Below are 72,089 nucleotides of genomic sequence, written 5' to 3' on the forward strand. Positions count from 1 at the left end.
TTGGTCCGGTAAGAAGCACGACGCCTCTCTCCCGTGTGCTCTTGAGATGCAGATTGAAAGGCTCGAGGGATGTGGAGCTCCGATGGCTACGCGCACGGTGGTGGCAGTGTGGGGAGGAGCAACGGGCAACGAGGTGTGGGCCGAAGGAAAGGGCGCGGAAGAGCAGCAGCGTGGTGTGAGCCATGAGATTGGGGATGCCGGCGGCAGAAGAGATGGAGGAAAGGAGAGGTCTCTGTCTTCTGTCTTCTGGACAAAGGAAACGACCAATGGTGGGGCAGCGACGAAGCAAACAAAGGGGACAACAGTGCCATCGCCACCCCTACTGCCCACGTGGCACGCGCGAGCGAATGGCCTTGATGCGTACGTTAATGTGTTCGATGGCCAAATGCAATAATGCAGTGTATGGGTATAGTCGACGTGCCATGTTAGAACTAATCTTAATATTTGTATCAGCATGTTTATTTCGTTTAGGCATGTAATGTAGGTTCAGAAATTGTAGGTCGGCAAGGGTTCAGCGGAGGCGTGCGAAAAAGGCAAGATGCCAAGCTGCCGTGTGAGACGGCTGAGCACGGCGAGATGCCGATGGCAGCGAGAGGCTGCAAAGCTGCGCGAGGCGGCATGGCCGTGCGATACGGCAAGCGCTTGAGAGGTTGGAGCCGGACCGGCTAAGCACTTGCCCACTTGGTAGGAGCCAAGTGATTTGCTTAGTTTGTTAGCTGCATGAAACTAATTAGTTGTGTGGGCGTGCAAGCCGCTGGCAAGGTCATGTGCGGCCGTTAAGGGGTGCAGCGCAAGTGCGAGACTTGTGCATGTAGATAGGAATCAGTTAGCAGTCAGGTCGTCTCAGTTAGTGGCCGGTGTGGCGTGAGCAATGTTTTAAATAGCGGGCTATGGTATATAACGACGACCCTTAAAAACAGCTATAACTGGGCTATAGCAAACTATAGCAAGGTTATAGCGGCAAATTGTACATCAAATCATTTAGCGGCAACATGCTCAAACAGCTATAGTGGGGCTATAGTCGGCTATTTAAAACTATGGGCGTGAGTGCATGCATGCATGGATGTAGGTAGTGCGTTAGTGCATGGAGAAGTGTAGCCGCTGGATGCGTGCGTCTCTGACCCTATATAAGGGATGTAAACCGTGCTGTTTCTTTGAGCCAAGAGAATAGAAAGAGAAGATCAAGGCCGGCACTGTGAGGCTCCGGCCACCAAATTTCGTGCGCCTTCATTATTGTATATGTGAGCTGTGAGAGGCAGCCACCGAGGTAGAAGAACAAGAAGCGGCGCTGCGAGAGGGCGGCGCCAACATGCCACACGCTTGGTGGTGGACGAGACGAACACACAAGCATGCATCACTATTGCAATGTGAACTCTTCTTACCAAGTTGCGGTGCGAACTTGCAATGACCGCTTCATCCAAGCTGCTTCTTCCTCGTGAAGCCCCCACTGCTCCGCGTTTCTTGCATTTCTACTGTTTTTTCTGCGATTGAGACGAGGAAGATGGAGGGGGTGGTGGCGAGCGCGTTGACGGGAGCCATGAGGACGCTGCTGCCCAAGCTCGCCGCGTTGCTCGCGCCTGGCGAGCAAGTACAAGCTGTCCAGCGGCGTGCACAAGCAGATCGTCTCGTTGTGGAACGAGATGAGCACCATGAACGCCCTCCTCGTGAAGCTCTCTCGGGCGGCGGCGCTCGACGAGCAGCAGAGGGACTGGCGTGACAAGGTGCGCGAGCTCTCCTACAACATGGAGGACTGCGTCGACGTCTTCACCCATGAACTCAACGGCGGCGGCCATGGCGGCAAGGCCTGGCTTAAGCGCAGGCTCAGAAAGATCAAGACCCGCCACAAGATCGCCCGCCGCATCGAGGAGCTCAAGGCTCGGGCGCTAGAAGTAAGCAGCTGCCACAGTAGGAATAAGACTGATGAGTGCACCTTTTCTCCTGACTGCATCGCATCTCCTGGGGGCCTGGTGACTATTGACCCTCGAATGGAGGCACCCTATGTAGACGCCAACAGCCTCATAGGCATAGACGGCCCGACGGGAAGCTCATCAAGTTGCAAATCGCCTTAGAGTGGATCGCCTCCCTGAATAGCAGCGCCACTGCTGAAGCCTTCCTGACGCCGAAACTGATGACGTCGTCGGAGTCCATGGATTGATTATGCCTTTCGCTGGCAAGACCGACGGTGCACCCGCCCCGACGGCGAAAGTGTATTTGTTGTTTCCCGTACGCGATACGCGTTGTTCTTCCAGTCCGGACCCGACTCGTACGTACAAGGGCCACGACCGGCTGATGGAATTCAGTGTGTCTTACCGCGTAGAGAAAATTTCATATGGCCTTTCCCGGTGCTCCACGATGGACAGGTATTAACTATGCCACATAAGCAAAAAAATGACATGGCATAACAATTAAGAAGGAGAGAGAGAGCACTTTGATGATGCGAGGAAGAACCAATAACAAGCACGTGAATCTAGGCAAACCATTTAAATTAAAGAAGAATGACCAATGCATGAAAGAGTTTAGAGCAACTCCAACCAGCCGACCCAAATGGACGTCCCCGTCTACCCGTCCGTGTTCATTTTTTCAATTAGATCGGCCGGTGCGTCCAACGGTAGCCGACCCATTTTCAATATGTTCGCCCTGACATTTCCTCATACACATAGAAGGCAGGGGAGCTTGCAACGCGGGGGCGGCACGGCGAGTGCCACGAGCGCGAGGCCGGGCGCCGCCGGGGCGCGGCTGAGCGAGGCTTGGCGCGGCGCGCGACGAGGAGCGACGGGGCACGAGGTCGCGGCGGGGCGTGGTCGGGAGCTTGGCGGCACGGAGGACTGTGGCGGGGGGCGGCGACCAGGAGCGGTGCAGGGGACGAGGTCATGCTGAGGTCGGCGAGCTTCAGCTCTATGAGAGGTCGGCCTTCAGCAGGGCTGAAGGGAAAGGACTACGAGCACCTTCTCCCGAGCGCGGCTACTGGCTAGCTACGCATGCATCTGTGCACAACACGGCTAGCTGCTGGTGTCCAGCTACGCAATCATATGTGCACGCACGGGCGCGGCTAGCAGCAGGTGGTAGCACGCGGCGGCCAGCTCGGCCAGCGGCGGCAGGCAGATGTTAGATATAATTGTACGTATGAACGGTGTTGTATATACCGTATATACCTTCTGGTAGAGCTAGCGCGTGCGTGTTGATGTAATCTGGTAGTTAGGCTGTTGGGATTCCTCCTTATCTCTTGTATAGTTTGCTTGAGGATTAATCCACGCCTAACTACCATATCTTGTAAACCATCTGTGCTATATAACACGTACGCCGTCCTGCAAGAGGCATACGCTTCATCTAATCTTTCGTGGTATTCAAAGCCTACTTCCTCTTCGACATCCAACCCTAATTATGGCTAGCTCCAGCTCCGCCACCGCCGCTTTTGCCCTCATCCCCATCGCTAACAAGCTAAATTAGGTCTGTACCGCTCTGCCAGACTACCTAGATGGCTTGCACAGAGCACAACAACTGTTGGAGAGGGTAGTCAGAACCGAAAAGAAATGCCTATTGGCCCCTCCAACCCACTAGCCACATCATCCACTAGCAAGTTAACAAGAAGAAGAAAATGGCGCTTTGTCTACAACAAAAAAAACATCAATCATCAGACAACATATATAGACATCTGCCCTGAAAAACTGAAAATACATGACACATATATGACGCTTCCAACATGCTTGCATTTTATCCGGTAATTAGAGTGCTCTACAACACAAGTTTATTGGCTTTATGTTTAGTGCCGACACCATGGTAAACTCATTATCCTCTTACTATCACCGAGGTACCTTACTTGCAAAATTAAACTCAACTAAGGTATATCACTCACACTATTGGTCATTCACTCAAACTGTCCAATGAATAAGTAAATAAATAATCAAAGAGCAATATACATCTATAAATCAGACATAAAAATCACATATAATCATATTATAAAGTAACAAATCAACACATAGGCATAATCAAAATAGAGAATACATTAGATGGCTCATAATCTTGTTAGACAGCTAGTGTGTTCATCCAGAAATAAGAGAAGGATGGATGTACAAGCCTCCTCAGCGATCGCGATTCTCGGCCGTCGGATCGGGTGGCTTGATGCGTTTTCGTCCGTCCGATCGAGATCTGGAGAAGCCTAGGCCGTTGGATCTGGGATTGACACTGCTGGAATGAATAGTAATGGCGGCAAAATGTAAATACCGTGCCCCCGCCGGGGTATTTTGGTCATTTCGCGTATTGGGGGTATAAAAGGGCCGGCTACCCTAGCCTCCTCTTCTCTCCCTCCCTCCCGCAGCCGCCTCCCTCCCTAGCCCGCCCCGCCTCGCTCGCCCGCCCTGCCTCGCCCCGCCGCCTCGCCCACCCCGCCCCGCTCGCCCGCCCTGCCCCGCCCCGCCGCCTCGCTCGCCCGCCCCGCCCCGCTGTCGCGCTCGCCGTGGCCGTGGCCGATGACCACGACCCCGCCGTCCCGCCTCGCTCGTCCCGCTCGCAGTGGCCGATGCCCCGCCCCCTCCCCATCCTCGCCGGCCCTGACCTTCTCTCCCGTGGCCAGTGGGGAGCCCCTTGGGGGTTCGATTCCTCTGAGCCGGCCGCCGGCGTCATCGTCGTCCACCACCACCACCACCGCGCCCCCGCCCTCTCCCCCTCCCTGGCGGCCCCCACCCTCTTCCCATCCCTGCCGGCCCCCACCCTCTCCCAATCCCCTCACCTAATCTCCCGTGGCCAGTGGATTCGCCCCTTGTGGGGTCGATTCCTCCGAGACGTCGGTCTGGAGGGCCGGCCGGGAGCGGCACGTCCCCCGTCGGCGCGTCGGTGGCGACGGCCCCGCAGGTTCCTCTCCTTTTCTCTCCCTCCCTCACACACACACACGCTCTCTCTCTCTCTCTCCAAGGCTGACTTGCGGCTTGATCTATTGTTATTTAGGTTGTTGCTCGCGGTTGGTTGCAAGGATAGTTGTTGCGGTGGTCAATTTCTCCTAGAAAGGTTTGTCTTCAACCTCTGGAGATTTTTCTTCGACTAGCTCCGAGAGGTGTCACGGTCTGAGAGGATACAATGGGATGGCTCCATCTGCTAGAGTGATTGGTAGTCTTTTATTAACTCCCTGCTCATAACTCCTCAGTTTGTTTTATATGTGTGCATATGGACAAATTAGTGGGCATGATTATATTTGTGCATATGGACAAATTCGCTGGGAACAGAGTGACCCCTCCTTTCCTTCTGTTTGGTTTCACTTTTTGCCATCATTTGATTGGTTGACGGGCACAGAAAGAAAGGGAGGACAAAGTGCTTTTTGCCTAAGTTAGTGTTATATATATTTTTTTGAATTTTATTTTACATGACACGACACCCAGTGGCATATAGGATATTTTCAGCTGTTTTTTTGGGCAAATGACAATTATAGTAATTAAAATGACCCCATTAGTAATATCTGCTATCTCTTTAATTCAGCTTTATAAATCAGGACATGTGATAAATGGTGTGCGGATTTTGATTTCAGAATATTGTTAGCCCAACATGCATGCTATTCGTGCATTAGCCACATGTATGTTAGTCCCAAAATGTCTTTTTTTGACTATGGGCGGGACCACTAAAATATTTTGAACCACATATAAATTTCACATTTGCTTCTCTGTTTACAGGACCCACGATGCAATTGATTTCCAAACTAATAGATTTGGAAACAATAATAGTTTTAGTTTGTTTTTATTCAACAGTAGTTGCATATTCTTGCTACAACTTTGGACATGCATGAGGTGAGTATGCATGTAAATCTGTCTCAGTATTAACTGATAGGGCAACTAATGTGGCCATTTTGTTTTGCAGGTAGTGGCTGTTAAAACGATAGCTGACTGTAACAAATAATGTGTGAGAACAAGGAGCCAAAAATATTGGGAAACGACCATAAGATAGATAGTGGATTCAGTGATTTGGTTATTATGGAGGTTGATGGAACTTGGTCTACTGTCAGAATTCAGAGCCATAAAGCATTGGACTTGGACAAGGTGAGTGCACTTGCAGAATCTCTATCTAGAATATCTATTTTGGGTACTAATTATTGGTATATTATAGCAACAAACAATCAAGGATGCGTACGTGACTGCTCCATGGTTCAGAGCTCTTCCATGGCAGCAACCAGCAGTCCCAAGGCCAAGGTGAGTTCCCCCTTTTCCTCCTCTTGCTGAGCTCCCTCCTTTGCCCGCCATTTCCCTCGCTATCTTAGTGATATGCTTATATGCGCTGCTAGAAGTGAGGATTTGACTATATTTCCGAGGCGATAATATAACGAAGCGAAAATTGTTCCAGAGATCTGGGAGTTGTACTACTACTTCTGTTGTGACGTGTCTTGCTTTTGTGTTTGTTTACAATTGGCAAGTTTTAGGCTTTTACTGTCTTTAGGCCATCCTAGCAATATTTTTTACAGTCATACTGCAAGGTCTGCACTATTTGTTCTCTCCTGAAAATATGATTCTTGATGAAGTTTTACTTCACTGTTGGCATCTCCTCTGTTTGCTGATCTACAAATGTGTTTTTGTTTTTACATTGATAGACAAACTTTTAGTCATACTTTCTAGGATCATAGTTTGTTGTCAACTACTTCCACTCATGGCTGATATATGTGAGTATAGTTGGTCCATACATATTCTGTTAGACATAACTATCTTTTTTTTAATCGGCCATGTGACTGCTTGCTAACGGCTTGCATTGACCCACTCCTACATATGAAATTGTAATTTGTTGACACATATGAGCAACCACAATCTATCCTAAAGGTGACTGACCGATCTGTTTAGTGGAGTAATGGTTGATGCTATCTTGGTTTTGCTGAAAAGTCATATGTAGAAATAATGTCCGACAACCAATACCCAAGACCCTGTGGGTTTATTTGCAGTGGCCAGTTCCTAAAGTGCCAAGTAGTCCGCATCTTTCTAAGCATTTTAATTACTATATGGAATTAGAACTAAATCAGTAATAATTTTAGCCTCGTTTTGAATATGACATTGTCTTTATTTGTCACACCAGCGGACAATTAGCACAAAAGCTGCAACCAGTGCATTCATGACCAAGTTTTCTTCCTTTATAATGGATTTTCAAGATTCCTTTTATACTGCTATTTTTTATTGCTTCTGTCTTCATGTACCGTGACTGATACCGGTGAGTTTTTCTGTATCAGGACAGTTGTTGTAAGGAATGTGTTTCCATGCACCCGCCTCGACCTTTAGGACTGGTAATTTGTTAAGTTAATAAATCTAGAATCTTCATTTGCTACATGAAAATCCATGCTTAATTAGTAGCCCCACTCTCTTGATTAACTGCAGATTTTATGCTCTTCGATTTTGTACTCAGTCAAGTAATGTTTTTATGGTTCATGAAGGTGAGATATTTGAAGCTCTATGCTTGTGTGACTAGAATGGTGAACATCTTTTTTTAATGGTGATGCGCCGAGAATGTGTCCAAGGGGATCCAGTGGTGCGGGGTGATGACTGTGGGCAGGCTCCGCTGGGGGAACGAGGTGTTCCGGAAGAGGATCCAGCCCGGCGATACTGAGGCTAAGGTCAGCCTGGAGATGCTCAGGCGTATCGAAAGGTAGTGCTTTCTTTCTCAGTTTTCACATCAAATTTGTGTATTTTCATGATGCAAGCATATATATTCGTTTGTTTGTACGGTTCAGTTTTAAAGATTTTTCAGTCTGTTTTAAAGATATTTCCCTTGAGATAGTACTTTATTTCTATGGTGTCTTTCTGATAGTTTATAGCAACATTTGGTATGTCGTATATAATGTCTATGATAATTGATGTGCGATCTTGATTCATGGATCAAAATGATTCACAAGATTCACAAAATGATTCCTTAAAAACAACCTTTAATGGTATATGCTTTCACAGTCCACATGGATTCTTATACATAGGCTGTTTAATTACTATGTCCACCATTTCTTTTCAGCTAAAGTCTTTGTCATACTGTGTGCAGTGTCAATGCGAACTACCAGAGTCACATGAGGCTTACAATAAGCAGCAATATTAGCGCCACTAGGGTCCATTGTTGCTAACTTGGTATTTAGCATGTTTAGCTGACACCATCAGGTCTAAGGCATTAGTATGCTCTTCTTATTCTACCCTGGCAATAATTAGAGAACCAGCTTAGCTAACCTTATGACATGTTGGTCCTCCAATATTAATATGCCGGTGGAAAATCTGAAATGAGACCATGATGGTGCTTCAGAATTTAGAGTATGTAGATATCCAGTTGTTTGTAAGGAATTAGGAATGTAGATATCCAGTTCACCCAAAACTTTATTGCAGTACTAGCCTCTGGTAGTTGCTTAGGTTACACTTTGAAAATGTTGTGTCATCATTTTCCATCTATACACACTGTAATATAACATCGTTGCTCCAGGCATGTACTTTGTGGCCTTCTAACTATTAGACCTGTTTATTTTGTGTTAGCTTGAATAAATTTGGACATGCAATTGTGCAACAATTTTTTTCAAAACAGGTTACCTAAACCCACCATTTTAGTTGTCTATTACTATTCCTCAGAATATTTGAAGCAAGTGAATAAAAATACTGAAAATATTAATGGATCAGACTCGATGTTAGCTCCCTTCTACCCCCCTACAAATTGATGTGTGCTTTCAATGTACTAATAAGTAATAACATTCTCCTGTATCTTGTGGGAAAAGCTCCTTGATGTCAAAAATGAATGGAACGCAATTGATGTAGCACAAGAAAATAGCAGGAGTGTTCGGATATGACTAGAACCACTTACTCCCCTATATACTCCCTCCGTCCGGAAATACTTGTCGGAGAAATGGATAAAAATAGATGTATCTAGAACTTAAATACGTCTAGATACATCCATCTCTGCGACAAGTATTTACAGACGGAGGGAGTATGATCTAGCTGTTTGGCGGCGGCGGCTAGGTTCAGCTCCATCCAGTTTTGATTCTCCCGTCCTTTCACCTACCCAGCGGATCATCGCCTCCCGGAAGCACCATGGCTACTGCTGCTCCGCATCGCTGCTCCTTAGATGAGCTCTCGCGATGCCAGTACCGGTACCCTGAGCAGCGTCGGCCGCCGAGACGGCTGTCCATGTTGCCATTGTCATTGTCCTTCAGGTTCCCTTCCTCTCGCTCTCGTTCGATTCTCTCCTAGCTGTATGTTATGTGCCTGTTCCTGATTCGTTCGTCGTCTCGCAGCTGGATCGCGGGGCGGTGACATGTTCGTCGTGCTCATTGCTTCTTATCACTTCGACTACCTGATAGAGATGGAAGAGGTTCCTTCTTGCTCCCTTTCTTGGTCTTGTACTCGCTTTGTCCCATCTAGCTGCTTATCTAGGTCTATTACTATGGTTCGTAGTGTGGTTAGGTGAAAAGTTAGCTGACTTGGCACTAAGTTCTTATCTGATTGTGAGATGTGTGACGTTTAGTTACAGCCCTTAGTATATTTCTTAATTTTTTCCTCTCTGCTTCCTTCCATATTTTCCTGTAACTAATTTGAAGGTTTATATTTTATCAGGTGCATTAGCACTTGCTGCTGCAGCAAGATTTGCCACCAAATCAGATTAGAAGTTCTTTTTAAAAATCCTATATTTTGAAGTAGTTATGCTCATCACATAGCTTGGATGGATCATGCCTTGCTATATAAAGTACTTCATCATGTCTCAAGCTTTCTGTGCTCAATGGTGAAACTTGCCACATGATCTTAATTATGATCAGCAAAAACCTGAATTACTATGTCTTCCAGCTTATAATAGATGATTTCTTTCCATGGTTTTTGTTAATTAATGATATGTATCTAATAATCTTATTTTGGCATCAACAAATTAGTCATCTAGCATTTCTTCTGTTGCAGCTCTGTATCTTTTTGTTTACATGGTTACTGCACTATTGAAGTAGTTGTACTATGGTGCTTGGACAGGCAATGCAGGCCAAGGTGCGCTCGCCGGCGCCGCCCACTGAACGGCGGATCCAGTGCACACTCAGTGCGCGCAGGGGGTGACGGGCCAAGGTGCACTCGCCGGTGCCGCCCACTGACCGGCGGATCCAGGAGCACCCTCTACGATGACCTCCCCGGCACGCCACCGCTGTCGACGGTGAGAACCACGCACTCCGTCCAGGTTCATCTCTCTCTCTCTCTCTCTCTCTCTCTCTCTCTCTCTCTCTCTCTCTCTCTCTGACCAATGATCTTGCAGGTCGCCTAGGTACTGCCGACGAGGTACTACCGATGATCTTGGCTCGCAGGTTATGGATTACCTGATGAGGTACTGCCGATGACCTTGCAAGTCTCTCTCAAGCTTGATTCCCTGTTATATATTGTGTGATGGCAGTACATGGTTTCCTGCCTTTGGCCGCACTATTGCCATGTGCATTGTAATATTTATTCAATGTAAAATGTAGATTTTCAGAAATATCAAAGATTGAGAGAAGCATATTTAGGCCTGCTACTTTTTATCTTGCCAAACTTTCTGTGCATATAGGCTTCTTTGAATTTTTTCTGCTTCTAGGAGGTGATGCTGGTTCTGAATTTGATCACATTTATGAAGTTCTATTCTGCTTTAGCTCTTGTTTTTTATCCTAAATTGATTTTTTTTCTGCTTCTAGGAGATGATGTTAGTTCTGAACTTTTTATTTGGTACTGATTTACATCATGTACTACTTTCTTTATCAAGTGTCCATTTTATTTCTTCATTTCTTGTTTTTGGTGTGGTGTGCTGCCCCGGTGAGAGTCGGACAGGAAGAATAGGAAGCAGAGTGTGTACACATGATTAGGTTGGACATGGATTTGTGTAACTAGCTAGCATCACTAATCTTGTGTGTCTGATGCTTAGCCAAGAAGTGTTCCATTCATCTGAAAATCTATCATTTTCTTATTCCCATTTCTGGTTCCTGAACTGAACCTCTACCCTTTTCTACAAAATTAGGAGAGCAAATGATGGTTTGCTTATTTATTTTCTTGGTGTTATATTACTAATGTGTAGAAATACTACAATGGGAGGAAGTGATAGGTTTGGAAAATGCTAATGGTTACCTATCGCTCATCTCTACTCTATTCATGTAAATGCCCCTGCATAGATGCCCTGTTCTCGGGGATCTTCTTTTCAGCCATTCACCTGTTCATTAATGTGATGCTGATCTATGATTTGTTCGTCCAACAGAAACGGGGTTTTATGTGACTGTATTTAGTATTCAATATGGAACCTGACAGAGAATATGTGGATGCTGGTTATTTTCCCACTAGATGATTTGTTGGGTTCCATAGAAGGGAAAGAAAGCTTCAACTGATTGCAAGGTATGACTGGATTGAGCCTTGATTGATTTTTCTTTTCAACAATATATGTGGCTTCCCTCTCATGTATTGCTTTTGGAAGGGGATGTCGATTTATTGGTGTTAATGTTTGCAAAGATGCATTGTGCTCTAAATTTTTGTTACACATTCTACTGGATATCCAAGCTCTTGAATTGATGCGATCTTACAAAAGGATCTACATTTATTGTGTGTGTCTGTAAACAAAGAAATCTTATGTTTATGTTGGTATAACTGACGGGCACCAATTGATTTTGTGCAGGAAGGCCTATTCAAAGAACGACAACCAGAAAATATTCCTGTCTATATGCAGGGTATACAATTTTTGCCCAATATGCTATGTAAAAATAGTTTACATTGGTCGGTATTCGGGTGGTTGAGTTGTATCCATGATGTAAAGTCGTTTAATTGTCATGAGTTTGTGTGCACATATAAGGTATTTTTATGTATTGTCCATACTATTGTTATTCCTGTCACTCATAATCCGGAGATATTAGTTGATGAATGATTAATCATGCCTTTCTTTTGGTATAAGGTACTTAAACTTCCTTTTGGTATATCATGCTGCATTTCCTAAGAAAATGCCACACTGGTATGTAATAGACTGGGTTGGATATGACTGGAAATTATTGTGTGCCTTGCTTTGAGTTGTTTTCATTCAAATGCTTGATGGATTGTTGCTTACTGTTTTCTAATTTGAATGTGCTTCTATAGTTTTGATATGGACTGCTATACCTCTTTGTTTAAGGTCCCATTGGAATTGAGAGGCATTGTATTTTCTAAATTTTCCTGGGTAAGTTCATAGATCTTTTATGTATTGTATTACTTGGAACCTCTATCATGCTATGTTATATTTTATATGCAATGCTCCAGTGTCTTTGTTTCTGGGTTGGATATGATTGCTATACCTTCGTCGCTCCTGGACGAGGATGTTATGGACCTTAAATACCCTACTACTTCTTACAAGTGAATTATTGTAGTACCCAGCTGTGACCAATGCATGTTTCTTTTCGCGGTACTTATCATGTCGCTTCACAAAACTGCATCTAAAGGACCATCTCAATGAACCGGTCAAGGACATGATGTTTAGTCTCAGCACTAGATATGTTATGAGACAGGTCCGGATGAAGATGAGTACGGACAAGAGACCAACGATAACAAATAGTTTGTGAGACTTTGTCAAAGTGGCAGGGATTAGAGAGTATCAGATATGTGTCTTTGCCTTCGAAATTGAAAAGAGGAAACCATCGCTCATTGTCCATAACCTTTAAAAGGCTAAGGTACAAAATCGCAAGTGCATTGTCGACACATATAAATCGTCCTATGCAATTGAATGAAGCAACTTATTATAGTATATGCCTAATAGCTATGGCCATGTAGATTTTTATTACCTTTTTATTGTGTTCCTCCTTTTGGTACTTTCTCTCTTGTGTTCGTGCTCTTAGTACCGAACTTAATGTCAGGTGGTTACCTTTTGTGGTTTCACGAACGCACTGAACTGAATGTTGCCTTAATTCTTATGACGATGTTGAACTCGATGATGTTTTGCTCATGTGAATGTTTAATTTTTCCTTTTAGTTTGTTATATCCTGTTTGAATACCCGTGCTAAACCTGGATTCCTTCTAACTTAGCATTACCGGTTTTGATCAACACGTTGGGACCGGCACCCTTGCGCCAAGGCGCGATCCCGATCTAGTTGTATTGAAGCGGAAGTGAGAGATTGCCTCATGACTACTTCCAGGCAACAATAGTTTAGGGGTTTAACTACTCAAACATCATCATGGAGCCGCGAAGAGCCGAATATCATTTTTTTATGAAGATGGCGATGAATTCCTGCGCCAGCAGGGTAATAGAACATGGTTGTAGATGAAAACACATTGTAATGCTAAGTGATGGCCACAGAAAGTTGTGACATAATCTATGTAGGGGTTTTGGTGTATATATAATCTGGAGGGGCACAGGGCAGAGCGGCATTATTGAGCACATGCACCTCAACCCTAGGGCGCCTGGGCCTTCTGTGACCTACACTACCCTTCTCTTTCGGCGGTGGTGCTCTTGTCATCCAAAAACACTTCTCAATTTTTTGTTGTGAGCATAAAATGCTTGTTTTCCATGAAACCAAAAACACTGAAAAACCAAAACTAGTGCTAGGACTTTATTAACATGTTATTATAGATAAATCATAAAGACATGCAAATTCATTTCTACTGAAGCATTAGAGTTAAAAAAATTATGAATGTGGTTAAAGCATATCAATATATCAATGGCTGCGCGAGATGCCTGAACCGCGACATTCGGCCCACCGTTGACACACTTGAACCCGCATATCATGGGATCGTTGTCGCATGACAGATTTCCCAACCACCGGGCACCAATGCAACTCTGCCAACACTAACTCCGAGATGTGCCTAGCCGCCACCTTCAGCACCAGCGGCTGCCAGTTAAGCTCGCAACAATGCCACTACCTCTGCATTTTCATCTCCACTGCCTCAAGCCATTGCATGCAGATGCCGCAGAACTGCCCCACAAAAAGAGCCATGCTGTCGCCATCGACTGCGTGGCCTATGCTTGGTGGCCTCAGGGGAAGATGCTCGAGGAACATGCCACCAAAGAAACTGGATCATGTCGTCGCCTATGTCATGCACACCGATGACACTAGGATTCTATCTTGTCTAGTTTTCTCATGATCTCAAGAAAACATGTGTTCTACTTATCGCATTCTTAAATTTTCAACCGCAAATGAATAGGCATGGTGCCTATTTGTGGATGCTTGAAAACAAAAAAAAACATGTAAAAACGCTTAAGGAATTGTTGCGAGGGATCTCTCTGGGACAGATGGAGTACAAGTTCGAGTGTATATGGCAGCTACCGACTAATGGATGGGAAGGGATGGGATTGATGGACGACATGTAATACATCTTCTATTTCCCGCGCAAATAAAAAAAATGTCTTCTACCTTTTTTTTTGGATAGCTGCAACACACTATATTTTTAAATCCATGCAAGTCATCTATACATCAATAAGTTTTGCATGTTTGTCACGTCATCAGCATGACAGTTCATCATGGTTAACTTCCTTGATTTATCCACGACATCAGGTTATCTACTTTAGCACGTGTTTACACAACTGGTACTCCCTCTGTACAAGTTCTCCCAATTACAAGTATTTCGGTACAGAGATAGTAGTTTATACAGCAAAACTACCCATCTAAAATCAGCGTATGGATATCAAGAGAAGAGTGACATGTCGCCCGCTTTTGCTTTTCTGATGGATCAGGTACATCATTTGATCACACGGATTCTACACATGGCATTTAGTTCCTGTTAGGTGTTTGGTGACGTGCGCCTCTTCTTTAGACTAGATGTGCAGTGGAGCAATGCACGGTGGCAGTGACCTGGATATACAAGCTCGGTTATGAACTGTGGTACCATATTTCGAATGAAAACAAATTACCTCGCTTGCATGCAATAATATGTCATCATATCTGGTAGCATACAGAATGCTAGCTAGTAGCCTAGTACATCATCTCAAGAAGAAAAAAAGAGCCCTAGTAGCATTAGCACCGCACCAAAGTATGCCTGTGCTTGCTTAGCTTCCCAGCCTGCTAAACTAATCGACCGGCTTCGCCTTATATTTCTCTATCGTTGTCTGCATCATCGGTTTTACGTGTAGTCAAACACAAACAAATACAAAGTCTAATTCACAAGATGGTACAAAATTGTGAGACTAAATAAATTACATAAAATACTAATGGATTGCTCGTTGCACATTACCTTGTATACATATAAGGAGACCGCCGGTATACACAATACATACTCCAGCTCATGCAATGCATGCATGAGTCCTTAGATGCATGCGTTCATGCGTACATCATCATACATATAGGCGATTCACGTTATCGACCGTATTCATATTTCATAATCATATAGTACATACGTGCGTTGGTCATGGCACTGATGGACCAATGTTTTGGGCGGGACCCTGGTTCTTCTCCTCCTCGTCCGGCGAGACGGTGACAACGGCGTGACCACGGCTGCTCGGGCCGGAAGGCGGATTGTGGCGCCACCGCCAGGCCAGGATCTTCTCTCCCCGGCGCAGCACACGGCGCCGCCACGGCAACTTGACGCCCCCCACCGAGGTCGGCGTGGACGGCGCCATGCCACGGAGTAGAGCTGGCCTTTCTTCCACGCTCACCAAGGAAAGGCCGCCAGCAGCAGCTACTGCCATGACCAGAACGACAACCACGAGCTGGGATCTCAGCGAGCTCATTGAGATTGAGCTGGCCTAGCTGGGCTGCCCGATTAATTGTCGATGTGATCGATATTGAGTGCCTAATTCTTGTGGCGTACTAGGTTGTTATGCGTGTGACGATTTGGCGTGGTGGATGGACTGGGTGATCGATCTCTGCCTCCATGGCCATATATAGGCACATCCAAGGAGATTTAGAGCTCGGCAATAATGGTTTCTTTTGATTACCGGGCATGGATGCGTGTGCTGGTGGTTAGAAGGTAATGGCTGACTCGAATTAAGCCCAGAAAATTGAAGAGAAAGCGGTGGTGCCGTGCTGCTTTCGGTCAATTAAGCTAGCGAACGAACTTTGCAGAGTTGGCACCCGTGATGGACAACGCAACCGCATTCGATTTGCCGTGGCAACTGGCAAGGGAAAATAAGAGTGAATTTCAGTTTTTACCCTTTACTTTCACATTTTGGCACTAACTACCTCATTTAACATTTTTTCATCCCAATTACCCCATTTAGCAAAAGTCTTGCCAGTTTTTACCCCAGTAAGATTTTTGAGAGCGATTTGCCAGCTAACTCCTTGTCATCAGATTTCTTGGCATTTTTTTCCAATGCCCGACCCGGTCAATTAGTTTAGCCGCACCTGGTTTTTTTTCTCATGGTTGTCACGTACGTGCGCACCACATTGAGGGAAAGAGAAACAATTATCTTCGGCGGTAAAGTACGTTCAATTTTGTATTGTGGGTTGTGGTTTGTAGGTTACCCAAAAAGGCTTTCGTCCGGTTTTATATATAAAGCAACGATTATCCATAACACGGTACAAACGCACGCCACCGCAGCACACGCACATAACCAAGGCAGGATACATAGGCGCTGAGCGGAACAACACCACCCCTACCACTACAAGAGCAACCAGGCTCCCCAACCGTGAACAAACCATTGCGAAGAGATGAAGCCGCATACGATGAAATGTGGGCTCCAAGGTGGCGCCTTCAGGAAGCTTACAACACCGGAGCGCTGCCACTGCCCGACCCGAGGATCAGAGTTTCCCCTAGAGCAACACGACGGGCAATGAGAGCCACGACGACGCCTTCTGAAAGGGAACAAGCTTCGCCATCGCCGGTCCGTCCGAAGAATAGGTTTTCACCTCGGCCAACACTCACCGCCACCGAACACCACACCGCCCACACGGTCATGGCCACTGGGCAGCACCGAGCCACGGGCTCTGCCCATGTGCACCGCGCTATCACCACCAGGGCCGCCGCCCCGGCATCCAAGACCTTGACACCACCTCACCCGAGACCCGCTGCTACCCCAACCAAAGAGACGAGTGGAAAGGCCTTGCCTTTCACACCCCTAGGCAGCCCCCGGCGCCGAGACCCAATAGGCCGGTCAAAACTGGCCTCCATAGACCGGTCCTGCTTCACCGGGCGTGAAACGAGCTCGGTCATGCTACCTTGCGCGAGACGAGCTCGGTCTTGCTGCCGGGCGCAAGACAAGCGATGGACCGGATCTGGAAGAGATCCAATCCTTCGATGAAAGTAGTGCCCGGACAACAAGGAGAGGAATCGAAGGCTGACACAAGCCGCCCATGCACCAGCCGACGCCGGAACATGCCAGCCGCCGCCGCTACAGCCGACTTGCCAAGCATATCACCATGAGCCTCCCCGCACGGTGACCCACCCAGCCACCGCCGGCACCAACACGTCGGCGTTGTCGTAGCCATCACCCCGAGCCGCCCACCAACGACCAGGGCCAGATCCGGCCGGATCTGATCAGTCTCAACGGGACCCTGCACTGCGCCACCTTGCCTAACCTAGCAGCCATTGAGAGGAGGAAGAGGGAGCCCACCACATGTCAGGCCGCCACCCCCGCCGACGGAAGGCCACGGCAGGGGCAGCCGCCCCCGGCCCGCAACCCCTAAATCCAGATTCAGACGACCACTATAGTTGCCATAGCTGGCCAGGGCAGCACCTCCATAGCGACGTTGTCACACCACCGACCCGGCCCTGACGTCGTGCTTCCACGCCGGTCGCGGAGCGCAGCATCCTGGCGAAGATTCCTCGGCCCGCGCCAAGACCCCTGCGCGAGGAGACGTGGCCTCCCCGCCGGTGCCGGCGGGGCTTCGCTCGGCCGCGCCCTCTGGCGGCAGCGAGGGAGGGAGGAGGGGAAGAGGGGGGCCTGGCGGCAGCAGGGTTTGCCTCCCCTGCCGCTCGCGGGAGCGCCAGAGGAGGTCGGGCCCGGCGCGTGACACTTTCGTACTCGGTTTGTAGGTTTAATGTGATGATATTTTAGCTTTCTTCCTTTATGCAGAACATCGGGGGAACTACTTATTTTAAGCTTTGGGAGATCATCAAACAAAAACATCAGTCTATTTTACATGCCTGCAGTGCTATTGTCGTGCATGTGTTTTTCAGCGGGCTCCAATGATGTGTGTCCATTTAAAAGTAGTACTACCAGGTATTGACATAACATGATCGGATCTTTTTTTTTAATAAAAATGTACATTTGGGCACTTAGTCGAGTAAAATTTACACGATCTTTGCAAGAAGGCTCTTAAATTTAAAAGGGGTAAGAACAGACATGATTGTCACTAAATGGGGTAATCTGGATGAAAATTTGTTAAATGGGATAACTAGTGTCAAAATGGTTAATTAGGGAGTAAAAGCCGGAATTCACTCGGAAAATAATATTGAATGGGTCTGTCTAGAACACATCTAGATGTGACATAATTATGTCACATATAACCTGATGTCCATTATATTTGTGGTCTGTTTTTTTGTCTCAGTTTTTTTTGTTCCTTGTTGCTACGTTATTTGTGGGAGATTAGATGTGACATCCTTAGAAAATATCTAGATATGAATTAGACAAACTGGTACTGAATTGGAGCTTACGGTTATGCAAGGGGCCTTTTCCATCTGTTTATTGTTGCCGACATTTAGTTTGAAAGCTGGATCTGTTCGTATGTGCTTCTGTTTTCTAATTGAATTAGTTAAAAATTTAACTGCGCACCAGCCTGTGGTGGATGGTTAAGAGGACACTGGTATTCCCAACTCATTAGAGTTTTTAGCTTTTCGACGACGTGCATTAAGTGGGAGGAAACGTTCCTATCGACTACGAAGTCGTCTTCATCAATCTCAATATCATGTGCTGGCTCAGTCCCTCGGAGGTGCTCATAGAGGTAGTGTGTGTGTGTGCGCGCGCGCGCGTGTGTTTATACGGGTGAGTGTATACTTGTGTATGTAAACGACTTCAATTGTACTGTGTTTTTTTTAAAAAAAGTTAAAATTCCAACTTTGTTATTAAGTTAACCTTCTTTACTCCCGCAAAACAAAAAACTTAACCTTCTGTACATTTTCTTTGATTAGTTTGGATTGCTTTAATACAAAAATATACACATTTTTTTTTCAAAAACAGGGAAAGACCCTCGGCACACAACCATCCATTAATTACCGCCACGATTAACAAGGTCCAGAACAAGCAAGAATCAAAAATAGAAAGCCACGTACACTTCTACATAAACGGTAACTGAAAGTGGTTTTAATACGTGGGCCTGTAGCGGTTCTCCATTCTGCCGCAAAGCATGTGTTGCCGATACTCAGAACATAGGAGGTGGTTGAGACTGCCTCGAATGCTTCTACCTGCAGGTGGTTCCACAAAAGCAACTGATTCTAATTCTTTTAGCGTCACTCGCAAAAAAAAAACTATTCACGTCGGAGGAGATTTCCCTCTGCTAACAGCCTTGATATGTTATAATTCATACCAATTTACTCTTTGCATATAAGTATGAGCAAAAAATAAAGAAAATAACGAAAACAGAAAACATAAAGAACTGAAAGCCGGGGCTAGTGGGCCGGCCCATCTCGCTGGCCCCTTCAGCGAGTCAAACGGCAGACTGAAGGTGAGATACAGGGGCACCCGGTTCTCGCTACCAGAAACATTTTCCTGCTCGAAGTGGCTGGATTCTATTTGCTGCGTGAAGACCCAATACTAGGAAGGCCGGATTCTATTTTTTGAAATAGAGTATTAATTAAGTAGCTTTGTCTGTCTTTTGTTTTTTCTTTCTTTTTCCTTTTCTTTTTCTTTTTCTTTTTTTAAAAATTCACAAATTAAGAACAAATATCCGTACAAACAGTGAAACTACACAAAAATTTCATGTATATTACAAAAATGTTCTTCATAGTTTAACAAAATTCTCACTATATATTACAAAAGAATTCACAGTATAGTATTTAAAGGTTTATTGTGTATCCAAAAATGATCAACATATATTGACATCATCTTTTTTAAGGTAATACGTGTCTCATTTATATGATCATAATACAAGTCACGCACATACCGACCTGGCAAATCTGAACAAATAGCATACTGCTAGCCTTTGCACAAAGGAATAACAACCAAGAAGTAAAATTACAAACAAGACTGAAGGAACCTTTGAGCTTGACACCGACGCCCGTCACATGCCTCTGGCACCACCACAGCAGCCATCAAAAGAAAAAATGATGGATCACCTTCACACCCGAGCTCGACGCGGCTTCATCGCTGACATGAAGCTTTTCGGACCTCCAAGGTGGTTGGCCAAAGGCAAAACCATTATCGTTGAATGAATCAGACTGGGGCAAACCCCGGACACGCCATCAAACTCCAGATCTAGCAGCCCTCAATGACTAAGACGTCGAAGGAGGAAATCTTATCTGCCATCCACGTACCACGAACCTAGCACACGATCCATCATCTTCCAGATGACATTGATGCAGACCACAATCTGCATCCGCTCCTGGACTATCTCTCAAGCTCCGCGTCGGCGCTGGAGCAGACGTCGGCACAACGACAGAGCCCGAGGACACAGGTCCACCACGAGAATGCAGTCGCCGCCACGCCATCCTTGCTTGAACAGACTGAATTCCAAATCCATCCCCAACCATAGGACCAATCACCTCATCGGAGTAGGATCTGAAGAAATTTTATTTAGCGCGCCATCGCTGCCGCCGAAGCCAAGACGATGAACAGCCTAAAAACTAAGCTAATTTGGCCTAAAACTATCCACCCGCATAGATCCGGCGACCCCCCTCACCACCGACGACTAAGGTCGCCGGCGGAGTGAGGCCTCCGGAGGACGGCGGCGGGGAAACTCCCGGGCGGCGTTGGCGCCTGGCGAGATCGTCTCTTCCTTCGCTAGGAAGAAAGAGCGACACGTGGGGTCATAGAGAAAAAGCAACTCTATATATTGACAGCATCTTCAATGTGTATTTTAGAAATGAAAAACATGTATTACAGAAGGTTCACTGTATATTCAAATATTAGAATATTCTTTCAAATAAAAATGATACATTTTGCCGATAAACGCTTGAACTTTATTCGAGTAGTATGAAACTTTTTTTGCAATTTATTCACATATTTATGAACAGATTTTTAAAATGGCACATTTTTTAAGTGAAACATGGGAAATTTTTTAAATACCAAATAGAATTTTAATTGGTATGAAACGGTTTTTGAAATATTGGGTACATTTACTAAATTATTTATAATTATTTTTAAATGGCACAAGCATATTTTTGTAACATGTGAAAATTTTCTAAAATGCCACGTAAACTATTTTGAATTCCACGTACATTTTTTTAATGCCACTTACTTTTTAATTAAAATTACAGACACATTTTAACATTTTATTTTTTTAAATGTCATGAATATTATTTCAAAGCATTTAAACATTTTTTAAATTTCATGATCTTTTTTCTGAATGGTACACACTTTTTTTGAATAGTACGAATGTTTGTTCAAATATTTTGAAACATTTAACTAAAGTAATCTTGAAATATGTTATGTATATATTTTTAAATATAAACAAAAGGAAAAAAGTGGAAAGTAAAAAAGGAAAAAAAACAAAACAAACCATTATTTTCCTACCGAGGCCCATCATCGCCAGTGAAAGTTCTAAATAGCCGGTTATAGCCCCGCTGTATCGCGGCTATAGTTTTTTGAGCAGGGTATCGCTAAATAATATTAATGTATAATTAGCCGGTGACGTTGTAAAATAGAAAGCTATAGCCCCACTATAGTTGATTTGGAGGATTGCCCATATTTAGCATGGCCTGCTATTTAAAACTATGCAACCAGAACTACCCAACACAATAGCTACACAATATGTCAGTGATGAAGTAGTTGCAACCTCACACTATCGTGTTGGCTCTCTTGTACTCTTGATCTAGTTTACCACCACCAAGTGTTCCAAAAATAGAGGCCTTCTTTGGTAGCACCGGACCGGCCATGGAAGCATCCGACAAGGATACAATAGCTGGGACATTTGTGCCACCTGATTATGATCTTGCTATGGCTTCAGCACAAGAAGAGAGCCATATATTGCAATGGTTGTCGAGATGATGGTTGCACCATTAAATGTTGATCTTGTCGTGGAATCATATAAAGCAACGGCTTTGAATGCAGATGATGAGTATGTGTTTCCACTAGAAGCACTTCTAGGGTTGCATGTTCCTATGGACTTAGACGACGCATGCATCGGTGATGGAGCTATGAGATGGCTGAGTGATGAGGAGGGCGGCGTCCATGACCATAACTATGTTTGGAAGATTCATAATGTGATGGACTGCTCGGCAACGGTAAAACATCTTCAATGTGAGTATCGGGTGCCAACTGCCATTATCATCAAAGACATTGCAGACAAGATGTAAGAGTTTGAAGAGGTGTGTATGTGAAGCATGAAGGTAGAGAAGAAAATTACAAAGCACATAATTTAGCAAAGCTATTGTGTCACTATTGGGCCGCCATGTTTGGCTATTAGACCCCCACCCCCACCCCCGGTGCGGTGATATTGCATGTATCCCGGACCATGCTTTGATTGGATAAAATCTGGTGACACCCCTCAAAAAGAAGATGACATTTCCTATGCCCCTCAAGATCGTTCGAGAAGCAATGAGTCATTTGCCTATTAATCAGGTCCAAATCCCACTTAGATAATTGAAAGAAAGAGCGAAGATAAATAGGAATGCTGGCTAGGCTCGCTTCCATGAGAACAACCCTTCCTTTGTACTCATTCATAAGTTTCCTGTCCAACCAGAAATTACTTTCAAGTTCTTGTCTATTGTAGGAAGCACGTCATCTATAGTTAGTTCGTCATAATGTAGAGGGACTCTCCCAAATAATCTAGCTTGGCACTTAACTTTAGATAGTCTAGTGGAAGTGTCATTCTGCTCCAAGGTGCAAATGCACCCTGCACCTGTGTCAATAGTAAACTCCTAAAAAAATTACTTCTAATACATAAGCGATAACATGTGTTAACCACCTTTCTTTTTCTTGAGAGATAGGCCACGCAACCATGAGCACGGGGCTGTGCACTACTCCGTAATCTTTTCTTGGACAGTAAGTACACCGTATTTTACTTTCATTTTTGACACGAGTAGTACTCTATACTATTATAGTTAACATGGAAAGGTAGTAGGAGTATACTCAGATTAATAAATTAGAGCTAGTTTCTTGTTGATCTGATCTCCTCATGTGACGTTAGCACATACGGCCGGGACGTACAGTCTGGTTCCGTTCGTCATTGATGACGTTGTCATTTGTAGCATAATGCGCCTTCGTTCATAGGATGATCGTCATATATTAGCATACTATATACGGACAAAGTGAGCATCCAGGTTCTTTCGGTCTGCCACCTTGAAGCAGTAGAGCAGCAGAAGCTGAGAAGGTTCGGTGACCATTAGAGTGACACGGATGCATGCAAGTTCAAACACAATCTCCACCTGACCTGGGCAACACGGTTTACGGATATTTGAATGATAGTTCTGGACAACTGGGAGATGTTGGGATCATGTGTCTTATAACTATATTTAAATTACTTGAAATTATTAATATTCGAGATGCCCCATTGTGAAATTGTACATGGAAATACTTTGCATGTTTAACATGAAATTAGTCCTTGTTGTAACGTACTTAACTATTATATATATGTTTAAGGAAGCTATTCGATTAGTGGAACACAATATACTATGTACACTGGAAAGACTATATGGGTACACTGATAATTGAAAGAAACTAGATCATCAATGGTTAGATTACAACTCTGACTATGCTCTACATAATTGACCATTTAGTTTAGTTATGGCGTACAACTCACATGTGCATGTCCTAGAATCTAACAAATAGTGTTCAATCAAAATTGGATTATATTGTGGTTGTTCATCGCACCTGAACTCTATTTGTAAATAAGTTGGTTTGAACTTGGATGGTTATCTGCATACAGACAAACGAGGACTGAAATTAGTAGTATAAGTAGGTCTAACCCACTAGCCTCAAATTTAATTGTGAGCAGCATCACCGAGACAGAAGAGGAATAAAGGGTAGGCCGAAAACCCCAATTTTCTTAACATGAAGTTGGTTTCTTTGATTTCAAGAAAGAAAGTTGGTTGCTTAACATTATTTGTCCTAGGAGGGTTTACCTTCTTCTAAATCTTAACTTAAAATAAGAAAGTATATGTACAAGAGTGCAACGCACAACCTTTTCATTTAGAACAGAAAGCATATTTGACCTCCACATTCGATGAGTAGCCTCTGAAATCTTAAAGAATTTATTACAACTACTACAGGAAAATAACACATCACCATGTGATTGGATGTAAGCCGAGTGTAAAAATACAGGCACTCGACTTACTTTCTCGTAAGCCGAGTATTGAGTGAAGAACGCATGGCAAAGAATGAGAACTCGGTTTAATTGCCCATAAGCCAAATATGAGAAAAAGAAGTGTTTGCCTTATCAAATCCACTTGGCATATAGTCCCTCCGTACCAAAATATAAGATGATTTTCGGCATTATTATAGTGTCAAAAAAGGTCTTATATTTTGATACAGAGGGAGTAGAAAAAAAAGCTCTCAGCTTACAGTCAAGCCTCGGGAATGTTTCCTGCCACGTGACCATCACAGAGGTGCTTGACGGCCCCATGACGGATAAGACTATAAGCTGAGTGGGTGCCAGAAGGTTCTCAGCTTACTTTAGGGAATTACTTTATTTTTAAAAGTATGAAGATATAAGCCAAATCCCGTGAAACAAAACCGGCTTACACGTGGCCTGTTTTTTTAACGCCAAAATGACCTTTCAACTAATGGGCAACTAGTTGAGGAGGTCAAAGATTTACTCAGCTCTTTTCAGGAGTTCATGGTTGCTTGGGTGCGACGTTCGGTGAATAAAGTCGCACATGTCTTTGCTAAGAAAGGTTGTATTAGATCTCTATGTAAAACTTGGCTCCATCTTTCTCCTGAGTGTGTTAGCTCGGAGATTGCTACCGAGGAAGCTATGAACTTTGAATAAAGTGACAACGTTTTCCCCTAAAAAAATGTTTTGCATTGTATTTACATTTACTTTTCGTATTTTGTTTCTTTCCCCTCTTTCTCTTCCATCCTCTCTCGGCTAGTTTTCATTGCCCTTTCAATTCCCCAATTTCCCGATTTTTCTCTAATAATTACTGTCATTTTGCCACTTTAAAGTGGTATTGGCTTGTACTCTTCACACCCTCTAGTCTACCCATATTAAGATTAATCATCAGACATTAAGAATAAGGCTAGAACACTAGTTTTGTGTAACATGGCACTGATATTATTTTGAATAAGGATCGATTGACGATAATACTTAGGTAGTCGATCAAGATAGGTCTTTCGTAACAAAAAAAGAGAAGTACTGCTGTTTTTTTAATCATAAAAAAGCACTGTGGCTAACACAATAAGCAATGACGTACGTTCACCGGCCTGCTGCTACTCCATACTGTTTTCTTGGACAGCACTACTCCCTACTGTATTAGTTAACGTGCAAAGGTAGTAGGAGTACCAGATTCTAGTAATTAGTAATTGGTTTCTATCTTGAACTGATCTCCCCATGGGACGTTAGCACACACGGCCGGGACGTAAAGTCTGATTGAGTTCGTCATTGATGACGTCGCCCTTTCTAGCATAATGTGCCTTCATCGGATGATCACCATATATTATACACATAAAGTGAGCATCCCGGTACTTTCTGTGTGCCACCTTGAGGCTGAGAAGGTTCGGTGCCCATTAGATTAGAGTGACGGATGCAAGTTCAAACAATCTCCACCTAATAACCTGGGCAACACGGCTGCAATCCATGTTGGGTCATCTTCACCAATCACTTGCCATCCTACCACCTTGTGACATTCCAAACACAAGCCTACACTCCACAACCCACACCACATATCAACAACGAAAGTTCTTGTTGCCGACATGGACGGCATCACAGCCAACACCACCACGATCAGTCCCCGGAAGCCGCGGGTGATGCTCTACTCGTCCCCACTCATGGGGCATCTCGTCCCCATGATCGAGCTCGCCAAGCTCTTCGCCGCCCGTGGGCTAGCCATCACCGTCGTTCTCATGGACCCGCCGTACGATACCGGCGCCACGGGCCCCTTCCTCACCGGTGTCTCCGCGGCCAACCCCTCCATTTCTTTCCATCGTCTGCCACAGGTCAAGCTCCTGGAGTCCGACGACTCCGTGATGCCGGCCTTAGCGTTCGCCCGCCTCTCCAACCCGCATCTACGTGACTTCCTCGCTGGTGCATCTCCGGACTTCCTCGTGGTGGACTTCTTCTGCAGTGCCGCTATGGACGTAGCCGCGGAGCTCAACATCCCCGCCTACTTCTTCTCCACCTCCGGCGCCCAGATCCTGGCTTTCTTTATGCACCTCACGGTTCTGCATGGGGAAACCACGAGGAGCTTCCGGGAAATGGGCGAAGAACTCGTGCACGTCCCGGGGATCACCCCGTTTCCGGCGACACACTCCATCCAGCCACTCATGGATCGTGACGGTGCGTCCTACCAGGCATTACTAAATGTAAGCCTCAACCTGTTCCGATCACAGGGCATCTTCATCAACACCTTCCGCTCGCTGGAGCCTCGTGCCATGGACACCATCCTCGCCGGGCTCTCCGCCCCAGCTGGCCTCTCGACGCCCCCAGTCTACTGCGTTGGGCCGCTAGTCAAGTCAGAGGAGGTGGACGTGAAGCGTGGAGACGAGTGTCTCGCATGGTTGGACACGCAACCCAAGGCCAGTGTGGTGTTCCTGTGCTTTGGCAGCCTCGGCCGGTTCAGCGCCAAACAAACAAGGGAAGTGGCAACCGGGCTGGAGGCTAGTGGACAAAGGTTCCTCTGGGTCGTGCGGAGCCCGCCGAGCGACGACACGACTACAGAGCTGGACCTGGATGTGCTGCTTCCGAAGGGTTTCCTGGACCGGACCAAGGGCAGGGGCCTAGTTGTGAAGTCATGGGCACCACAAGGTGACGTTCTAGCACATCATGCTGTGGGAAGTTTTGTGACACACTGCGGGTGGAACTCGGTGCTCGAGTCTACTATGGCAGGTGTGCCTATGCTGGCCTGGCCATTGTACGCGGAGCAAAAAATGAATGCGGTGTTTCTCGAGAAAGAGATGGAGTTGGCTGTCGTGATGGAAGGGTACGACAAGGAGGTGGTGGAGGCAAAGGAGATTGCCAAAAAGGTCAGGTGGATGATGGATTCGGAGGGCGGGAGGGTGCTCCGAGAGAGAACTCTAGCAGTGATGCGGCAGGCGAATGAGGCTCTACTCGAGGGTGGAGAATCAGATGCGGCCATGACGGGCTTTGTGGATGCGTGGGTTAAAGCTTGACATTTGCACCATCATTTATAAATGATCATGGAAATAAGCAGTGAACGTTGAGTCTTAAAAGTGTGATTTTTGTTTCTTCCTCTCTGTAACATATACTATCAACACACAATAGAGAAATTTCTATATAATGTTGCTTGTTTGATATAGTGTGTAAGAACCCTTTAAATTGGGGGCTGTTCTACGATAAACTGATTCAAAGTTAAACTAGAATGCACGGTGCTCTGCTTCTTGGCTGCATGGGGGTGAAACGCTGCTGCAATGTTTGGCTTCATTAACAGGCTACTTCCCATTCATTTTTGACGGAAAACAGTAGGATTTCTCCTAGTGCGTGTTCTATTATTGATTTTGTTTAAGAAATTGTAGCAGCACTATATAAAAATGAGTTTAAGCTCCCAGAAGAAAAAAGAGAAAGGTAAATACAGTGCAATATGTCTATAATGAGGTGGAGGGGAGAGAAAATAAGAAAAGACTCGTCTTCGACAAGAGATGATCTCTTAGCACAATATGTCTCATCATATTTTTAGGAATAGCTAGTTATTGAAGATAAAGCTAAAAGATGACCCATTATAGACATGTTTTTTTGTCACCTTTAAATTACATGCAAAACTTAATATAAAGCCATCTAATCAACCATAAGTGACTGATTTCTATGTTGAACTGATCTCCTCATGGACGTTTAGTACATACGGCCGGGGCCTAAAATCTCCGTTCGTCACTGATGATGTCGCCCTTTTGTAGCATAATATAATGCGTCTTCATCGGATGATCATCATATATCAGCATACAATATACGGATAGAGTGAGCGTCCAGGTTCTTTCTGTCTGCCACCTTGAAGCTCTAGAGTACGTGCAAGCTGAGAAGGGTTCGGTGCCCATTAGATTAGAGAGTGACGGATGCATGCAAGTTCAAACACTGCAAGGTACACATACGTCAGGAACTCCTTATCAAAGCCTGCACCTCTCTAGCTAGCGGCGTGGATCCTCATCTGTGTCGTCAATGTCTGGCAGGCCGCCAACCTCTCCTCTCCTCTCCTCGCCGTCGCCCAAGTCCTAAGTCGCACGCGCATCCCGCACGCGGATGAATGACTCCTTGTAGTATATATAGAGAGATGCTCTTAGAAGAAGGCATGGTCGAGAAAACAAGGATGCCGCGGATCAGTAGGGTGGCGCAATATGGAAGGCCGGCGGGCATCTCTAGGGCGTTTAATGACGATGATAATGATGATCCCCCTTCGTTTCCAACAAAGGCAATTATTACATGGCACGGGTTTCTCACAGCTTTTATAATCTCAATAATAGAATATTGTACCGAGTTCAAGTTCCTCTGTTCTTTCAGCAAACTTTCCAAGTAAATAAAGCTGGCTACTCTGTTTTTTCCTTGAGGATGTAAAAAAAGGGATTGTTCTAGAGTTCGTTATTTTTATGTTCCTAATGTACAAGCCTTCGTTGATGTTTATGTGCAGTCTCTTTTCTCTTATATTTCACAAGAATTTCAAGCAACATCTCTTGTCTTTCATAAGAATTGTACGCAAGAAGTATACGATGGCGGGTGTTTACAAGCGAATGGATCTGGTAACATATACATCCATCCATCAATCGGCATGGATCCTCCAAGGGCAAACTGATTATCAACTGAATAAATGGATCAACAAGTCGTTTACATCATCAAAGACATGGCAACATGGAATGGCAAAAAAGAGCATAGGACCAATCAATATACCAGGTAAACCTCAAAGAACAAATTTTCCATTGAACAGGCAATGGAGAGTATCAGCATTGCCTTGCACATCAATTTCCTGGAGATTTCAGTTCAAACCCCATGGACTTGTGCCCAAAAGATTGTGATACAAACAACAACACAAATACCAAAAGGTCCAGGGCCCTCCCACTCATAGCCACTAGTCATACAACGTCGAATAACTCCACAGCCAAAACAATACAAATGCGGCAACCAGCCACGCCTCAGTGACCGATAACTGACAAAAGTATAGTCTAGTGCAACAACAGCTAGAAACACCACGAACTGACTAACAACACCGCAAAACGCCGCGACACCGAGACCAAGGGCTTTCATATGTATTGAGACGGTTGGTGATGAGAGCCTCAAAAGTTCTTCTTGCACCTTGGCGCTCCATTCCATTGCTGCACTAAAAACATGGAGTCATTTTACAGTGCATCCGGACGATATGGACCGTCCGTCGGAGCGAAATCGACGGTCCAGATCCGATGCAATACACCGATGTCACGTGTATTATATCAGACCCCGAGGGGCATTTTCGGGAGAAAAAATATTTCGAACTGATCTGATTTTCCCTCCCAAATATTTCGAGGGTATTTTCGGTATGAATTTGAGGGCTATTTTCGGTTCGATATTTATCCTGTTCGCTAGGGTTTATGCCTCGCCGCCGCTACGGTTTTCAGGATCTAGCCGCTCGTCGCGGCCCCTCCCTCCCTCGTCCCCGGCAGGATCTAGCCGCTCATCGCGGCCCCTCCCTCCCTCGTCGCCGGCAGGATCTAGCCGCGCGTCGCGGCCCTTCCCTTCCTCCACCCCAATTCCCTCGCGATCTCGCACCGCATTTTCAACGAACATGAGAGGAGGCCCACTGCCCTCCCCGCGGCGGCCGTCGGCGAAGAGTCGGCGCCATCCCACCTCCCAGTTCTCCATGCGGGTGCCTATAGCCACAAGGGCAACCTCTTTCCCACACCCCAATTGGTTGTTTGCGTCCTCTACATATCATTTCTCAGCCATGGCTGCAGCTTTGATCTGGCCATGCATCTCGTCCGATGGCAAGGTGGTTGGGTATGGATCATGTTCTGCGGGACTAGATGAAGCCGGCCGCCGGCCTCGACGGTTAGCCCCATTCGTCCACCCTCGACTGCTTGATCTACGAACGTTCAATCGTTGCATTCAACATGTATTCTTTCAATTTGGCTGATATGTGAGATTTGGAGATCAATGGAGATGATAAGCTATTAATTTTGGAATGTACTATAAACAATTCATAGCTTATGTTGCTCAATATTTATGATGCTCGCTTCTTCTTGTGCAATTGTTGGACTGGGATCAACAGACTTGGCATGTACTTTATATGAAAAATTAGATTCACATGGGATATCCACCTTTTCAAGATTGTTGTTAAGTCTTATTATGATGTTTTAGCCTTGTTAAAGGGAGAGTAATGGTCCTCGCAAAAAGCAGAGAGAAAGGAATGAGCATTCGATTCTTCCATATGTTGCATTTCATTCTTCCGTGTTTAGTTATGTCCAACATTTGTTACATGCACACACTTGACAAGGTTAGTACAACTAGTAATTTTTCCTCTGTTTTGCAGGGCTATGACAGAACATGCTATGTGATTCCCTGAGGCAGGATGGATGTACCATGGCCACACCACTGTGCTCCTGAAGGTGATCGCTTCAATTCAGCGTTGCAGCACCTGCAGAGGCCCCCTATGGTACGTGCTTTTACTCTTGTTATCCTATGCTCTATTTTTTTGGCTTTGCAGCCTACCTACGAGACATAGCTGGGATTGCGTGTTGAATCAGGCAGTATTTTTGACTTCTGTTGTGAGGCTATGCTCATGCTTTAATAGAATTTTCTCTCGTATGAAAATAGACATATCATAATCCATTATTCTTCTAGGGTTGCCCTAGGCACCATTATTGTCACATGGTAGTAAAAAGCAAATATAGATTTCTACGAGATCCCGTAGAGACCAAATTTATTTCAAGCAAAATATAGTAACCAATATTATTGAAGTTTTACAACTTGACTCATGTGCAATGGACTAATAACACGGCTAGGAAACCTTCTTCGGGACTAAAACCCAACCACACCCTACTCTATCGCTTTATGGCCAAGTGTACACTCCATATGTAAGAATGAACCACAATGCTGGACTAACTGCTTGCATCCTCGTCGTCTTCAACCGCAGCTGCATCCGATTGCCTAGCATGGTACTGCCTGAACCTAGTCCCGTATTTCATTTTGTTGTAGGGTGAATCGACAAGCACAACAGGTAGCTCTCTTCTGAATTTGTCGATGTAGGTCTGCATGCGAGGATATGTTAGTATCGTTCCATATGTTTCAGAAAATGACAAAATTTTAGGTGTTCCCCTACGTACTTCGTCATATTGCAACCTCAGTTTTACTCCCATAAATAATTCGATGTTCTTCAGCATGTACAGTGCACTATCAGAACTGCAACATTTTATGTTGTTAGATCAGCATTTCAGATATTAACAATCTAAAACAAAAACAAAAGCTAATATTGTTGACTGACGTCTCATCGGATTTTGGCACATTAATATTCCGTACTGGCCATTGCGTCACGTTAATGTCTTCCCATGCATTGCTTTCAATCCCATTGACTCGCATCGCTGCTCTCAGATGTGCTTCCATCCCATGTACCTGCAAACCCAATGGGATGAGAAGTTGCCTACGACTAATACTTACATACGATGTTAAATCCTTTCTTATAATTAAATATGTTGAAATTCTCACCACGTTATTTACTTCTTTGGGTATCATACAGTGGAAAAGTGAATCAAGAACCTGAATCTCCTTCCTTATGGGGTTTACGACCACAAGGAACCAGTGGGTGTACAAACTTTTCGTAGGTAGGAAAACCTGGAGTGCACAGATAATTAGATCAACGTGCATAGTAATAAAAAAATCTGGTCTACATCAGCTTAATATACCATATCATGTTTCAGGTAGGTGGTTCCTTGTGTTGTTTCAGGAATGCCTGCCAAAGCATCCTCATAGCACTCCTCTATCCTACCATCTCTTTCGAGCTTAGCGACGCCGGCCACCCTCTCAATGTAAACCAGTTGGCCGTCCCTTGTGTCAATTGGTTGATCATTACGCATGAGCTGGATCGCAGCATCAACCACCTACAACAATAATCAAGTTAATTGTATTGTACAAAAATGAAACTTCATAAACAAATTTGTGAAATACTATCTTACTTTGTCACCCAACCATACGCCATCTTCAGATTCATCTTTATGGGTGAGGCATTGCAAATGCTTTGATAGCACGACAATGTCATCAACTAACACCATTTGTTTTTCACGATTTGTAGTGTTGATCAGTGACGCCACAAAATCCTGTGGAACCACGTCTAGCTGGTCCCTCTGGGTTTCAGGAACTTCTGACCTCTTTTTTATGTTGCTAGAGCCGATTTTCCTCTTTTTACTGTTCGTGTCCTCGGAATCATTTGTACACTCTGATGGAGTCTTTTTTTCCTTTTTTTCTTCTCAGTGTCGTACGAAGCATACTCGTCATTCTTAAATAATTGCAATACCACCATTTTCTTTTTGCCCCCATGATTTGGTGGCGTCGATCCAACCACACTTACTTGTTGCTGCTTTTCAAAGGATTCATCATGGTTGTCATCATCTATGAAGGCACGGGGCTCTTCAGGATCTCGCGATCCCGTAGCCTTCACAGAGTGCTGCTTACTCCGTCTGTTGAACAGATTCTGTCAGACAAAATAAACCGCGTGTTAGCCTTTAGCAGATTCTTGCTCAGTTATAGGTAAAATGTGCATCACCTGGAAATCTTCAAGGCTTGTGGTGGCTTTGGAATGCATTTGCTTATCAAAACTAGGAGCTCCCTGGATATCATCCACCTCTTTCAAAAGCTTATGAATACCACTGAGATCCTGTTTGATATTTGCAGCAGCTCTTTCGAATGCTTCATCCTGTACGTGGAAGATCAAATATTATTTCTAAAATGACAATAATTGTTTCATAATTAAGTTAACATGCGTACATCAAAGCACGTCGGGAGAACCGGTCTCGCGTAAGCGTACGCGTAATGTCAGTCCAGGCCGCTTCGTCCAATAATACCGCCGAACCAAAGTATGACATGCTGGTAAGCAGTATGACTTATAACGCCCACAACTCACTTGTGTTCTAATCGTGCTTAGCAGCGACCTCCGTGACATCCTTTTGTTTCCCCTGGTCAGAAGCCTGCTCAGCATTCTCAACAGAGGCCCCCATTGGGTGTGAAGGTGCCCCGAGGTCAGATAGATGTATGTCGTCCACTCCTGGAAATATTCCATCGTGTTTTTTCTTTAAAAAATACATGTTAGTCTGGGGTGTTTTGATAGTAAACTAAATTAGAAAAAAACTTGTACATGTAAATTTCCAATTATATATACTAATCTCATAATTCTAGGCTTACCTTCAATTCTTTGATGAGGTCCTCCGTGAGCTTGCCATTTGTACGGGTATGCCTAAGGCACTCATCCATTTTCTTTTTAAGGGTGCACATCCTATGGTTTTGTTCTGTACCAGACTCCCGCACGAGGGAGGCAACTTCTTGCAAATCAGTCAATACACGTCCGACGAGTACCTTAATCTGAGACTTTGAAACAGTTAGAATCATATAACTTCATACTAGTTGGAATGTTACAATATATATTTATGCCTTATGTAACTCATTTACAGCGGCAGTCTTCGGTTTGGCCAGCGTACCATCTCGTGCTGGAATGAAATGCCTCATCAGGTCCTCAACATACTGCAGTTTAGTGTCGTTAGTATGATTTAGAAAATATATATGTTACATAATCCAGGCAATGTGCTGACATTTTACCTCTCCAACTCCCAGATAATTATTCTGGATTATATTGTCAACCTTTTTTTCCTTCTCCTCGCTCCAGTTCTGGATCAGCGGCCTTAACCTTGATTCATACGAGATGCTAGAGTCCAATTGGTGCACTCTGAACTTCTCGTAGTACCATGTCTGCATGACAACAAAAGCAGTTTACAAATATTCCCGTACATTATGTAATGTATGTTAGGTAACTGATAATTGTACTACTACGAATTACCTGCAGCAGTGGTAGATTCCCCTCCAGAATTGCCTCACCATTTACAAAATTATTCACGCTATCCATAAGATAGTCAAGCGTTAGCTGTCCAAGATTTGTGCCCTTAATCGTCTCAACGTTTCTAACAATCCCAATATATTTGTTATCGACATACTCCTCTTTTGTTCGGCATACATATTTGCCTATGGTGTACAACACAAATGGCCTGACAAAATTTGGTGTGCTGTCGACTTTCATCTTGGCTAGCAATCCTTTGAAAGTTATTTTGGTGTCATTACGGTCTTTCAGTTTCTTCCACAACTCCATATTATCATCAAGATTTGAAGGGACGTGTTTCTTCCCATGGCAGGGCATGCCTGTTATATGCCCTACATCTTCTAGTGTGATCCTACATGGTCTCCCATTGATGATAAAGGCATCCTGCTCTGCATCATATGAATTAGCGATGGCCAGGCAGAGTACATGTCTAATTTTGATGATAGGTGTCTTGAGAAGTCCGCCCAGTCCTATCAACTGGATGTACATCCTTTGCTGCGTGTTTAATCCGTTTATGAACTCCTCATATGGCGGCAAAGAAGCATCCTGGGTTCAATGGATGTGCAAGTGTGATTAGATTCAGCATGGTATACAATTTAAACACTCATACAGACGAATGCAGCTTATATATACCAACATAAAAATTGTGCTCTACGCTACTGCATGAGGTACAAGCATGCTGAGTTCCATGTATGCGCAAATACTATCATGTGATTCAGCTTGGTTACGTTTGAACGGTCATCTAAGGTAATCTCCATTGCAAGGCACTTATCCGAAATAAAATAAAGATTGGAAAATAAAAAACTATCCAACCGTGGTCTCCTCAACTCTAGGCACTAATCATGGTCAGTAGTATGGAATTAAAACATGGGCCATCGATGCCTTCCATGACTCGTGTGGAAGGAAAAAAAGAAGGCAAGCACCCGCTGCACTAATTGGCATCGACAAGACCAGACGCTAAGATTTAGCCTGGAATTAATCAATAAACTGCCAATCTGGTAGGAAACAAATCCTAGCGCCCTCCCCTAACGCCCCCCAACTTAATTTATTTAAAAACGTGCTGAGTTACATGAATATGCAAACAACGAGTGGGGTCGCAGCAAGAGATCATGTGAGGAAGACCGTGGCACGAAAAATAGCAGCGGCTGAGATCGTGGGGAGTTACCAGAGGATTCATGTTTGGCTCCGTCGTTCGGTCTTGCTGGATTCCTGGGTTGCTCCGTCCTTCTGTCTTGCTGGTTTGGGCGGCGCAGAAGGACGAACTATGATCTACGAAGTTTCAAAGGATCCCTATTTATAGGGATCGTAACAACCCGGGCATATATCTACGTATAGATTTCTTTGGTTGGAGGAAATCAAGGAAGGGGACCCACCTGGTTGAATATTAGGGGGGGCGTGGAGAGTTTAGCAAAGGTAAGTTATGGTTTAAAAAAAACCAAGGTAAGTTGCGTAACAAACGTAGGTCTCCTGAGAATCACCCGGGCATATATCTACGTATAGATTTGTTTGGTTGGAGGAAATCAAGGGAGGGGACCCACCTGGTTGAATATTAGGGGGGCGTGGAGAGTTTAGCAAAGGTAAGTTATGGTTTAAAAAAACCAAGGTAAGTTGCATAACAACACGTAGGTCTCCTGAGAATCACGATCATCAAAAAGATATCGTTCCCGTTTCTTTGAAAATCAGCCAAAAGAACTGGACCGCTTTTATTATTGCTTATAAGTAGTTCACTGGACCTCTTTTGGGATGAAAACTGGTTCTAAAGTCAACTAAGATTGAGTCTTCACACGTGAAGTATTTTACTCTCTTGTAAAGCTATTTTATTGCCCATCCGATCTTGCATGCCCATGCTCATACCTTTTTTCCTCGTATATGTGAGACCAAATTTTGTTAATAATACTGAATCATGTCTGTTGCTGCTCAAGATGGCACGACACCATGGTTTTCACTTCAGTGAGATTTTGATGAAATAACTGAACTTCATTCATTTCAGCACTCACTGCAATATTTGCCTTTCAGCCAAAATATTTCAGCCTCACTGAATTTCGGCCAAAATATTTCAACACTCACTGAATTTTTTTCTCAAACTTCTAACTAGCGATGTTAAAAAAATCTGAACCTTCTAACTAGCGATGCCAAAATATTTCAGCACTCGCTGAAATTTTTCTGAAACTTCTAACTAGCGATGTTAAAAGAATTCTGAAACTTCTACCTAGCGATGTTTAAAAAATTCTGAAACTTCTAACTACCGATGTAATTGTTCTGAATCTTGTCCAGACTACGACGACACTTAAATATAAATTTAAGAATTCAGTTAACCTTCCTAAGCTTCAAAAGTTCTGGTTGAAAAAAGCAAATATATGTTTCAGCGTCTCACATGCAGACCAAATTTATTTCAAGAATAGTATTTGGAACCAGTACTGTGAAATATTACAACTTGATTAATCCGCACTGGACTATGAACATGGCTAGGAAACCTTCTTCAGGACTAAAACCAAACCAAACCACACCCTACTCTACCGCTTCATAACCAAGTGTACACTCCATATCTAAGAATCAACCACTGCTGGACTAACTGCTTGCATCTTCATGATCTTCAATCGCAGCTGCATCCGATAGGCTAGCATTGTACTTCTTCGGCCTTTTCATGGACTTAAATTTGTTGTAGGGCGAATTAAGAAGGACAACAGGCAGCTCTCTTCTACGTAACTGAAAAGTGAATCAAGAATCTGAATCTCCCTCCTTCTGGGGTTTATAACCACAAGGAACCAGTGGGTGTTCGCCATGTTCATAGGTAGAAAAACCTGGACAACAAAGATGATTACATCAACATGCATAATGATTACAAAAATAAATGTGTTTATGTCATGGTTAGATGGTACCAGATCATGTCTGAGGTAGTTGTCTCCTTTTGTTGTTCCATGACTGCCCGCCAAAGCGACCTCGTGGCAGTTTTTGATCAGCGTCCTTAACCTTGATGCATACGAGATGGTATAGTCCAATTGGTGCACCCTCCACTTCTCGTAGTACCACGTCTGCATTACAACAAAAACAGCTTAGAAAATTTTCCATAAAATTAAATATATGGTATGTTAATAATGATTGTATTACTCACAGCAGTGCTAGGTTGCCCTCTAGATTTGCTCCACCATTTACTAGTCCTTCCTTCCCATATCGTTGCACGTAGAACTTTCCAGCACGAAAATTAGCGCAAGTTTCATTACAAAGAGAGGCATTCACGACTAAAAACTGAAGGCATGCACGATCTCCCTTAAGTTTTGCTAAAGCACATCTAGATGTGCTCTAAGTATTGCTTATCTAAGTCCTATGTCATTTATTTCATGCTAATCTAGACACACCAATCTCCCTTCGAATAGTTGGTTATGACTGTAACTAAACGAGATCAAAAAGAAGTGCGTCGTAAATAATGGGATTGCATGCAGACTTGGGAAGGAGGGTGTATACACAATACAAGGATATCGATCTTTACCGGAGGATTCTCTCAATGGCGACCGACTCCATTGCCGTTCGCTTTCATCTTTTGATTCGCCGACTTCTCCGACGCGCCCTTCTCTTTCGTCGGCTTCTCTGACGTGCCCTTCTCTTTCATCTCAGGATTCGCCAACGCAGGCTTTGAAGATGACGGCTCCGTCGGCTTCACCGACCTGGGAGCTATTTTGGGCGGCGTGGGGTGGTAATTCGGTGTAGTCATGGAAGGCTAGGTATGGGCGGCGTGGGGTGGAAGTATACGATCTATGCCATGAAAAGCTTCGTATTTATAGGGCATTCTCTAACAACCGATCACAAGGAAATATTGGGAATTTGGGATCTCACGAAGAGGTAGTTTTAGATCGCGTAATGTTTTTTTAGCTAGTTTTTTTTATTTTTCGAATTTTTTAGCAAGTTTAGATCAGTAATCTCAACCGTGAAGCGTTTGGGCTTCTTGTGCTTTCTTATACGGGCCTATTATAATGTGATGAGCCCATTTGAAATGTGAACATGAGAAAGGAAGCGAGGACTCCAACTGCTGCGACGAGCCCCCTCCTAATTATTTGTGAAGTATTTTACTCTCTTGTGATGTTATTTTATTGCCCATCCGATCTTGCATGCTCAAAATCATGCCTTTTTTCCTCGTATCTGTGAGACCAAATTTTGTTAATAACGCTGAATCATTTCTGTTGCTGCTCAAGATGGCACGACACCATGGTTTTCACTTCGGTGAGATTTCGATGAAATAACTGAACTTCATTCATTTAAGCACTCACTGCAATATTTGCCTTTCAGCCAAAATATTTCAGCACTAACTGAAATTTTTTTGAAACTTCTAACTAGCAATGTTAAAAAAAGCTTCAAAAGTTCTGGTTGTAAAAAGCAAATATATGTTTCAGCGTCTCCCATGCAGACCAAATTTATTTCAAGAGTAGTATTTGGAACCAGTACTGTGAAATATTACAACTTGATTAATCCGCACTAGACTATGAACATGGCTAGGAAAGCTTCTTTGGGACTAAAACCAAACCACACCCTACTCTACCGCTTCTTAACCAAGTGTACACTCCAGATCTAAGAATCAACCACTGCTGGACTAACCGCTTGCATCTTCATGATCTTCAATCGCAGCTGCATCCGATAGGCTAGCAATGTACGTCTTCAGCCTTTTCATGGACTTCAATTTGTTGTAGGGCGAAGTAAGAAGGGCAACAGGCAGCTCTCTTCTATAATTGTCAATGTATGCCTGGATGGGAGGATATGTTAGTATCGTTCCATATGTTTACAAAATTGACAGAATTTTAGGTGTTACTCTACGTACTTGGTCATAACGCAGCGTAAGATCTTCTCCCGTAAAGAATTCGATGTTCTTCAGCATGTAGAGTGCACAAGAAGAACTACAACAATTAATTCTGTTAGCACCATTTCATGTATTAAAAATTCAAAACATATTGAGAAGCTAATACTGTTGACTGACTTGTCATCTTGTCTTGGCACAGGAACATGCTTTACTGTCCATTGGGTCACGTTAATGTCTTGCCATGCATGGCTTTGTGGTCCATTGATTCGCAGCGATGCTCTCAGATGTGCTTCACGTATCTGCCAAAGTCCATGGTATGAGAAGTTGCTCATGGTTCAAGGTTAGGTATGATGCTAAATGTTGTGTTATATTGAAAGACGTTTAAAATCTCACCACGTGAACCACTTGTGTTACTACGTAGCTAAAAAGTGAATCAAGAATCTGAATCTCCCTCCTTGTGGGGTTTACGACCACAAGGAACCAGTGGGTGTTCGCCATGTTCGTAGGTAGAAAAACTTGGACAGCAAAGATGATTACATCAACATGCATAATGATTACAAAAATAAATGTGTTTATGTCATGGTTAGATGGTACCAGATCATGTCTGAGGTAGTTGTCTCCTTTTGTTGTTCCATGACTGCCCGCCAAAGCGGCCTCGTGGCAGTTCTTTACCTTACCATCTCTTTCGAGCATAGCGACGCCGGCCACCCTCTCAATGTAAACCAGTTGCCCGTCCCTTATGTCCTCAGGATGATCATGACGCATGATCTGAATCACAGCATCAACCAACTAAAACAAAATTCAAGTTAATTGTACTGTGCAAAAGAAAATTGATAAAATAATTTGGCAAATATCTTACTTTGTCACCCAACCATTTGTCATCTAAAACTCCATCTGTCATGGTGAGGCATTGCAGATGCTTCTGTAGCAGAACAATGTCATCAATTACCACCAATTGTTTATCAAGATCTGAGGTGTTGACAATTTCGGCCACGTGATTCTGTCGAAACTTGTCAAGGTCGGTCTCCAGCCTCGAAGCACCTATGTCTATATCTTTAAAAATGCTTGCACGGTTTTTTCCTCTTTGTATTCTTTGTGTCCTTGGAATCGTTGTTAGACTCCGATGGAGTCCTGTTTCTCTTTCTCTTCTTATCACTATCGTACAGAACATAATCTTCATTGCACAATAATGAAGATGCCACTCTTTTCCGGATGCTCGTACGAGTTGGTAGCATGGAATCAACCACGCTATCTTGTCGCTGCTTTGCTAAAGAATCATCATAGTTGTCCTCATCAACTGGGAAGACATGTGTCTCTTCCGGCTCCCTTATTGCCTTAGCCTTGGCAGACCGGTGTTTGCTTTTGGTACCTACCTCTCCCCCCACCTCAATACTGACATCTTCATCATCTTGATCTCTTCTTTGTTCAGCCTTTCACACATTATCATTGTGCCTCAAATTCAGAGGATCATGTGATTCGAAATAAAGCACTTGTTAGCTTGCAATCTGCGTGAAATAAAAAAAACAAAACCAGTTAACTGTAAAATGTGCATCACCAGGAAAGCTTCAAGGCTTGTGGTGGCTTTGGAATGCTTTCGTGAATCCAAACTCGGAGCACCCTGCAAAGCATCCAGCTCTTTATAAAGCTGTGAAACATTCTTGAGACTCTCCTTGCAAGCTGCAGCAACAGCTCTGTCTTCTTCATCCTGAACGTGGAAGATCATATGTTAGCTACGAATCTTCATTAACTTAAAACAAAATCTGTTAGATGTGAAATGTGTATCACCATGAAAGCTTCAAGGCTTGTGGTGGTTTTTGAATGCTTTCGCAATTGCAAACTAGGAGCAGGCTACAAATCTTCAGCTGCGTTCTTCATGGGGGCATCCATGTTATCTTTTTGTATTCCCTTAGTAGAAATGTCTTTGGCAATGACCTCCATGTCATTTTTTTTGTTTTTGCTGGTGAGTAGTATTCTCTCCTGGAACCTCCATTGGGTCCGTAGGTACTCCCAGGTTAGATAGCTGTATGTCCTCTACTCCTGGGCAATCAGCATCAAATATTCCATAGCGGTGGTTCTTTAAAACAAATGTGTTAGTGTGGAGAGTATTAATAGTAAAAATATTTATAGAAACTCATAATGGTATACTTACATTGAATTTTGTGATGAGGTCGTCCGTGCGTCTGCCGTTCGCAAGTGTACGCCTAAGGCACTCGTCCATTTTTTTTCAAGGGTGCTCATCCTATCAAATTGTTATGCACTGGCTTCCCGCACAATGGAGGCAACTTCTTTCAAATCAGCCAATACACGGCCCATGAGTGCCTTATCCTGCAAATTACAAGCAGTTAGAAGCATAAGAGTTCAATTGTACTTGCAAAGTTACAATATATATTTGTGTCTGATGTTCATCATTTACCTGACCGTCAGTCTTTGGTTTGACCGGCGTCCCAACTGGTGGCGGATTGTAAGGCCGCAGCAGGTCATCGACATACTGTATGTTAGTGTCGTTAGTATCATTCAAAACATATGGTAGATAATCCAGGCACACAGTACTAACACTTTACCTCTCCAACCCCTATATAATTTTTGTTGATTATCTTGTCAACCTTCTTTGCCTTCTCGTCACTCCAGTTTTGGATCAGCGGCCTTAACCTTGATGCATACGAGATGGTAGAGTCCAATTGGTGCACCCTCCACTTCTCGTAGTACCACGTCTGCATTACAACAAAAATAGCTTAGAAAATTTTCCATAAAATTAAATGTATTGTATGTTAATAATGATTGTATTACTTGCAGCAGTGGTAGGTTGCCCTCCAGATTTGCTCCACCATTTACAAATTTCCCGACGCTAGTCATAAGATGGTCAAGTGTAAGCTGTCCAAAATTGGTGCTCTTTATTGTCTCAACGTTTCTAACAATCCCAAGGTATCTGTTGTCCACATACTGCTGTGTTGCGGGCATACATATTTGCCTATGGTGTACAAGACAAATGGCCTGACAAAATTAGGTGTGCTGTTGCCTTTCATCTTGGCTAGCAATCCTTTCAAAGTTACTTTTGTGTCATTGGGGTCTTTCAGTTCCTTCCACAACTCCAAAGTATCGTTGTGATTTGAGGAGACGTGATTCTTCCCCATGCAGGGCATGCCTGTTATATGCTCCACATCTTTTAGTGTGATCCTACATGGTCTCCCATTAATTATAAAGGCATCCTGCTCTGCATCATATGAATAAGCGATGGCCTGGCACAGTACACGTCTCATTCTAATGCCAGGAGTCTTGAGAAGTTCACCCAGTCCAATCAACTTGATGTACGTCAGTTGCTGTGCGTTTAAATCTTTTATGAACTTCTCGTATTGCAGCAATGAAGCAACCTGAGTTCCCTGAATGTACAAATAGTGTGATTAGATTCTGTATGGTATTCATTTAAACACGCATAGAACCAACTAGATGTAATCTATGCCAATATCAAAATTGTGCTCTACATTACTGCATGAAATTATAGAGCTTCTAGGCCATATAATGAACACCAGACATAGAAAAACAAGCTATCTCTGTCCGCAAATTGACTGATAATAGTATAGATTTTTAGTACAAGGAGCAGACTTTGTTCTTTGTACACTACTAAAGTTTCAGGCGTCACGCTTACGAAAATAATTGCATACATGATCACAGGATCAATAGTTTATAGATAATCACCATACTAGGAATGTAACATCTGATCCTACTGTCCATCTTTCTCTTTAGTTTTCTCCTTTATTTCTCGTCAACCTAAAATTTAATATAGTACATACATTTGATGTTCTCAATGCCAAATAAGTGAGGCGTGCAACTTACGTACTAAACTACTTTGTATTCTGTCTACTGCGTATTTGATCAGGCATTTAGGAGTACTACGATTATTTTGTTGATTCGGTTGTTGGTTTTAAACAAAGTTGAATTACTAGTCCTTCCTTTCCATATCGTTGCACGTAGAACTTTCCAGCATGAAAATTAGCACAAGTTTCATTACAGAGAGAGGCATTCACGACTAAAAACTAAGAGAGGAAGGTATCCACGATCTCCCTTAAGTTTTGCTAAAGCCATGTAGATGTGCTCCAAGTATTGCTTATCTAAGTCCTATGTCATTGATTTTATGCTAAGATTCGTGCAAGCCTTTCTAGACACACCAATCTCCCTTAGGTAAAATAGGGATAGTTCGTTATGGCTGTAACTAAACGAGATCAAAAAGATGTGCGCCGTAAATAATGGGTTTGCATGCAGACTTGGGAAGGAGGGTGTATACACAATACAAGGATCTCGATCGTTACCAGAGGATTCTCTCGATGGCGACCGGCTCCATTCCCGTTCGCTTTCATCTTTTGATTCGCCGGCTTCTCCGACGTGCCCTTCTATTTCGTCGGCTTCTCTGACGTGCCCTTCTCTTTCATCTCAGGATTCGCCGACGCAGGCTTTGAAGATGACGGCTCCGTCGGCTTCACCGACCTGGGAGCTACTTTGGGCGGCGTGGGGTGGTAATTCGGTGTAGTCATGGAAGGCTAGGTATGGGCGGCGTGGGGTGGAAGTATACGATCTATGCCGTGAAAAGCTTCGTATTTATAGGGCATTCTCTAACAACCGATCACAAGAAAATATTGGGAATTTGGGATCTCACGAAGAGGTAGTTTTAGATCACGTAATGTTTATGTATAGGGGATTCTCTAACAACCCACCACAAGGAAATATTGGGAATTTGGGATCTCACGAAGAGGTAGTTTTAGATCACGTAAAGTTTTTTTAGCTATATTTTTATTTTGAGAATTTTTTAGCAAGTTTAGATCAGTAATCTCAACCGTGAAGCGTTTGGGCTTCTTGTGCTTTCTTATACGGGCCTATGGGTGAGCCCATTTTAAATGTGAACATGAAAAAGGAAGCGAGGACTCCAACAGGCGGGACGAGCCCTGTCCCAATTATTTAGGACGGGCATGCGCGAGGGCGCTACGTCCTCACTGCCACGATTCTCCAAAAACGGTTCCTCTGCCTCTGCGTCCTCTCGATTCCCTCTTCCTCTGCGTCGCCCACTCTCCCAACAATCTGGCTTCTGGAACGGTGAGTTCTCCTTCCTGTCAATTTTGTTAGTAGTTCTCCAGTAGCAGCACATACGATGGCCTTCTTCTTGTCAATTTCTTGTTCTCCTGCTTCTTTATTTTGTGCGCACAGATTCATCTGCCTGCAACATGTAGTCCGTTGCCTTATGAGAATTTTGCACACAGATTCATCTGCTTGCAACATCTAGTCAGTTCTCTTGTCAATTTCTTGTTTTTCTCCTGCATCTTTAGTTTGTACACACAATTTCATCTACATGGGCGATGAACAATTCATAGATACATGTTTATTCTTGATTGTTGATGTAGTTGTTTAGATAAATATTTCAAGAGCGTAAATTTATATTGTTAATTCGCATATACTCCCTCTGCAAGGAAATATAACAACTTTTGGTTCACTGCTTTAGTGATTTCTTTACAGAGGGAGTACTTGTTTAGTTTAAATTGTTCATGCACTTGTTTACATAAACTTTCAATAGCGCCAGAATTCCTATACTATCTGCTGTCATATTCATCTCGGCTTATTGTTATCATGTTATTGTCATGCTTCATGTCTTATACTGGTTTCATCAATTACAGTCCTTCGGCATGGCGTTCGAGAATGATTATGATGCTAGGGCAGATGGAAATACCGAAATTTGTGTGAAGTACACGAACAAGGCTCGCTCTGTTGAGTACTATATTAGCAGATTCAAATACTGGATGCGGAACGACGACCAGAAGATAGTTGCACTGGATGTGGAGTACACCTGGCCTCGTGGTCCGACACAGATGGCGGCCGTGGTCTAGTTATGCGTTGGCATCTACGTCCTCGTGTACCACATAAGCGTTGCTGATGAGCACTGCGGCCTGCTTGCCACCTTCCTGCTCGACGAGGAGTACACCTGTGTTGGGGTGGACATCGAGAATGACAAGAAAAAACTCAAGCATGTTGGTCTGGTGGTACAAAACTTTGTGGATATCCAGAATATGTGGAGAGTGCCTGATCCAGTGACGATTAAGCCAAAGTATGGCTTGGCTGACTATGCTGGTTCCATCATCCACCACAGCTACACCAAGATGAAGGACATTCTCACAGAAGATGACCACCATATATGGGCAGAAGCGCCCTTGCCCTTGAAGAACATCTATTATGCTTCCATGGACACGTATGCCACCTACGACGTATACAGGTGGTTGGTGAACTTCCAGATGGGGTTCGAGAGTCAGCGCCAGCATCTCGCCAAACCATCGTCTAGGCGGTCAAAGAAGTCCGGAAGGAAGAATGAATCAACATAAAATGTTTCTTCTATTTATCTAGCTGATAGTCCGTAAACTTTATTATACTGCTAGTAAGTCGTAAGTTCAAATTTCCTGCAAGTTGAATCATCCTTTATTCTAGCTGTCTTGCCTAATTTGATCCACGTTCATGAGATATTATACTTAAGACGTTTATTTTGTTTCGGTTTCGCTAGCTATGATACAGAATGCGATAGCCATTTTTACCAAAAGATTATTTCAGATTTATAATGAATACACAGAATGCAATAGCCATTTTTTCCAAAAGATTATTTCAGATTTATAATGAATACTGTTCTCAACTGGGTTTGAATAGAGAAATTTTATTTTTTTATTGCATAGAGAAAGTTCATTTTTTTAATCAAAAGAAGGGTCACCCCCTCTGATTTTCCATTAACAGAAAACAAATGGTCTTTCAACCCCCTGATACAAACTACAGCTAGAAACTAAAGTAATCAACTAGCAGCACAAATCATACATGGTAGCAAGCCCAGCCAGACTTAACATGAAGGTCCAAAAAATAAAACTACGGCAGAGATGCGCAGGCGACACCGCAGTACCCTGTGACTCCACACTTGCGATGAACTGTACAATTTACCTGCTACATGCTCTAGCGTGCGCATATAGACCATCATCACCTCTTTGCTCCCAACATCAGCACCTCTTTGTTTACCACCTTCATCTGCAATATAGACCATCCCATGATCCACAAGCAAATTAGCTAACCAAGAATCATAAGATCACTATACCATTTATTTTGTAATCTCACATTATTCCTGCATTGCCAAAGAGTCAAGAACACAACTGATGCCCTTCCCGCATCTCCTACGCAAACACTCATAGGTAGTTCTACCATCTTAACTCCATGATTTAAAATATTAATAAAACCCCCTTAACGATTCCATTTGCATTACCATCGTTCATGATTATAGCCAGGGAAACAGCAACCAATAAAGCAACCACCTGTGAAAGACCTATTTTGAGTCCTGAATAGGGCCGAATCCTAGCATTTACTCTAACTGCAACATGTCCTCCTCTCATAATCATCATCACCCAAGACATAATGAAGACATAACCCCATAGATGCATAACTGTTATCAAAATAGTTTTCGCACTATACCTAGTGTAAAGGACACTCTTGCGTTGTCGTGCTACATTTGTGGCTCCTTGGTCAGCATGTTCATAACCACCTCGATCTGAAGATCTTCACGGGTGGTGGTCTTGAAACCGAAAAGAACGGCTTTATGAACCTTAAGCTCTTCACTGTCAACAAAATCACTCCATCCCTTGCTGAAGATGATGCGGCCATTATCACACTTGTGGTACTTGACCGACATCAAACTGTCCTTGCATAGCCGAATGCCAGCAAGCCCATCTCCCGGTATCTCCCCATCTCCTGGGGTCTTCAGGGCGTCGACAACTTTCACCGGTAATCTCTGTATGCACCGTCATAGGAAGAAAAATTATCAAATATGTGAAGGAGCAGTAAACAAAAGGATCTTCAGCTACATCTACATATATTACATAAGGATCTTCAGTTATGGGAAACAAAAGGATATGCAAAAACACAAATCAGTGTATTCACTGGTTTCAGCTACAATAGCATATCATTAAACTTTCTCTCCATGAAAAAACAAAGAAAATTGCATACCAAATAGAAAATACTAGTACACCAAAAACATACCATCGTCTTTCCTCCTATGTTCGACTTGGTGAAGCGGTGGACAAAAAATGCACCTATATAACCTTTCTTCATTGCCAAAAGGTCATGTAGGTTACGCTCCTCTTGCTTCGTAAGATTAATTCCCTTTGTTATGACAGCTAATTCTAGAGGATCTTTACGCTCTTCGTTTTGATCGCATGTCCTTGGCAGGTTCCAGCAGTACACCATAGGAATGTCTTCAGTCAAATCGAAGGAGACAAGGTCGCCTTCTCGCAGGTCGAAGTCTTCAACAAACCTGCACCAGTTTTCACCACAGATGATCGCCCTTGAATTCCCTTTGTACACGCCAAAATCATACATGCGGCTCCCTCTCGCTTGAAAAAGCAATGAACTGTCTGGGATGGCGCTGAACTGGTGCCTTGCGTAGCATGGCACGATATGTAGATGTAGAATTTAATTGCTATTTATTTCCTACATATTGTTAATCTTCAAAGTAGAGGGGAACAAACACAGTACAAGTAAAATTGACATGATTATTTATACCAGAGCTGAAGTGTCCCCATCTAGCCTGATGGTAAATGTCAACCCATCTTCATTGGGCCTGTTGCAGTCCTGTCGATAGGTTATGCACACCACCTGTGTAAACAAATAAAATGAAGAAAAGCAAAGGATGAGAATTTAAGAAAAGGGCGTATGCATGTAAACACACTAGGCAATAATCATACAGTATAATCAACGAAGGTACTGCATCAGTAATCAACAATCATACACTTGAACTGAGCGGGTGGCTCGCCCTCCACTCCTCATAACCCCGCAACGCAGCGCGTGCCCGCCGCACCACAGCTTGTTCAGACATGTCCTTCTCTTCATCCTCGACCGGCAGCATGGGCTCACCCCGAGCGTCAACGCGCGGCATTGGCCCCTCCTCCTCTGCAGCACAACTAAGGTAGTGTCTGAGACTGAGCAGTAATCTCTGAGAAAAGTCCTATGAAAACATAAATCTTACTACTGCTGTTACTCGGCCCACCCGAATGTACACACGCACACCTTCAACATACAGCCCATCTACATACATCCGCATCCAACAATATGGTCCTTGAAAAAGAAAATAAAATCTTTTCTGGACGGACGAAGGATCGTCAGGGTAACCAACTCAATTAGCCACTTGTCTGACATGTTGGCGAAAATGAACTTACTTCACTTTTTCCTGGTACTACATAACCACACAAAATAAAGACTAAAATAATTCCTAAAAACTCTGATATATTGTATGCCCTCACATTTATAATCTTTAAAATATGAACTAATTGGGCAACAGAATTAAGAGTTTATTGTTATTTCCCTACAAAGATACAAATATTTGGATCAAAATTTCATATTCTGCAAAAAAAACACTGCAGTAAGTATTATTCTGAGAAATGTTTAGTTGACTTGCAATCTAGGACTACAGGTTAATGGCTGCCTTACTAAACCCAACCTAATTTCGGCCTAAAAAGGAATTTAATCCACTAGCCCAGCTTATAAGTTTTGAGCCCACCCACTGGTTTCTTCCTGGATTCACCACTGCACAAGGCCAATATTTTTTAAAGTTTTTAAAGGACTGTTTGCTGAAAATTGCTGCTATTGTGTTACGCATCTGCACTTGTTCATTGTTATGAAAACCCTGGAATACCGAAACCCTAAAAGAAAAATACCCAGCTAGCCACCGATGTAGAAAACTTCCTTCAATCTCTGCATCGCCTTCCACCTAACCTCCAATTTAAAAATCCTAACTATCTAATCTCTGACTTTGAAAACCATATCCAACTCCCGAAACGGCAACACAACAAGGAACAAAGAAGTCGAAGATTACAAGTTAGGGTTTCTCACTTCAACTAGTCGCCGGTAGTCGCTAGGTGCTTGCTGACGGCCTCCCAATCTCACTCCGCGCTCTTCTGCTCCAACCGTCGAGAGCGGCCAAGCGAGTAGGCGGCGGGGTCGCGGCGGGGTGGTTTGGGGGGGGGGGGGGGGGGGGGGGGGGGGGGGGTGTGTGGGCGATGGGGGTGATGACACGGACCCTATCCGTGTCAAGCACAGAAAATAACGGCCCGTGGGTCCAGTTCGTAAAGAAACAACCAAACAGGCCCACAGGCCGCTTACCAGTCACAAAGTAAAACCCTATGTTACTAATACAAAAAACACAAAGCAAAATCCTTTTGTCTAAAAAACAAAAACAAAGGAAAATCGTAAAAAAGAGGGAAATCCATTTTGGGTGAGTTCAACATGAAGGTGATGGTGAGAGGATCAAGGAGGAGTTTTGTGCGTTTACAACACCTTTGTTTTAGAGAGAAAAAATGCACCTTACAATGTGAAATTATAAAATCGTTACTAATAAGTGCTGAAAATTCCTTATTTATAAAAAATTGTTTCTTTCCAGAAAAACAAACTTCAATAATGGGGGTAGGTAATTGCGTCGCCTTTATTACCCCCCCCCTCGCATATTCGGGCCATTTACCGCATTTCTATGGTTGTTACCACGAAAGTTCAACATCTTATGCGGCCACCATAAAATCATAGCAGGGAATGGGATGAGTGCCCCATGTTAAGCTCTTTGGTCCATATATGTGCCATATGCTACCAACGGGAGGCGTGGCCTCGAAGCCGTTCTCTACGGCTATGATGCCCGTCTGCTGTCGTTATAATCAATGCAAATTCGTGAGGGGCTAAAAATTCACCGGACCAGGTGTGGTGCCGTCAAGAGAGAATGCGTCCGGCCTGTGAAAGGAGTGCGGGGCCCGTTCCTTCATTTGCCTCAAATCTCGATGCCATGTGATGTTAGACCTAGTAACCAAGGCATGTCTCGTGCATCGCACTCAACTGGACCCACAACATGCAAGCACACATGTCCACGTGTGAGTCTAAACGGCGGGGATGCATGGTTCAGGGACTGGCGTAAGTGGTGTGAGTCCAGTTTGGATCTAGCTACCAAGAGGTAACGCATGAGTCTAATGTCTACCAAGAGGATGCATGTCCACGTATGAGTCTAAACGTCTACGTGATGCTCCACACGTGGGTCTAGACGGCGGGTCTGCATGTGCTTTGGATATAGCTACCAAAAGGTAACGCGTCCGGTTTGTGTCTAGGCCGTGTTTCACGGGGCCTGGCGTGGTCGTCGTATGACCCATGAAGGGTGTGGTCAAACACCGAGAGCAGCACGCATAAGCCGTAACGCGGGCTATGTGGAAGGCATGCCATATCGCATGCTGGATGTAGCCAATGGAGGGAACGAGTTCGGCACGCAGACGGAGTGTGGGGCCCATTCCTTCATTTTCCTCAAAATTCGTTGCCGCTTCATGTGGGCCCTATCCAAAAAGGCTTGTCCAGTGCATCCCACACAGCTGGATTCACACCATGCATGCACACTTGCCACGTAGACACCCACCGCAAACCTTTAGCCAAGTTTACCCACACCATCCATCCACCCTTGACCCCACCTCGGTTCGTTGGATCTCCGACGAGTCCCTTCCCTCGGTATGCCAAGCATGTTAAAACGACACACGGCTACACGTCTTGCACACCAAGATTGGCGCATCATGCACTAGTGCCAACAAACATGTCCAGCTGAGCATCTTCGCCCATTATCTGGATCGAGGCGGCTAGCGGTGCATGTTGTCGGCCCGATTGCCTAGTGGTGCATGCTATGGGTAGACATGAATCGCATCACATCGGATCAAAATTCCCCTCTCTTGTACCGGAAGTCAGAGCAGCACACATGCATGGTAGAAGAATCTGCGTGGTTGATGTGGGAGCTTGGATGAGACGCCATGGGAAAAAACAGGTAGCCCCGTGCCTCCCACGATTTTTGTTCCATGTATTTCGCCACAAATATTGGAGGAAAAAATAAAAATGTATTTTCCCCTCAAAAAACGACTTGGGAAGAAAATCTGAAGTAACCATATTTAGCTACTCCGTGGAGGTTGTCCCCTGCGGGGAGATTCGATCTACCTCTCCTTGATTTTAGTGTGAGTTCAACGTGAACGTGATGGTGAGAGGCTGAAGAAGGAGTTTTGTGCGTTTATAACAACCTTTGTTTTAGAACTGTATAATAATAAATGAAAGAGAATATGTGAAAAACAAAAAAGAAAAAGGATATGCGTACATGATGGGCCAGCCCAACCATCTACAGGGACGCGTGGTCCAGCACGCGGGTGAGGTTCGCCTGGGACAGCCCAACAAAATTTGGCCCAACGCTGAGACGCACCGGGCGCAACTGACGGGTGGTGGGAGTTTAGTCCCACCTCGCCAAGCGAGACGCGCACGCACCTACTTATATACGCGGCTGAGACACCAATTGCATGAGCCTCTCTCACTGAAACAGCAAGTTCCCTCATGTATTACTGAGCGGGTGACTCGCCCTCCACTCCTATTTTGAAGGATTTGTCAAGTATAGACTGCTCTTGATTGGTGCATGTTTTTGATGATATGTGCACACATGTAATATTTTTGGTTGGTGCATATTTTTGCTGATTGTTGTTACTGCTTACTTGAATTATGTCCGCCTATCTCCAAGATATGGTATGGGCTTGTTGGGGTCAATGAAAATTTCCTGTGAGCTAGTAGTACACATTGCAACAAATTCCTCACTGTTGGATTTTCTGACATTATACTTCATTATCATGATTTTACTTGTTGGTATGGGTAGTAATGAGTAAATAAATAGCAAGTATACAAAAGGGTGACAATTGGTCAGCATACCTTGCTCGTTCTCATAGCCTTCACTATGCTGTCATCTTGCTTGAGAGATTCTATCATGTCCTTATTCTCACTGGAAATTGGAAAATTAACCTCCACAGCTACCTCTAAAAATGTTATGTACAGCAGCAAATGCATTATTTGTTTTGTTGGGACAATTTAAAGACTTTATATTTATTACCTGATGGTACCACACAACAGCCCATCAGGAAATTTGCAGTGATCAAAGGCAGATCAGTTATAGTTTCACGTATTGCTCGATGAGAGCAGTCAATCATGGTTCATTTTTACGTGGCTACTAATTGGTTGGTTACCAAGTTTTCTTGTCCAACTCACAAAATTGTAACCTTGAAATATCCTAATTGGTTATGTCTGGCCAATGATTATGAGTCTAACCACTAGTCTTGACTAGTCGTGCGAATAGTTGTCGACTAGCTTTTTCATGTAGATGTTTATACATGAACTACGTACTTAGCAAGAAGTATGCGAAAAGATTATTCACATTGTATATGGTGCTAACAAGTCATAATGGAAGACTGATATCATATATCAATAACTAACATTTGTTCATTGCAATGCATGCAACAAGTTTGAATGGCAAGGGAAACCATCCTCATGAGTAGTGAAGAGAGTGATCACTGGACCACCTCAGATGATGCTTCAGATGGCACTTCACGTGGGAGTGATGGATATAGCGGTTATGACGACACCTCTAGCGACTATGACACTGATGATAGTTCTGATGGAGATGGAGATGTGGACCACGATCCTACCTTGGCACTACGGGGTAAAGTTCTATTTGGCTGGTCAGATATTAAATGAACCGTGAAATATCAAAAGTTGATGTTTGAGTGACACTTGATTACCACACATTACTCTGTTTGGGTTCTAAATGACCTTCCAAATCAACATTGACTGAACTAGAGCTTACATAGAGCAGTGTTTAGTTGTTAGTTTAAATAAATCGAATATTCAATTCGCCCATGTTTCTACGAGATATTGCTCGGTGGATGTGATTGGGTTATCTATGTCCTTCATTTCTTGATCATTGGAGTAGGCATTGATCGTTAACCCATTGCTGATGTTCTAGATCTTACATATGAAATTATTTACTACTCTGTCATCTTAATTTTTTTTGATACAGGTCCGGGATACCATGTGAGAAAAGGAACTTTCGAGGATCGCATCTTCTACGGAAACCATGTATTGCTAAACGAGGATCGGTGGGAATGTCTCAAATCCATAGTAAAGCAGTGCCAACCTCCCATACCATACTATGTCAGCACCGTCACTCGCTCGGCAGTCATCAGAGGGAAGAGCAAGATGGTAAACACTTGGACTTTTCTTTTTGCAAATCATACTTCACTAGTGAAAATGCCATCATGTAGAGACAAAGAGGAGGACGGGCGTGATTGTGCAAATCATACTTACTTTTTTGTGTGCAAATCATACTTCATTTTTTATGTAACATTATTTATTTCCCTGTGCAATCAGTGCTTCTCAAAGGAGTACAGTCAGGCCTGCCTCAAAGATTATTTGCGAAAGCCCATGGTTGTGCGTGTCACCAACGAACATTTTGAAGGTAATAAAAAGGTCTTGTTCAAGATGGGCAAGAAGGACGGGCGAGCGATCATGACGAAGAACTGGAGAGAAGTCGTTGAGGGCGCCAGAATGAAAGAAGATCAAATGGCTATCTTCGGGTTCATGGAAAGGAGTGGAGGTGGGCTTAGGGTGAACATGGTTAGTGGCATGAGGATTCGTTGACCCACCACAGTAGTTTGACGCTAGTTTTATAATCTGTATGTACTAGCCAGTAACTCCAAGTTGGTAGTATCAGCTTTAGGGTCGAGTAAGTGCAACTTAGTAGTAATTGGTACTTGGTAGTAACTGGTACTTTGGTGGTATAACTTTTGGGTCCGACTGGATATGAAGATTCGTCCAGTAAGTGGAACTTGGCAGTAACTTGGTGGTAGTATGAACCCTATGTGGCATAATGTACTTGCTATGCAAGTCTATATATATAACGCACCCTGGTACCCTCCTTGATATAATTACCTTTATGGACTGCAATTATATTTCCTTTGTTTGCCACAGTGATGCTAGTATTTTAAGAATCAAATCTAACCGGGTTTCAAATGGATTAGACACTACTTTCATTTTTGAACGAGGTTTGTGTGTTGGCTAGTACGAGTTCTTTTGAATATGTTGTTTTTAAAAATAGCATGCTGATTTCAAAATCAGCACGCTGCTTTCAAAATAGCATATTTTAAAAAGCATGTATTTTTTGAAATCAGTTTAAAAACAGCGTTATATTTTAAAACAGCGTTATATTTTAAAAACAGTGTTGTATTTTTAGAATGAGGCTGTTATTCTTAAATCAACATGATATTTTTAAAAACAACATATTCAAAAGAACATGATATTTTTGAAATCAGCATGCTATTTTAAAAGTAGCATATTGAAAGCATTATATTTTTAAAATAAGCATGCTATTTTTTTAAAATATCATGCTAATTTCAAAAACAGCATGCTATTTTAAAAGTAGCATATTGAAAAGAGCATTATATTTTTAAAAGTACCATGCTATTTTTAAAATTAGCATGCTATTTTTGAAATTAGCATGTTATTTTAGAAGTAGCATAATTTTAAAATCAGCATGCTATTTTTAAAATCAGCATGATATTTTTAAATCACCGTATTCATTATGTTTAATATCAGTATGCTTATTTTCTATTTGAAAATAAACGATTTTCAATGTTATTTGAAAACGAGGTTTCTATTAACGTTCTATTTTCTTATATATATAAATTAAATTTGGTTTCTATTTTATATTTCAAGTATGAAATTTGACTACACTTTGAACAAATTTCAGCAATATATTATAAAAAATGAAAAAAATTAGAAAACCAACTGCACTAAAAATGCATTGTTTCATCGATGTTGATAAATCAGAACTAGCTACATGTCGACCCGTCCATAATAAAATGAGGGTGTATCAATCAAAAGAGGAATTCAGAAAAATAGTGGCAGTCCATCAATAGGTCTAATACATGAGAAACAAGGTGATCACGGCATGGAAAACTGTCTACTTTAGTTTGTTCTCAATTTTTCGACCCCTGAAATCCTTTTGTTTTCTCTGCTTGACCCTGTGCATCTAAACATCCTGTCTCGACTTCACTTTAGCTTTCCTGCATGAAACAACGTTTGTTAATAGGATAGCAAAGAAGATTTGAGCATGTACAGTACACTATAACAGAAAAAACACTAACTTCACTGATTTTCTCTTCATAGCTACAGAAGCTAACTTGACAGCTCTTATTCGCTCAGCCTGTGGTACATTCCTATCAGGCTTTTTGTCTTCATCACCCCTTTGCTGTTCTTTACCGCCCTTACTAGAGTCTTTCCTGGAAAAGTTAAGAAACGTCAACACAGTACTAGCAATACCCGACTTCTAGAGCGGACATGTAAGTACAGACACTAACTTCACTGGTTTTCCTCGCGCACCCTTGTCATCGTTCTTTTTCGTCCTCCCAGCATTGACATTTGGAGCGCCCTTGCGTTTCCCAAAAAAATGAAATAGATGAATCTGCAGCCAGCATTCGAAAACATGTTTAAGTACGCACAATTGTGCTAATGCCCACTTGTTTGGTTTTGCGTAATCCTCTTCTGCAACCTCCAATGGTCTCTTTCTAGCCCTCCTCAGCCCACCATCTTCTGCATCTGAATCTTCCTCTTCTTCCTCATCTGAATCTCCCTCTTCTTCTGCATCTGAATCTCCCTCTTCTTCTGCATCTGAATCTTCCTCTTCTTCTGTACCTGAATCTTCCTCTTCTTCTGTACTTGATCTCTCTCTGCTATCTGTCTCTGTCTTCTGTATCTGCCTCTGTCTCTTCTTCTGTATCTGACTCTGTCTCTTCTTTTTGCTTCTTCCTCCTTGTGCTATTTGATTTCCCCGATTTTTTCCTGCGTAAATTGAAGAAAAACATGTGAACACTCTCCGGGAGAACATATTAACACTGTAAGCATGTATGGAAATGAACAATGAGATTAACATGTGCACTAACTTTGTTGCTTTTTTTGAATCCTCCTCTTCTTCTATATCTGAATCCTGTCTTCTTCTGTCTCTAAGTCTTTGTCTTTTCGCTTCTTCCTCCTTGTGACCTTTGATTTCCCCGATTTGTTCCTGAGTAAATTGAAGAAAAAGAGAGAACATATTAACATTGTAAGCATGTATGGAAATGAACAATGAGATAAACATGTGCACTAACTTCGTTGCTTTTTTTCCCTCTCATCCGCTCGCGCCTGGATTTAATCCTCTTATTTGATTCTTTGGTAGTTGGTCTCCCTTTTGGAACTATTTTGATTGGATTTTCCACGTCATCAGTGCAGCATTCGCGAGCAGCAAAGAAGTATGCCGGCAAAGGAACAAACGATTTATGGTCTTCATCCAAATCAGTTTTTTCTCCATCAACCAATATACTCCGGAGGAACTCCATCACCTGTTCTGACTGTGAATCGCTAGCTGCGGCTGTGAATAAAGCGTCACTAGCCATGTTGCGTAGTTGATGATACTTATTCATGTGATCAGACCATACATGAGTATTCGCAGTCCTCGAAGAAGGGAACGCTGGCTTGGCCTGCATTGTCCATCTTTTCTTGACAATTTTTTTTGGAAATGTGCGTACACCAAGATGATCCAGAACGCAGAATATATGTGCGCATGGGTAATCCTGACTTTCCAACTTTTTACATTTACAAGCTGCATCATCCAGTCTTGCTCCTGTAAACAGACAAGTCACGTGATATATAAAATCCACAGGCTTAGCATCCACGCCTTGTGCATCCAACTTTTCTGCCTCCAACTCCTCACCGTCCTTACCTTCCAAGTGATTGGGATCCTTAGCATCCAGGTTTTTGGCATGCAAGTCCACACCATCCTTGCCATCCAACTCATTGGGATCCTCAGCATCCAAGTTTTTTGCATGCAAGTCCTCAGCATCCTTACCTTCCAAGTCATTGGGATCCTCAGCATCCAAGTTTTTTGCATGCAAGTCCTCAGCATCCTTACCTTCCAAGTCACTGGGATCCTCAGCATCCAAGTTTTTTGCATTCAAGTCCTCAGCATCCTTACCTTCCAAGTCATTGGGATCCTCAGCATCCAAGTTTTTTGCATGCAAGTCCTCAGCACACTTACCTTTCTTACCTTGCAATTCTCTAGCATCCCTGCCATATGGGACTTTATCATATGGGGCTTTGTGCAAAACTCCAAACACGACCAAACCATCACATGCTACCCGGTCCGTGACCTGCCAATTTGTCCCTTCGACAATCTGACGCTTTACCTTTGGAAACATCACAGTTGTATAAATATAAGAGGCAGCAATCTCCAGAGGGTGTGCATTCAGCTTAGTGAAGGGTATCGTATGTGTTGCTACTGCGTCTAATGCTGCTTCAGTCTTACGCATTATGGATACACAGTGCTCAACATGCTGCAACAAATCAACAAGCTGCATCTTCCTGTTCAGGTGCACATGAAACCTTGAGTTGAGAGACTCACTCCTCTAATTACTCATCATGCCTAGGAAATATCTACCCTTTGTGTACGCAGCAGCCCATTTGTGTCGCAGCTCGTACATCCTGTTAACCCATGACGACCTCTTGCCCGTTGGTTTTATTTTGAACCGAACCTTATAAGCCTCCCATCTTTTCTCAAACTCATCAACATCCCAACGACGATAAATGAATTCCCTAAATTGCTCCAGCTTTTCCTCGCGGAGGTGCATCACCATATTCTCCTCGATATGCCACGTGCACAAACGATGATCTGTTCCGGTCCAGACAGTAGCTATTGCTTTAGCCATTGCACCGTCCCCATCGGTGATTGCTGAAATTGGTGCCGTCTGGGACATTGCCTCCAGAAATACATGAAGAAACCACTGGTATGATGCAACTGTCTCGTCTGACACTAGACCGACCCCAAACAAAACTGTGCTGCAGTGATGGTTCAGACCAACAAATGGAACAAACGGAAGCCTGTACTTGTTAGACCGATATGTACTGTCGAACACCACGACACCACCAAAGGCAACATAGTCAATGCGGGATTGTGAGTCAGCCCAGAATATGTTCCTCAAATGGCCTTCGCTGTCTTTTGTGTATTTGAAAAAGAATTCCGGGTCTGCTTTTTTCTGTGCAATCATATAGGTGAGCAAATATCTAGCGTCACTGCCTTCTATCTTGCACTTCTTCTGGACTGAAACATGGTTGTATAGATCTCGATCTATAAATCCAAGCTTGTCGGGACCTCCGGCATTCTTCTCCATTACATTCATAATCTGATGTGTTCGAAGTCCACCGACAGCATACTCGATGACATCGGCCTTTTGTGCGTCATTCATTCTATGATGAGCCGACAAGTACGGAGTCAGGTCAGCAGGGACAAACAGATGGTTATGCTTGTCCACAAAATTCTTGACGAACCAGAGGCCACTGCTATCTTGTAGCTCAACCTGAAAAAGAGCGGGACACCCACACTGGGAAAGACCCCTCGGTGTTCTTTTTCTTTCAGTTCTGTTAAAGTGCTTAAGGGCCCGCCATCCTTGTTTGCAGCACTTGTATGTCCTTCTGTATGCATTTTGTTTCGGACCCGGACCCCTGTACTTCAAATCATCCTTTCTAACACCAAATCCTTTTTTTCTCGCATAGCCTACGTAGAACATGTAGGCTTCTTCCTTAGTCCAGAACGTCTTCTTCACAATCTCTAAGTATTCCATACACTCATTCAGGTCTGAACCAGCCATGCCTTTATTATCAATTCCTTTACCTTGTATGTGTACATCATCCATGTCTATGCCATCCTTGCCTGCATCCTCATTATCCTTATCATCCATGCACATACCATCCATTCCTTTGGGGTCCATGCCTTTGCCTTTGTTCCCTCTATGACCCATGTCCTTGTCGTCCTTGCCTGTATCACCCATGTTTTTGCCATCGTTGCCTTTATCATCCATGTCGTTATGCTGCCAGCAGAAACAGATAGTCAATGTTACGGATGAATAGCATACGTTACCGAAATTATGCACTACTCTGCTTAAATAATTGATTTAATTTTTCATATCGGATTCATGTACCTAACTCAGTCCTTCAAAAGCTGTAAGTAAATATGCCTTGACTAAATCTAGAAATTTGTAATTGAATGTACTAGCTCTAACTGATGATCTCCTAACTAAATCCAAAGTCCACGAGTCCTTCAAATGCCTTGATAGATCCACCCTGATAGATCAATTATCTCCAAACTCCATTCAAAATTATATCCTAACTAAATCCAAATTATCTCGTAACAAAATCCAAAAGTATGTCCTAACTAAATCCAAAATTATAAGTCCAAACTCCATACAAAATAATTATCTCCTAACTAAATCCAAAATATCTCGAAACTCAATTCAAAAGTATCTCCTAACTAAATCCAAAATAACTTTCTTAGAATCCAAATCTGCTGACAACTTTCTCATGCCACATAATCCTAACTAAGTCCTTCAATATGTCATAGCTACATCTGACTTACACTTCCTTTCAATCGTAATCTCATCACAACTTTCTGAAAACATAAACCCTAATCCTCAGATGACATATCCTAAACCCTAACCAAATCCGACCGAAAGCTCCTGACAACTTTCTGAAACAATAAACCCTAAACCTCACATGACATATCCTAAACCCGAATCAAATCCGACCCCTATTGGTTCTATATGCAGAAGGGACCAGAAAAGATTTGAGATGGCTAGGCACTTACAGCGAAGATCCGGCGTGAAAAAGTTGATGCACGTCGATGAGGATGATGTGGCCTCTTGGGTCGGGGAAGGTGGCGTCCGCTCGGGGAAGGATCTGGCGCCGCGACCCGACTGGGGTGACTTGCGATGGAGGGAGTGAGGGGGAGTAGGAGCAGGAGGGGTAGACACGGCGAGTGCGATCGGCGGCGATCGAGGGCGCCGGAGGCGATCGGCGGCGATCGAGAGGGCGCCGGGGGCGATCGGCGGCGATCGAGGGCGCCCGAGGTTAGGGCTCGAGAGGAGGAGAGAGGACGAACCGCTCAAACCGAAATTCAAAAGAGTACGCACGATGATGGGACCTCTATAATGAAGTGCTTCATTAATGCAATTAATTTAATCGAAAAATTTAGGACGAGAATACCCCAGGACCAAATTGGGCCGATTAAAGGTAAAAAAAATTAGGTCGAAAATACCCTTAGGCTTAAAAAGGCCCAATTATTCTTATCCGTTAGATCGGCCATATAATACATGTGGTCTGGTGTATTATAATGCATCGTAAAATCTCCCAAAACATGACGCAGGGTCAGTATGATGCTGGATGGATTTTTTGCGCTCAAAGATAGCTTCGTTTCTTCTAGTGCACATCACACATTACACAACAAAATTGCCAAACCAGAAGTTCTTCATAGCAACATATTTCAGCCGTCCTGAACAGAACCAGGTGTTCGGTTCCAAGACTAACAGAAAATCAAACAAAAGCACAGAAACTTGACACTGCTCTAACCAAGTAAATGGAGGCTAATGTTTCATAGAACAAGAAACGATCGACATCTATTAGTATAGTCTGAATTTCAAAGACCGGAAAAACTGGCAGTTTACATGCTCACAAGCCAACATATCCACTGTTCATGGGCCAAAAAAACCGCATGGGACCAAAGGACATACATGAATAAACAATCATGCTTATGATCAGGAGCCATAACCTCATCTCAAGGCACAGGGAGAGAGGAAAGAGAGGCACTCACCAGAATCCCTGTAGCCGGACATGGAGGTTACGATGCAGCCACCTTCATCCCATAGGTGTCAGGTTAGTATACACTGAAAACACGTACACTTTTTTGAAAAATTGAACATGATCTATAGCTCAAGCCATGTTGTAGTGGTACACCCGGCCCTAAGACGAACTCCATCAGGCAGCCAGCCTGCCGCCACAAGGTTCCTCGTCTTCGGCGCAATCCATCGACGACAACCCAGTGTTGCTGCATAACATAGAGATGTAAGAAGTCGATTCAATATGCAAACCATGAACAAGTTTTGAACTGGGCATTATAAAATGGATGAACATGTACCCTCTGCACGTGTACATTTACAACATGAGAGCACCCACAATTGCACAATGCTCATTAGCATGATGAGAATTTCATTCTTAAGATCGTATCAGCTCAAGAACACGGGAGAGAGAGATCAAACACATAGCTACTGGTACATACCCTCAGCCCCGAGGGTGAACTACTCCCTCCTCATCATGGAGAGCGCCGGGATGATGAAGATGGCCACCGGTGAGGGTTCCCCCCTCAGGCAGGGTGCCGGAACAGGGTCCCGATTGGTTTTTGATGGCTACATAGGCTTGCGGCAGCGGAACTCCCGATCTATTCTGTTCCCCGATGGTTTTAGGGTATATGGATATATATAGGCGAAAGAAGTCGGTCAGGGGAGCCACGAGGGGCCCACGAGACTGGAGGGCGCGCCTGGGGGGGGGGGGTAGGCGCGCCCCCTGCCTCGTGCTCTCCTCGTTGATTCCCTGACGTGTACCCCAAGTCCCCTGGATTGCTTCCGTTCCAAAAATAACTCTTTCGAAGGTTTCATTCCGTTTGGACTCCGTTTGATATTCCTTTTCTGCGAAACACTGAAATAAGGGAAGAAACAGAAACTAGCACTGGGCTCTGGGTTAATAGGTTAGTCCCAAAAATAATATAAAAGTGTTTAATAAAGCCCATAAACATCCAAAACAGATAATATAATAGCATGGAACAGTTAAAAATTATAGATACGTTGGAGACGTATCAGCTTGCGCCGGCCATACGCGAGAGATTCCCAGAGATCTTGTGACTGATTTCTCCAGTCCCACAGGCGGTGCTTATGGCGACTAGGGCCATGGGGTGGACGGAGTGCGCGACCAGGATCTGGGACGCCACCTTCGAGTGGATCCGGTGCGTGCAGGAGTGGAAGGCGGTGGACTGGGCGGTTGCGGCGGCGACCGAACCGGAGGCGAGATCTGCGGCCGCGAAGGTTGCCGAGATTCATCGAAGGAGGGCGGATGTGGAGCAGAGGAAGCTGGCGCGGCAAATCTACGAGGAGGCCACGCTGGAGGAGAGGGCAAGGATGCCCCCGTTTCCGTCCTCCCAGCCGGCCGAATTCGTGGTTTGGGCGAGGGCGGAAGCAAAATCAGAAGAGCCACTGCGAGCCCTCCGCTGGGAATGCATCCTTGGCGTGATTCCGCCGAGCGCGTGAGGATGGTGGCGGGTGAGGCGACATCACTGCCTCGCCGCGACATGCTGGAGCCGCCGTGGTTCGTAGAACGTGGCGAGGTTCCACCGGGCGCTCGTTCGAGGTTTCGTGAGGGGATTTCTATCCCAAGGAAACAGGTTTGTCTTATGATCTCACAGTCAACGATGGTGTTAAAACCAGTGGGGATTAGGCAGAGCTTGTGCTCGGAGAATCAGGATTTGCCGTTGGCGGCGAGGTCCAAATCGCCAGAAGTTGGGGGATTTTTCCCCTGTGATGCGAGAGATCACCCAGTCGGATTGGTGTGGGCCCCGTTGCCACATCGCTCCCACCAATCAGGTGCGAGAGGGTGAAAACGCCTTTGGTGAATACGCCTACTGCTCACGACGGCGCGGATGAGACTATTTCTAGGGTTTTTGGACAGCTCTGCTCCATTCCCTCCCCCCGCCGTCGCCAGCCTCGTCCTCTTCCACCAAGCAAACCCACTACCACTCTAGGATGGCTCCGGAAAGATCTGGCTCGCTCCGGATATTTCTCTCCATCTGATCTATTCCCTGTCAAGCATCTCCGCCTGTTTGATCCTCCTCCGACACAGCTTAAGATCATCAGGGAGGGAATTGGGGGCGGATCCAAATCCTTTGCTCAGGCGGTCATGGCGGACAAGAGATGGAGCTGGCCGTCCCGATGAAAGGGTACGACAAGGACATGGTGGAGGCTAAGGAGGTTGCCAAGAAGGTCAAGTGGATGATTGATTCAGAAGGCGGGAAGATGCTCCGAGAGCGGACTCTAGCGGTGATGTGGCAGGCGAAAGACGCTCTGCTCGAGGATGGAGAATCAGTGGCGACATTGGATGGGCTTGTGGATGTGTGGATTCATGCTTGACATGTGCAACATCATTTATAATTGTTTGTGGAAATAAGGAGAGAGTGTTATGTCTTTCACTTTCAAGTGTGATTTTAGTTTCTTCATTTCTATAACATGTACTGTCTACACATAATTGAGAATTTTCCATACATGCCACTGCAAGCTTCCCATATGCTAATATTTTGTCTAAAAGATTCATAGATCTAGAACCCTATCAGATTCTTCTCATATTGGCTATCTTACACGTGAGTCTAGGAGGTCAGAAAATGGATGACATTGACAGTAAACTAATAGATGTGGTGCATTTCAAACTAGACCGGATGGCCAATCTGAGAGGCGGTCAGAAGTAGAAGTCCCCTACCCGCACCGGTCAATCTGCTTCCTCACCCCTGCCAGCGACCCCGTTGCCACACTCGATGTTCTGTTCTCCTGCGTGATTCAGCCAAAGCCACATCGAGGACGCCGTTTTGAGCATGTCTCTGTCTCAGCATTGCCTTGCTCTCGCATGTGGGAATCAACTGAACGCGAGAATTTTTTCCAGTTGACTGATTAATAGCAAACACAAATAAAAATTGTACCTGTTGCTTACCACTACCAATCTTTGACCATGTAGAAGATCCAAAACCCAATTGGATTGTTCTCAGATTGGCCAGAGGTCGAAGAATGGAGAACACAGGGCTTTGGCAGCCTCGGCCGATTCAGCGCTAGGCAAACCAGAGAAATGGCCACTGGGCTAGAGGCTAGTCGACAGAGATTCCTCTGGGTCGTGCGGAGCCCACCAAGCGATGACACGAAGATAGAGCCGGACTTGGATGTGTTGCTTCCAAAAGGTTTCCTAGAACGAACCAAGGGCAGGGGCCTTGTCGTGAAGTCTTGGAAGCCATGGGCAGGAGGCTGCACCTCTACTACGTCTTCAAGCCCGTCGCAACCCCACCGGATCTCCTATCCAGGTCTTGTACCTGCAGCAGAAAGATAGGTTGGACTCTGGATAATTCAACCACAACAAATAGTAGCGCATGGCAATCTTGTCGATGCAAATCAGCCCAATAAGTTTAATTTTATCCATTGTCGCAAACACAAATAAACATTATTGATGTGTGGGCAACAACAAAAGAAAGATGCAGAAGATTAAGTGGCAGACAATTAAATGAAGGGAAGAAGCATGTACAGTACAACTGAAAAATCTCACTTCAATTCTGAAGAAGAGCAAATCGCTCCACTGCCATGTGATTTGCAAGGCTGAGTTATCCAACACAAGTGCATTGATTATGAATCTACAAAACTCAATGAACTCTATCTCGATGACTAAAGTACCAATGTAACAGGATGCAACCAGTCATCAAAGAAACAATTTTTTGGAGTATTTACATGTTAAAAGACAAAAAGAATTCCACTTGAAATTCCAAAGTTCCTCTAGTAGTTGGGTGTCGACACAAGCAGTTTAAAAACAGAGCACCACATCTATGTTCTTGAACTGCTTTGTAGCAAATGGCATGGACTAGAGTGCTAAATCAACATCTTCTTTGTAGCAAATGGCACAGACTTGGCACAAATGAATGAATGAAGCATTCTTCATGTTGCAAACAAACAACCAATAACCAAAAGGAAAACTTGACACACATCACAAAGATAATTAACTAGAGAGCACAGAAATATACAGTTCATTTACATGCATAGCACTAGCCCAACGAACAAATAATGATAGTCACTATCCAAGAGCATTGACACAATCACGACAAACTTGATAATACTACTAATCCAAAAGCGTCCCAGCAGCAGCAATATGTGCGAATAGTCAAATTAAACAATATGGATGCTGCCCGTGACAGGAATGGGAAGGAAGGAGAGGGGATGCATACCTCAGCATCCACCTGTGGCCAGTGAGGAAGGGGGTCGAAGATGCTGCTGCCGCCGCATCGACGACCAACAGTTCAACGGAGAGGGCACAGGTGACACCCATGACGGTCCTAGCCACCAACAAGGCCAACCGCAGCCGATGTGCCACGCTGAGAGAAGGGGGGTGGGATGGGTTGATGCTGCTGTTGCTGCAAGACACAGAGATGGAAGGTGTCATAAATATTTAGATATTTGACTCAAGATGCAAATAGGAATTAACATGGAATCTTAACGTACTTAAAGCATCAGCATTGCGAACATGAATTCATCATAAACAAGCAAAACAGTAAATAAGTACATTAAGCTCTATGCTACAACTGCTGCCAATGCCAAACTACTACCATGACGAACAACAGTCTACGACATTTCATGAACGGCACACCACTTGGAACAAAAAAGTAGACTCAAACCTCAATATTTTTGCGTGTTTTGCAAGACTATTACGAAACCTACACTAATAGATCGAAAACAGTAGCACACTATTACTACTCAAGGGAGGCTCGACAGATGGACAGGGAGAATCAAAGGAGGAAGGGCGTGAGGCGGACCGGACCTTGGGAGTCAGCGACTGTAGGGAGGTGGACGCCATGGCTGATGCAGTAGTCACAGAAGAAGCCAAGGCTGGGGCCTGCGAGCACGGATCCAAGGCCTACGTCCTTGGAGGTCGAGGAGGAGGACATGCGTTCGTCACCTCCATCCTCGTCCTGAACTGCCGGCTGCGGGGTGGGTCGCATCACGGATCCTGCAGGAGGAGGGCATACACGCGGCCCTCTTCCCAGATCTGAAAAAATAAACCAAATCAAGGAATTTAGTAAACATGACAGGGAAGAAACATATCTTAAAGAATCAACACTAGAAACAAAAACACAACAAACAACTACAGAGGCACCTATCTCAATAAGACTCCTAAGCCGGTACAACTCCAAGCCAACAGCGCGCGTGCAATCATCCAGTGAGGTGCGGGTGGTCTATCATGATGTGTTTGACATGCCCAAAATCTGATCTTGACTTGACCCATCTAGAAGGACGTAGGATCCAATGCCCAATATCTGAAATTGATTCTGCGAAGACTAATAACAGGAAAAGTGTACAAGCACCCTATTCAATGTTGTCGGTGCTGCAATAATGCAGTCTATAGGTAGAGTGCACCACGCGCTTGGTGGACCAGATCAACGTGGAAAATTATTGCGCTGCAAACTTTGGAATGACCAGCATGACTCAACAGTGGCCCACATTAGGCGTATACCACTCCAAGGCAAGCTGATTCTTCCTCCTAAAATCTCATCATAGTCACACACACACACACACTGCTGTGACTGAGGGAAAGAAGATCTTTCCTCCCTCCTGAATCCCAATGGAGGGGATGGTGGTGAGCGCCGTGACAGGGGCCATGAGAACGCTGCTGCCCAAGCTCGCCGCCTTGCTGGCGAGCAAGTACAAGCTGTCCAGGGGCGTCCACAAGCAGATCGTCTTGCTGAGGAACGAGATGAGAAGCATGAACGCCCTCCTCCTCAAGCTGTCCCGGACGGCGGAGCTCGACGAGCAGCAGAGGGACTGGCGTGACAAGGTGCGTGAGCTCTCCTACGACATGGAGGACTGCGTCGACATCTTCACCCACGACCTCAACGGCGGCCATGGCGGCAAGGCCTGGCTTAAGCGCAGGCTCAGGAAGATCAAGACGCGCCACAAGATCGCGAGCCGCATCGAGGAACTCAAGGCTCGAGCGCTAGAAGTAAGCAACTGCCACCATAGGTATAAGACTGATGAGTGTGTTGGTTCCCCTGACTGCATTCCTCCTCCTCGGGGCCTGGTCGCTATTGACCCTCGAATGGAGGCACTCTATGTAGATGCCAACAGCCTTGTGGGCATGGATGGCCCAAAGGAGAAGCTCATCAAGTTGCTCAGTCAGGAGCAGGTGGTTGGAAATCGCCTAAAAGTGGTGGCTGTTGTTGGATCTGGGGGTATGGGCAAGACAACTCTCGCCCACCAAGTTTATACTAAGATCAAAAGCCAATTTGATGCCAAGGCTTTCATAACGGTGTCTCCAAATCCCAGTACTGTGGAGGCTCTGTCAGATATATTGCAAGGATTTCAGGGCTGGGTGTCCTCTAGCCTGAATGATGAACGCAAACTCATCGAGGAACTCCGGAAGTACCTCAAAGAGAAAAGGTATGTTCTCATGAGTAATAACCCTAGATCGCCGCCGCCGCTCCCTTCCTTCGCCTTCCTTCTCCCTCGCCGCCGCTAGGGGACACCGCCAGGAAAAGCCCGCGCGTGCGTCGGCGGCGGCGGGGCTCCCTCCCTCCTCGCGAGGTTCCTGGGCGGTGCGGGACGGCCGGCCCTCGCGGCGGCGCTCGGCTCGGCGGCAGGTCCGGTCGCCGGCGGATCTGCGGGGCTCCCTTTGGTGGCGCTGCGGCGACGGCGGCGGCGTGGTCTGCGCGGGGCGGCGAGGCGCGGGCTCCTCCTCCTCCCGATCTGATGGTGCCGCGGTGGCGCCGGCGCTCGGGCGTGCGGCGGGGTCCGCGAGGGTGGTCGGCGCGCGACGTCTCCCTCCCCGATCTGATGGCTCCACGGTGGCGCCAGTGCTCGGGCGGCGGTTGGCGTCGGCAAGCGGTGGCGGGCGCTAGGATCTCGGCGGCGCTCCGGCGTGTGCAGGCGGCGGCGGTCCCTGTGCGCGGTCGGTAGCTCCGTCTCTGACCCGGACGGCGCGCGGGATGGCGGCGGCCCGGCGTGGCCGGCGATCTGGATGCGGTGGTGCCGGTGGCTCGCTGATCTGCCGGTACTCCAAGGTCTGCCTGGTGGTGCTGGTGATGACGGCGGCCCGTGCACGAGAGTTGGATTCCTTCGAACTGATCTGGGTGAAAACTTGCCTTCGGCTCTGCTAAGGCCGGCGGTGGCGGCGCTATCTGCTTCGTTCCCTTCTTGAAGACATCGCCGTGGAGAAGTTCAAGGCCACTCTCTGCTACCTCCGGGGGAAACCCTAGATCGGATGATCGGATGAGGGCGGCGCTCTGGTGTCGTTCCTCCCTTGGGGGCGTCATTTTTGGAGGTACACACGTGATCGAGGGACCAGAGGACGGATTCTTTGGTGGAGCGGTGCTTCATCCTACACACTGATGGCGACGGATCTTGACGGCGTGGCGCAGTGCAGATTCGGAGTTCGCTGTGGGAGGATGGACTCGCGCAGGAGGACGACGCTGTCGGGCGTCGTGGTGGCGTCGATGGCAGAGAGACCTGGCACGGTACATGCAACAGTACAGCTCTGAAGATGGATTTGTGGCATGTGGCTGCGGCGGCCTCATACCCGGCAGACGTCCTGGTTGAGGAGTGCGCCGGACTGGTAGGTGCCCCATACCCGGCAGGCGTCCTAGTTGGGACCTCAGATCTTAGATGTTTAGGTTTGGCTGCGATGTATGTTTGGTATTAGGCCCAGACTATCTGCGCTCTTTCATCAATTGGATATGTGTAGCGACAGTTGTTGCTTAGACGGTGGCTTTAGTCTTGCTGTTGTATTGCTTTGTAAGGTTTTGTGATAATAATTAATAAAGTGGCTGTATGCATCGCCCAGATGCAGAAGCCGGGGGTCATCCTCCTTTTCTAAAAAAAGATAAGGTTATGGCAAGGGAACGATGAACGATGTACATGCAGAGCGTGTAATTTTAACTTCTAAGGAGAAACCATAGGTTAGAATCCTACACAGTTTGTACATGCATTCATGCAATTAACACAATAATTTGTATGTTGTATTGGTTTACAGATACCTTATCGTGCTGGATGATATTTGGGCAATCAACGCATGGAACACTATTAAAGGTTCTTTTGTGGAGAATAATCTTGGTAGCAGAGTTATAACAACTACACAAATTGAAGATGTTGCTAAGGCATGCTGCTCTTGTTTTCATGGGCATGTCTATAGGATCAGACCTCTTAGTGATCTTGACTCAAGGAGATTATTTTATAGAAGGGTATTTTATTCTGATGGTGTATGTCCCGAGCAACTAAAGAATTTTGCCGATGAAATATTGAAGAAATGTGATGGTGTTCCATTAGCTATTCTCAGTGTAGCCAGCTATTTGTCTAGTCATGAAGAGGTAAACTCAAAGGAAACATGGGAGAAGATGCAAAATCATTTTGGTTTTCCATTGGAAGGACACCCTGCATTAGAATGGATGAGGCATGTGCTTACGCTTGGCTACAATGATTTGTCTTTGGAACTTAAGACATGTTTGTTGTATCTTGGTATATTCCCGAAGGCTTATAAAATAAAGAAGGAAGATTTGGTGAAGAGATGGATTTCCGAGGGTTTTATTATTGAAAAGCATGGTTATAGCCATCAGGAGATTGCCAAAAGCTACTTTAGTGAGCTCATCAACAGAAACATGATCCAAATAGCCGAGTACGATGACTGTGGGCATGTGCTGTCGTGTAGAGTGCATGATCTAATGCTTGACTTTATCATACTGAAGTCCACGGAAGAAAACTTTATCACTGTAATCAAGGAACCACCTACAGTTAATGGTGCACACAACATGAAAGGCCATTTCGAATTCCGCCGGCTATCCCTCCAAGTTGGTAATTCAGAATGCACTCAGGTGCTGGATAACACCGCTCTCACCCAAGCTAGGTCTTTGAACTTTTGGGGTGAACCAGAATGTATGCCTTGTCTCTCAAGTTTTCAACTTCTGCGAGTTCTGCATCTTTATGCTCGCGGCGACGAATATCAACACTATGATCTATCTCCCATATGCAACTTTTTCCAACTGAGTTATTTGAAGATTGGAGGTGTGCATTGTGAGAAACAGCTAAGAGAATTGCATAAGTTACAACATTTGAAGACATTGGAGCTAGCTAGTGGTGTAGGGTCTTTTCGGCTAGATGTCAGCATATTACCCTCGACGCTGTGCCACCTGATTGTTCCGACTAGTGTGGAACTGTTTGGTGAGATCGGCAGGATGAAAGCCCTTTGTACTTTGGTTGGATTTTCCATACTTCGCCGAGATGTGAAGAGCATGAAGGCCCTGGGTGGTCTGAGCAATCTGAGTGAGCTAGAGCTATATCTTCAAGGGCCTTTTGTTCCTGATTCTGATTCTAATTATGATTCTGTTTATGATGCTCTACTCCTCTCCCTCAGCAGACTTGGCAGGCTTCAATCCATAACCTTCCACGGTCTCGCAAGATATACTTACCTGACGAAGTATGTCTTAACTTGTTGGTCCGCTCCACCGCCAAGCAATCTTCATAGATTACATGCGCAGGGCTTCACCTTCTCTATCGTCCCAGACTGGGTTGCACAACTCAACCAACTCAGAAGCCTGAAAATTGAAGTTCGGTCACTGCTGAGAGATGGTGTGGAGGTTCTGGCCAGGCTGACCATGCTGGTGCACCTTACATTATTTGTTAGGGAGCATGTTCCCCTGGAAGGCTTAGTCATCCGAGGTGGAGCATTTCCAAACCTGAAAGAACTTTGGTTCAGGCATAAAGTGCCTTTCCTCATGTTCGAGGCAGGGGCCATGCCCAGGGTTCAGAGCCTCACTATAGAGTGTTATGCACAAGCAGAGCGGCAAGGTGATGATAGTGTACTTGATGGCATCGAGCATCTGGGAAGCCTAGAGACATTCAAGGTGTACATTTGTAACCAGGAGAATTTCAGCATGTTGTATCCATTGACATTGAATCTTTCCAAGAAGCCGCACGTGGAAGATATTCAACGGTGGGACAAACATAGTATTGAGGCAATGCTGAGGAAGGCGATCAACAAGCATCCAGGGAATCCACATGTTAGCATTGAACTTGTGTAGCGCGATCAAGTGGACAGGATGGGAGGAAGTGCAGAGCTCAAAATGGTAGGTTCAGAAACTTCTATGCTCCAGTACTTCATTTCTCTCTTGCCTGCTATGTGAAAGTTAAAAATACTGCTTATTAAAAAAGTGCAGCATTTGCATGGTCATGAACCTACGAGCTAGCCGATTCTAATTATATGTGATTTAGATATAGTTCTTCTCTTCTTCATTTCTTGCTATTCTGACATGCATTACCCTACATTTCACAACTAATTGGCAGGGCCATGTTACAATGGGCGCCCTACTGCGGTTCCATGGCCAGAATAAACATTGACTGGTGGAGTGCCATGGAGAGGGCTGCTTAGCTAGGCACATGTACATTGCTGTCAGTGTTAGGATGTAAGCATTGTCATGTTGCCTGCTTGATATAGTGTGTAAGAACCCTTTAAATTGCGCGTCCGTTCTATGATAAACTGATTCAAGCTTGAACTTAGTGTCCAAAAACTTGAGAACTTTCGGAGGTAGAAAGTTACTAGTCTTCGAACTGATTCAGCTGTTAAGAAGTACAAGAAGCTCTGTCATCAGCAGGTCATGGATTGTTTCGCAAACGTCGTCAGGGGTTTGGATTCATCAGATGGCATGTAATCTAAACGTATATGGTTGCATATATAATAGTAACCTTATACGTCAATGTTTTCCTGATGAGCAGGATTAAACGGTTCTTTCGCGACTAATGTTACATCCTACTGTTATTCGGTGTGGATGATCTTTCAAGACAATGTTAATCATTTTTCACTAGGTGGATATTCAGAGATGTCTTCATCTCTTGCAGCATCGAAGGGACTCTGCTTCTTTTAGAATACAGGGTGCTCTGCTTCTTGGCTGCATGAGAGGGAAACGCTACTGCCATGTTTGGCTTCATTAACAGGTTACTTCCCATTCATTTTTGACGGAAAACAGTAGGATTTCTCCTAGTGCGTGTTCTATTATTGATTTTGTTTAAGAAATTGTAGCAGCACTATACAAAAGCGTTTAAGCTCCAAGAAAGAAAAAGGACGCCGATAACTGCCACACATGTGGCATCTAGGGGGTTGTGCCGCACGTCCTATGTGGCATGAAAACAACTCCGCCCGCACGACAGCATCCGGGCGCACCCAGTCACAGCCCGCACGTCCGGTGTGTGGCACAATCGCCCACACGTGGACACCATCCCACTACTAGGGAAAAGGCTAGTAGCAGCGCGGGTTTTAGGCCTATCAGTAGCGCGGGTGCCCGCGCTACCAATAAGGCGCTACAGTTAACTCTTAGTAGTAGCGCTGCCTGTACCCGCGCTACCACTATTGACTATAGCAACAGCGCTTTTCAAGAATGCGCTGCTATTATTTAGCTGTAGCGATTTCCCGGTCCCGCGCTACTGTTATATCTTTCACCATTTCCCCATTCCAACTTCGATAAACTGCAATTTTCAGATACTAGGTACTACTAGATATCAATTTCATAAAGCATTATAGGTACTAGGTAGTACTCCCTCGGTTCGAAATTACTCGTCGTGGTTTTAGTTCAAATTTGAACTCAAACCACGACGAGTAATTTGGAACCGAGGGAGTACTAGATAACAATTTCATATATACTCAACATG

General features: G+C 44.5%; 2 protein-coding genes, 1 long non-coding RNA gene and 1 pseudogene across 3 annotated transcripts; 3 read left to right on the plus strand and 1 right to left on the minus strand.

Annotated features, from left to right (window-relative positions):
* Positions 1-1,501: 1,501 nt before the first annotated feature.
* LOC125546538 lies at positions 1,502-2,069 on the plus strand (annotated as a pseudogene).
* Positions 2,070-25,611: 23,542 nt separating this feature from the next.
* Positions 25,612-27,432, plus strand: LOC125547770 (UDP-glycosyltransferase 88F3-like). The gene has a single exon (XM_048711546.1). The coding sequence runs from the start codon at positions 25,807-25,809 to the stop codon at positions 27,220-27,222; it is 1,416 nt and encodes a 471-aa protein (XP_048567503.1). The 5' UTR covers positions 25,612-25,806; the 3' UTR covers positions 27,223-27,432.
* Positions 27,433-63,282: 35,850 nt separating this feature from the next.
* On the minus strand, positions 63,283-65,835 carry LOC125542496. The gene is made up of 3 exons (XR_007297934.1): positions 65,224-65,835; positions 64,634-64,819; positions 63,283-63,733 (listed from the first exon to the last, which is right to left on the minus strand). It is a non-coding gene; the product is annotated as an uncharacterized LOC125542496 (long non-coding RNA).
* Positions 65,836-65,921: 86 nt separating this feature from the next.
* LOC125542497 (disease resistance protein RGA5-like) lies at positions 65,922-71,233 on the plus strand. Its single transcript, XM_048705549.1, has 3 exons — positions 65,922-66,839; positions 68,428-70,513; positions 70,731-71,233. Exons 1-2 carry the CDS (start codon positions 66,025-66,027, stop codon positions 70,466-70,468), a joined length of 2,856 nt encoding a protein of 951 aa, XP_048561506.1. The 5' UTR covers positions 65,922-66,024; the 3' UTR covers positions 70,469-70,513; positions 70,731-71,233.
* Positions 71,234-72,089: the final 856 nt, after the last annotated feature.

The sequence above is a fragment of the Triticum urartu genome, chromosome 3 (assembly GCF_003073215.2).
Source record: "Triticum urartu cultivar G1812 chromosome 3, Tu2.1, whole genome shotgun sequence".
In the NCBI taxonomy this organism is placed as follows: Eukaryota; Viridiplantae; Streptophyta; class Magnoliopsida; order Poales; family Poaceae; genus Triticum; species Triticum urartu.

Excerpts from the sequence above, each read along its gene's own strand:
- LOC125547770 (XM_048711546.1), top strand. The coding sequence starts at position 25,807 with ATGGACGGCATCACAGCCAACACCACCACGATCAGTCCCCGGAAGCCG.
- LOC125542497 (XM_048705549.1), top strand. The coding sequence starts at position 66,025 with ATGGAGGGGATGGTGGTGAGCGCCGTGACAGGGGCCATGAGAACGCTG. Across the intron at positions 66,840-68,427 it reads AAGTACCTCAAAGAGAAAAG|ATACCTTATCGTGCTGGATG; the intron begins GTATGTTCTCAT and ends ATTGGTTTACAG.